The following is a 70,992-nucleotide window of genomic DNA, read 5'->3' on the forward strand; positions in this document are numbered from 1 at the left end:
TAGATATTTACTCTAGGTGGGCAGCAAAAGATAAAAAGCACATAGCATAGACTGTGTCAGATCTAGCACAGTTATCTCTCATACTTCAGACAGAGGAATTAAGTGGGTACCTATTCAGAAGCAATCCAGCTGCAATTGGAGCAACCACTATTTGGACAATGCTGGACATCATTCCTACGACGTCAACAGGTAATTTCTTGCCGATAAGCAAGTAAGATAAAGTTGGGGTAAAAAAAACCGCACTAGCTGTCGACAGTGATGTCATAACAATGCTGAGGGGAGCCATATGTGGATCTGTCAGGAACGTTGCATAGTTTGACAGTTGTGCGCCGCTCACACATGAAACCAACATGATCCCAGCACCTAGAAACAAGTCCGAGTCAGGGTTCACTTCACTACGCTGCCTTCGATGTCCCTTATGAAGTCATGCTAAAACAGAGTAAAATCAAATATCCTACCTACAGCAGTAGGAAGGTTGAAAGTCGTAACTGCAAGAGTGCCAAAGAGGAATCCAAAGAAAGGCTTGGCAATAAACTGTCCAATATAGCCAGCAGCGATAGCATCTGGCCTTTTTATTGCTTCAATGAAGTCCTTAACGCTTGAATTGACACCTACAGCAAACATCAAGAACCCCAATGCTGGTGCGTAGTATCTGTCAGGTTATTAGCACAGAGTCACACTCATATAGAAATGCAAAAATGACATGCACTAGCACAACACTTATTTGTATTGCGTCAAGCATGCTACCAATGTGTGTTTTGAGCTACTGAATGTGGGTTTGCATGTTCATGGAGTATTTCAGTTTTACTGGTGGAATGCAGCTGTTTCTTGACTAGTTTTACCTGAAGACTCGTCTGAATTAGTTAGATCCAGTTTTAAATAGTTTAAATGTTTCTGAGCCGTTCTTTCATTCAGTTGATACCATTTGGTTTCTGTGTTCCTTCACAAGTATGTTTACAGTTGAGTTCCCAGTGAATTAGCCTAAACTGTAACTTTTGCTTGTTTTCCTAATACCTCGAAAGGTACCATCTCTCTGAAAAATTGAGTACATGGAACATTTATACATCACCACCTTCGCACTCATTGTATGATTGCATTTTATCCAGTGAATTCAAATTAGTGCAGAAGATATAATTGTGCTGGTCTTTGGGACAAAGCAGCCTTTAGATTTCAGGAGCTGAATCAAAGCAAGCAACGAAAACATTGCAAAACTGACCGGGTCGTGAACCATGTAAACGAAGGTGGGTACAGCAGCGCGAGGATGGTGCTCCCCAGCACTACATGGGGAATAATGGAGTTGGCACTCTTCAGAATCTTGAGAAAATCAACTCTGCCCTCCTCCACGCCCTGCAAGATACAAGGCTGAAGCATGAAGCAGGCAGCCACAGAAGCGAACAAACCAATGGGTCTTATTCTGCTAGAAACAAAAAATACAGTAGAGTAATATTACTGATCGCCAACCGCATCAGAAGGGCACCTGAGGAGGAGAAGCTGACGCGGCGCCCACCCCGACGCGATCTTGCTCGAACGAACCATGATCAGCCTTCGCCCAGACTCGTCCCCTGATGGGCACCCCAGATCCCTGCTCTGCTTGGAAACAAGAAGCATCGAATAAAAGTTACTCCAGTTCCTAACCAAATCAATACCAGGGTAAGAATCCTTGAAGATGGCTACTCGCGAGTCGCGACCACGGGAGCCTCCAGACTCCACTGATCTACACACACAGCTGGGAAGTGGGAAGCTCGGGCCCAGAGCACGTACCCCATGAAACGCGCGGCGGCGAGGCCGCGGGGGGAGCCAGCGAGACGCGATCCGCTCTCCCGTGGAACCGCCGGCCCGCCGACGGGGAGGAGCTGGCGAAGTGGACCCGCCTCACGGCGGCGGCGGCGGCGGCGGCGGCGGCGGCGGCTGGTGCCATTTGACCACGGTGAGAGCGAGGAGGGGGAGAGGATTCAGGTTTGTGTGCGTGGGTTTCAGAGTTCAGACGTCAGATGGAGAGGAGAGAGAGGCCGGAGATGATGGGCAGTTTGGGACAGGGACAGGAAGATCATTATTACTCCATCCGTCCCATAATATATAAGAACGTTTTTGACATTAGTGTAGTGTAAAAAACGTTTTTATATTATGAGACGGAGGGAGTAGTATATTATACTACGAATTAGCATCTTCGGATTTGGATTTATGCGAGTAGCGTGGAGATAGTGTGGTGTAGTAGTACCTCGTGTCGTCACGTCAGTATAACCCTCAAACAAAATCGTGTCACGCCAGGTTTTTCTCGTGATGTAGCTGAGATAGCGAGTATGTACTCTGGCAGTTGATCGTAGTTCATTCCCACTCTAATAAGCATCTACAACCGGGCTTTCCAAACCATACTCTTGGGCGGATGGTGGTCAAAAAAAATCTGATCTACTCCCTCCGTCCCATAATATAAGACGTTTTTTGGCACTATCAAAAAAGTCCAATATTAGAGGACGGATGGAGTAGATGGCTTGTCATACCGGCTCTATATGTCCGGGTTGACCGGCTATATTGCATAGTACTTGGATACGTATTAGATACATCAGTGACGGTGTCAGGAATCCAATCATGTGTGGTCAATTGAATGTTGTGTAGTCAGATGTATCCATTTATAATATTTTTTGGCATAATTTCTACTTGATGTATGTAGTTTTTGCCAAAAGTTGTGTAGTCAATTGACTACCCAGCTTAAGTGTGGCTTCGCCACTGAGATACATGATACGGGGATATGTCCGATACATCAATTTTTTAAAATAAGGATACTTGGATACATTTATATATAGTATTACTTATTAAAAATATGAAGAAGAAAAATAAGGAGCTTCCAGGAAAAGGATGCCTCAATAAGATTACCCGAGCAATGCTACATCTACAAAGAAGTTACATTAGATTTTACGTAATTACCTAGTTGGCAAGTTGTGATTGGGAGTAGGGGGGTGGCGGGGGGGGGGGGGGGGGGGGGGGGCACCGCAGTTGAAATTAAGGGGCCAAAGAGAATTGTCGAAGGAAAGTTATGTAGCCTTTCGTAACTTGTTTCGTAGGTGTAGGATTATTGGGACTACCCTCCCTTCTTTTGCTTGCACTTGGTCCACTTCCATGAGTTGGCGGTGGGATTTCCCTAGGTTTGCTGCTCTTAATTAGTGCATCGACTCTCTCTTACTCACCTTTAAACTGAACAAGAACATTGACAGTCATCTTTTGACACAACCCACGCCCATGTTGGGAATCTTCAAAAGGTGTCTCTTTACTCTTGGGGGAATTTCATGTCGAACGAGGGATTTCACGTATCCAGAACGTATCTCAAGAGCATCAAGCATTAGTTTCTTTTTTTTAAATCAAAAAATCTAGGGATGCATATGGGATATGTATCGGGGCAGTATCCGGCTGGATACGTGTGCTTTCTGAAGTATCCGCGCAATGTAGCCGACCGGCACCACTCATATTCAGTCCAAATCTGGGGCGGATATGAGGAGGCCTAGGTGCGTCCGCCAAGCCGGACCATACATGTCGGGCCCACCTCATATTGCATCAAATTGACAAAGTCCACAAAATCCAACGTCTTCCTCCTACGTCCGTCCGCCATTTCCCGCGTCCAAACCGTCGTCGTGTTCCACTCTTCCTCCCCCATCCATCACCCTAGATGTCATCGTCGGGTACCCCATCCCCCACCACCGCCACGAATGTTGCCTCAGCATGGTCCGTGGGGCTCCCGTCCACGGAGCTAAACTGTAAACCGGAGAACGTCGCCCGTAGGGACCGGTAGAGGAGGCAATGCGAGAGGCAAGTGGCTTCGCATGGAGTTCCGATCAAGGATGTCACGGACCTCGAGGAGGATGTCTCCCTTCCGCCGTGCCCCCCCCTTCCCCCTAACCGCGTCCATCCTACCGCTACCAAGGAAGGCATTGTCCGTCCCGCCCACGACCAACGACGATACGACGGCCGAATGGGCCATTCCGGACTGTTTTCCACCAACAGACGCGACGCAGGACAACTTGTGTGACTCGCCGCAGCTCTAATGGGCGTGGACAAGCATGGATAGTGTGGTGTGATGTCGCTCTACGTTGGTATTTCCCCAAAGAGGAAGGGATGATGCAGCACAGCTATGGTAGGTATTTCCCTCAGTTATGAAACCAAGGTATCAGTCCAGTAGGAGAACCAAGCAACACTATATAAACGGTACCTGCACATAAAGAACAAATATTTGCAACCACACGCGTAAGAGGGGTTGTCAATCCCTCCACGGTAAAAAGATAGATAGTTTTGTGGTAGATTGGATAAATAGCTCTCGATAAAACGCGAAATAAAATAAGTAATAAAAAAGTGCAACAAGGTATTTCTGGGGTTTTGGAATAATAGATCTGAAAATAAAAGCGAATAAAAATAGATCTCAAAGCAAATATGATAGAGAATAGACCCGGGGGCCGTAGATTTCACTAGTGACTTCTCTCGAGAAAATAGCACACGATGGGTAAACAAATTACTGTTGGGCAATTGATAGAAGATCGAATAATTATGGCGATATCGAAGCAATGATCATTATATAGGCATCACGTCCAAGATTAGTAGAGTGACTCCTGCCTGTTGGGGAACGTAGTAATTTCAAAAAAAATCCTACGCACACGCAAGATCATGGTGATGCATAGCAACGAGAGGGGAGAGTGTTGTCTACGTACCCTCGTAGACCGTAAGCGGAAGCGTTATATCACCGCGGTTGATGTAGTCGTACGTCTTCACGATCCGACCGATCCAAGTACCGAAAGCACGGCACCTCCGAGTTCTGCACACGTTCGGCTCGGTGACGTCCTCGCCTTCTCGATCCAGCAAGAGGGGCGAAGTAGTAGATGAGTTCCGGCAGCACGACGGCGTGGTGACGGTGTTGGTGAAGAACAATCTTCGCAGGGCTTCGCCTAAGCACTACAAAAACGATGACGGAGGATAAACTAGAGGAGACGGGGTTGCTGGCACACGGCTTGGTGTTTCTTGATGTGTCTTGGGTGCTAGCCCTACCCCTCTATTTATATGTTGAGCCTTGGGGTCGAAACTTGGAGTAAAAGCCTCCACAAAGTCGGTTTCACCCGAAAGGCAAGAGTCCTTCTCAGACTCCAGGGCCAGACGCCAGGGTTCCCGGCGTCTAGACCCAGACGCCAGGGACCCTGGCGTCTGGCCCCTGGACTCCGCAAAACTTCCTTTTGCGCTTTCCAACAACCTTGTGGGCTTTCCCCTTTGGCCCAGATAAAGTGTTCTCGTGCCCAAACATTTCGGGAAACATCCGGAACCCCTTCCGATGGATTCCGGAACCTTTCCGAAGATCAAACACTACTATCCACATATCAATCTTTACTTCCGGACCATTCCGGAGTTCCTCGTCATATCCGTGATCTCATCCAAAACTCCGAACAACATTCGGTCACCAACGTACATAACTCATAGTACTATATCGTCAACGAACGTTAAGCGTGCGGACCCTACGGGTTCGAGAATTATGTAGACATGACCGAGACACCTCTCTTGTCAATAACCAATAGTGGGACCTGGATGCCCATATTGGCTCCTACATATTCTACGAAGATCTTTATCGGTCAGACCGCATAACAACATACGTTGTTCCCTTTGTCATCGGTATGTTACTTGCCTGAGATTCGATCGTCGGTATCTCAATACCTAGTTCAACCTCGTTACCGGCAAGTCTCTTTACTCGTTCTGTAATAAATCATCCCGCAACTAACTCATTAGTTGCAATGCTTGCAAGGCTTATAGTGATGTGCATTACCGAGTGGGCCCAGAGATACCTCTCCATTAATCGGAGTGACAAATCCTGATCTCGAAATATGCCAACCCAACAAGTACCTTCGGAGACACCTGTAGAGCACCTTTATAATCACCCAGTTACGTTATGACGTTTGGTAGCACACAAAGTGTTCCTCCGGTAAACGGGAGTTGCATAATCTCATAGTCATAGGAACATGTATAAGTCATGAAGAAAGCAATAGCAACATACTAAACGATTAAGTGCTAAGCTAACGGAATGGGTCAAGTCAATCACATCATTCTCCTAATGATGTGATCCCGTTAATCAAATAACAACTCATGTCTATGGCTAGGAAACATAACCATCTTTGATCAACGAGCTAGTCAAGTAGAGGCATACTAGTGACACTCTGTTTGTCTACGTATTCACACAAGTATTATGTTTCCGGTTAATACAATTCTAGCATGAATAATAAACATTTATCATGGAATAAGGAAATAAATAATAACTTTATTATTGCCTCTAGGGCATATTTCCTTCACTGCCTGCATCTACTACTATTACTCCACACATCGACCGCTATCCAGCATGCATCTGGTGTATTAAGGTCATGGAGAAACGGGGTATGCAATAAGAACGATGACATGATGTAGACGAGATCTATTCATGTAGGAATAGCCCCCATCTTGTTATCCCTAATAGCAACTATACATGCGTGTCTTGCTGCCCCTTCTGTCACTAGGAAAGAACACCGCATGATCGAACCCATCACAAAGCACCTCTTCCCATGGTAAGAAAAATCAATATAGTTGGCCTAACTAAACCAAAGATTCGAAGAAGAAATATGAGGCTATAAGTAATCATGCATATAAGAGATCGAAGAAAACTCAAATAACTTTCATGGATATAGATCTGGTCATAAACTCAAAGTTCATCGGATCCCAACAAACACACCGCAAAAAGAGTTACATCAAATAGATCTCCAAGAGACATTGTATTGAGAATCGAAAAGAGAGAAGAAGCCATCTAGCTACTACCTTGTGACCCGTAGGTCTATGATGAACTACTCATGCATCATCGGAGAGGCACCAATGAGGATGATGAGCCCCTTCGTGATGGTGTCTAGATTGGATCTCCTGGTTCTGGAACTTGCGGCGGCTGGAATTGTTTTTCATCGACTCCCCTAGGGTTTCTGGAATATTTGGGTATTTATAGAGCAGAGACGCGGTGCGGGAGGCCACCGAGGTGGGCACAGCCCATCTAGGCGCGCCTGGGCCTCCAGGCGCGCCCTGGTGGGTTGTGCCCTCCTCGGGGCTCCCCTCTAGTACTTTTTTGGCCCACTGGATGTCTTCTGGTCCAAAAAAATGTCCAAAAAGTTTCGTTGTGTTTGGACTCCGTTTGGTATTGATATTCTGCGAAGTAAAAAACAAGCAAAAACAACAACTGGCACTGGGCACTATGTCAATAGGTTAGTCCAAAAAATGATATAAAGTTGCTATAAAATGATTGTAAAACATCCAAGAATGATAATATAACAGCATGGAACAATCAAAAATTATAGATACGTAGGAGACGTATCATGGTGCACAGACAACAAGGCGCTTGTGGAGATGTCTGAACCTGGACGGGTGTCATGACACCCAGAGCGCTCACCATATAGCTCAATTCTTTATGTGCCAGTTGCAAATTCTTGCAGGTACATTCCCTCACAATATGAGAGCTTCTAATTTTGTTTTTATGCCCACGCGAATTCATCGAGGCTCATGTATACCGTATACTAATACACCCTTGCTGGCCCCCAACAAGCACCGTTGGAAAGCAAGTTGGTCGGCTCAAATATCCCCCACTTCTACTCTTCCTCGGTGGCGGTTGTTGTTCTGTTGTGCTGATCCTATGCGGTCTTAGCACGACGACTTTCCGACTGTCTAGCTACTACAACAAGTTTTGCCTGACTCCGGCGAGGAGGGGCAATGACGACGACACGTCTTTGGTTCGCTTCAGTGTTTATAGTCGTCGCTAGGTGGTCTACGGATCTGGATGTAATTTTTATTATTTCTGATGTTCGTTGTACTGTCATGATTGAAGATGAATAGATCAGAAGTTTTCTCGCAAAAAAGGGCATTTCTAACCGATCCCTTAAAAATAGTGTAGTATCCGGTGGAGTAAACCCTTAGTGGAGTATATTTACTCCACTAAGTTTTGGCCGGACCTAGCCGATCTCCTATATTTAACGGAGTAAATTTTTGTTTTTTCTAAACTTTGGAATTCTAGTATATATCAAACTACATATTAGCACACATATAGAAACTAAACATAAATTTGAATGTTCAAGAAAATCGCGAATATAGTTTACAAACCGAATTCAAAGTTTACAAAGAGAATATTCGAATTTAAATGCGTTGAATGTTCCAAATGTAGCAAATAGCAAGTGATAGAACAACTAGGACTCACTAAGACGTTGCGGATGATGTTCAACAAGATCTTGTTGGAGCTCAGCGTGAACTTGTCGGTTCTCGATCTTGCGATGCTCCTCAAGGATATGTCAGGATCCTGTTCGTATCATACCCTGGCTCAATCGAAGTCCCGTTGGTGATGTACCGAAAGTTCTCAGGCATATCCCTCTCGTCTTCCAAGATCATGCTATGCAATATGATGCAACAAGTCATGATCCGCCATAGAACCTTAGAGCTCCAGTACTCGGCAGGGCCATGAACAATTACAAAGCTCTTCTGAAGCACACCGAAGGCTCTCTCAACATCTTTCCTAGCAGCTTCTTGACATTGGGCAAAGTGAATGTTTTCTTTGCGTTTTGGACGCATAATTGTGTTTGACCAAGGTGGCTTGTGTGCATCCGAAAGCGTTGGCAAAAGTAATTCTCCGGATAGGTTGGCTTTGGATCAAAGTAATCTCTCATGATCTTGGCATGGCCCTCCGCTCTATCACGGTTGATGTGTATGCAGCCAAACTGTGATCCTTTCCTAGGCCGTCGAACATCATCGGTGTCTTCTTCCTCTTCAGATAACAATGAGTCCTCCAAGACCATCTCCCTCAACCTCTTCATCTACATTTCAAACGTCTAGGTTCAATCCAAATGGCTCGATTCAAAAGAAATGAACAAAAAACTCACCTAGGCAATTCGTTGAACACTTGCGGTGCGGTAGTGGTGCACCGACTGACCGGTGTCGTTTAGACCAAACCGGTGGGCAGCGACGCGTGTGAATGTCCTGCAGTGGTGTGCAAGCAAGGTGAGATGCGGTGGCTGACGGCAAATGGAGAAGTTTCGAAGCAATCCGACGAATCGGCTATGGCGACGGCGGCTGCGTTTCACCTTGATTCCAACGACTGTGACGGGGGCTGAATAGGCTCGACGCCAGGCAGAAAGGCGACAAGGGCCAAGGAAGGAAATGAGGTAGCGGCGGGGTTGGCGGGCGGTCGCCGGGAGGCATGCCGACAAAGAAGCGGGGGCGGGGGACGATGTAAGGGAGAGGCGCAGTGCTATGTCTCCAACATATCTATAATTTATGAAGTATTCATGCTGTTATATTATCTTTCTTGGATGTTTTACAATCATTTTATAGCAACTTTATATCATTTTTTGGGACTAACCTATTGACATAGTACCAAGTGCCAGTTGCTGTTTTTTTGCTTATTTTTTACATCGCAGAAAATCAATACCAAACGGAGTCCAAATGCAACGAAACTTTTTGGAGATTTTTTTGGACCAAAAGACATCCAGTGGGCCAAAGAAGTACCAGAGGGGTTCCCCGAGGGGGGCACAACCCACCTGGGCGCGCCTGGGGGCCCAGGCGTGCCCTGGTGGGTTGTGCCCACCTCGGTGCCCCCCCGCACCGCCTCTTCGCCCTATAAATTCTCAAATATTCCAAAAGCCCCAGGGGTAACCCTAGATCAGAAGTTCCGCCGCCGCAAGCCTCTGTAGCCACGAAAAACCAATCTAGACCTCGTCACGGCACCCTGCCGGCGCGGGAAATCATCACCGGTGGCCATCTTCATCATCCCGGCGGCCACCATGATGAGGAGGGAGTAGTCCACCCTCAGAGCTGAGGGCTTGTACCAGTAGCTATGTTTTTAATCTCTCTCTCTCTCTCGTGTTCTTGATGGCACGATCTTAGTGTATCGGGGGCTTTGTTAATATAGTTGGATCATATGGTTTTTCTCCCTCTCTATCTTGTTGTGATGAATTGAGTTTTCCTTTTGAGATTTCATTTTATCGGATTGAATACTTTTATGGATTTGAGAGCACTTGATATATGTCTTGCATACGAATACCCGTGGTGACAATGGGGTATTATATTGATTCACTTGATATATGTTTTGGCACTCAACTCGCGGATTCCCGAGGTGACATTGGGGTAATCTATGCATAGGGGTTGATGCACGTTTTCGTCCTTGTTTCTCTGGTAGAAATCTTGGGGCACTCTTTGAGGTTCTTTGTGTTGGATTGAGTATTATGAATCTGAAATTGTTTGATGCATATCGTATAATCAACTCACGGATACTCGCGATGACATTGGAGTATCTAGGTGACATTAGAGTTGGTTGATGTGTATCATATGGTGTTATTTTAGTACGAACTCTTGGATAGATCGATTAGGAAGAATAGCTTGGTGTTATTTTAGTACGAACTCTGGGATAGATTGGTCGGAAAGAATAGCTTTGAGGTGGTTTCGTACCCTACAAACAATTTCTTCTTATGTTCTCCGCTAGATAGGATCTTTGGAGTGATTTTTCATCGCACGTTGAGGGATGGTTATATGATCCAATTAGATTAGCATTGTTGAGAGATTGCACTAGTGAAAGTACGGACCCTAGGCCTCTTTTTCAAGCATTGCAATACCGTTTGTGCTCACTTTTATCGTTCGCTACCTTGCTGTTTTTATTTATTCAGATTATAAAAATATATTTCTACCATCCACATTACACTTTTATCACCATCTCTTCGCCGAACTAGTGCACCTATACAATTTGCCATTGTATTGGGTGTGTTGGGGACACAAGAGATTTCTTGTATTTGGTTGCAGGGTTGTTTGAGAGAGACCATCTTCATCCTACGCCTCCTACAGATTGATAAACCTTAGGTCATCCACTTGAGGGAAAATTGCTACTATCCTATAAAACTCTGCGCTTGGATGCCCAACATGAGTCTACAAGAATAAAGTTGCGTAGTAGACATCAAGCTCTTTTCTGGCGCCGTTGCCGAGGAGGTGAGTGCTTGAGGGTATATCTTTAGATCTTGCAATCGAATCTTTTAGTTTCTTGTTTTATCACTAGTTTGGTTTATAAAAATAAAATTACAAAAAAATGGAATTGAGGTTGCCTCATATTATTCGTCTTCATAATGTCTTTCGTGAAAATGATGGAAAGGAAAATTATGCTCTTGTTAGAAGAAGAATGCATAGAATCCATGAATGATTAGCATGATTGCAATGTTGATAGTATGAATTCTTTGAATATCCATGATGCTAGTGAAATGCAAAGTCATAAGCTTGGGGATGCTATGTTTGATGAAGATGATATTTGTATTCCCCCCAAGTTTTGATGTGCAAATTTGTTATAATGGTAGCATGCCTCCTATTTATGATGATTACAATGATGAATGTAGGTTTGGAAGAGTGTCAACTCTAGGTAGTGATCCCACTATTTTGGAGGGTGTTGAATCTTATCACAATGATGAAAGTGGATTTGGAGAGTTCATGACTTTATTTAGTGATGAGTCCACTATTTCGGAAGAGATTTCAATTGATTATGAGAACAAAGTTGCTATCTATGATGATTATGGTGATGACATATATGTTATATTGAATAATGATAACCATGAAATTTTTCATCATGATTTTAATTTTCAATCACATGATAGTTATTTTGTTGAGTTTGCTCTACTATTGATGAGAATAAATTTGCTTATGTGGAGAGTAATAAAATTTCTGTACTTGTGGATCATGAAAAGAATGCTTTATGTGATATTTATATTGTTGAGTTCATTCATGATTCTACTGAAAATTACTATGAGAGAGGAACATATGCTTTTACGTATTGCAATAATATCAAGTTTCCTCTCTATGTGTTAAAAATCTTGAAGTTTTGCTTGTTTTGCCTTCCTATGCTAGTTGATTCTTGCTCCCATAAATTGTTTGCTCACAAAATCCCTATGCATAGGAAGTGGGTTAGACTTAAATGTGCTAGTCATATGCTTCCTGATGCTCTCTTCATGTTTCAATTCTTATCTTTTGTGTGATCATCATTGAAATCATCATGCCTAGCTAAAAAGGCATTCAAGAAAAGCGCTTGTTGGGAGACAACCCAACATTTACCCCTACTGTTTTAGTGTGTTCACATGATTATGCTACTGTATCAATCATGTTTTTTTAGCTTTTGTTTCAATAAAGTGCCAAGTAAAGCCTTTGGGATAGTGTGGATGATAGTTGACTTGAATCTGTGCAAAAACAGAAACTTCTGCGCTCAGTCCAGGAATTTTAAAAATTCACTGCAACGTGCTTTTGATCTGAATTTTTTACAGGTGATAGATATGCAAATTCTCTACGCTGTCCTAATTTTCAGAATTTTTGGAGTGACAGAAGTATGGTTGTTTTCCAGATCATTACAGACTGTTCTGTTTTTGACATATTCTGTTTTCAATGCATAGTTTGCTTGTTTCCTAGTTTCTATGCCTTATATTGCTCAATATAAATTGTGGAAATAATATGCTATAGTAGGAATTGTGTGAGTACAATTATGAATCTTGTCTTTGACAGTACCAAAGTGAATGATTTGCTTTATCATACTAACCTATCTCACGAAGTTCCGTTAAGTTTTGTGTGATTGAAGTTTTCAAGTTTTGGGTGAGATATCGATATGAGGAGAATAAGGAGTGACAAGACCCTAAGCTTGGGGATTCCCAAGGCACCCCAAGTTAATATTCAAGGAAGATCCAAGCAACTAAGCTTGGGGATGCCCCGGAAGACATCCCCTCTTTCGTCTCCAACATTATCGGTAACCTTACTTGGGGCTATATTTTCATTCGTCACATGATATGAGTTTTGCTTGGAGTGTCATTTTATTTTGTTTTGATTTGCTTGCTTCTATCTAGAATAATTTTTTGCATCTTTAATTCAATAAAAATGTCAAGTATAGCCTTTGCCATGCTTATTTTGCAAGTATATGAGTTGCTGTTTCAAAACAAAAAGTTTATCGTTGTTGCAAAAATTCTCTAGAAAAGTCAGAATGTGATGAAAGGTTGAATTTTTTTTGCATAGTAAGCTATAATAAATTTTCCACAGTGTGCTAATTTTTCAGAATTTTTGGAGTTAGGGAAGTATGATGAATATTGCACTCTTTACAGACTGTTCTGTTTAGACATATTGCTGTTATGTTTGCTTGTTTAATGATTCTATTTGAGGATATGAGTATTAATTATGCAGAGGAATTTAGTATGAAATGTTAAATAATGATTTTAGTGATCTGCTACAGTAGAGAATGATAAGGTTTTGCATTGGTTTATACTAACTTATCTCATGAGTTCTTGTTGAGTTTTGTGTGGATGAAGTTTTTGAGATTTAAGGAAACTGTGATATGAGAGGAATGAAGAAGACTCAAGAGCTCAAGCTTGGGGATGCCCAAGGCATCCCAAGTTAATATTCCAAGAAGTCTCAAGCATCTAAGCTTGGGGATGCCCCGGTAGGCATCCCACCTTTCTTCTTCAACAATTACCGGTTAGTATCGGTTGAGTCTAAGTTTTTGCTTCTTCACATGAGTTGTGCTATTCTTGGAATGTCATTTTGTTTTGTTTTGCTTGCTGTTTTAATAAAATACTTAGATCTGAAAGTTTTAAATAAGAGAGAGTCCTCAATTAGATACCCATTTACTTAACTACTCGCTTGATCTTCACTTATATCTTTTTGGAGTAGTTTGTCTTTTACTCTTGTGCTTCACTTATATCCTATGAGTAAATTTTTGAATGAATTCAATATCATGAAGTTGAAATTATATGTTCATATCATGCCTAGTAGTAGCTTCACATTGGGTTTAGAAAGTGAAATCTTTTGAAGCTTGACAATCACAATATTGGTCATACAAGCAATTCATGAATGACTAATATAAGAAAGAGAACTTTCACATGCAAATATATTATCTTGGACATCTTCTATGATTGTGAATACCCATTAATTATTTTCAAACTTGAGCAAATTAGTTGAAGTTGGACAAGGAAGACAACGTAATGAGTTATGCTTGTGTGTATTTGCATAGAAGTTATATTGTCATGGATCCTCCAACATGTGGTGTTTGCCTAGGAACTTTGCTAGCCAAACATTCATACTAAGTAGAGATACTACTTTTGCATCCAAAAACCCTTAAACCCAGTTCTTGCCATGAGTGTCCACCATACCTACCTATGGATTGAATAATATCCTTAAAGTAAGTTGTCATCGGTGCATAAAGCAATAAAAATTGCTCCTAAATATGTTTGACCTTTTATTGTAAGGGAAAATTGAGCATTGTACGAACTTGTGATGGCAAAGTAATAAAAGCGACGGACATCATAATAAAGGTTGCTATCATAAGGGGCAATATAACGTGACGTTCCTTTGCATTAAGAGCTTGGGCATCCAAAAATAAAAAGCGCATGGCAACCTCTGCTTCCCTCTACGAAGGGCCTATCTTTTACTTTTCAGTATTTACTTTTATGCAAAGAGTCAATAGTATGAATTCTCATTTCAACCTCAATTATTATCTAGTTGGCAAGCATCATGTGGTGGGGAAAGATCTAGGCACATATGACCAGTGAAATATATTTGATCATGATTTATTATTGTTGACAATTATCTCTATGATAAATGAGTTGGGAGGCGAAACATTAAGCCCTATCTTTCTCTGTGTTTGATGTATGCCATTTGTTCTAAGAATATGCTTTGAGTAGTAGCAATAATAGAAGACTATATGATGATTGAGTATGTGGAGCTCTTACTTAGACTCTGTTGAATAAGTTGAATTGAATTGTTTGGTGACTAAGAATATAGGTTGTTGAGTTTCAAGAGAATTCATTGTTTGAACCTTAACATGTGAATTGGTTGCTACTTTAATATGAGAAGTTTTATAAGAGAATTTTTGTTATGATGCTAGGAAAAGTGATTGAAATTATCATTGATCAAACTTATGCACTTTGCTAGCATTCACACTTCATAAATTATTTCTTTTATCATTTACCTACTCGAGGACGAGGTGGAATTAAGCTTGGGGTGCTAATACGTCTCCAAGGTATCTATAATTTATGAAGTATTCATGCTGTTATATTATCTTTCTTGGATGTTTTACAATCATTTTATAGCAACTTTATATCATTTTTTGGGACTAACCTATTGACATAGTGCCTAGTGCCAGTTGTTGTTTTTTTGCTTGTTTTTTACATCGCAGAAAATCAATACCAAACGGAGTCCAAACGCAGCGAAACTTTTTGGAGATTTTTCTGGACCAGAAGACATCCAGTGGGCCAAAGAAGTACCAGAGGGATGCCCCGAGGGGGGTACAACCCACCTGGGCGCGCCTGGGGGCCCAGGCGCGCCCTGGTGGGTTGTGCCCACCTCAGTGGCCTCCCGCACCGCCTCTTCGCCCTATAAATTACCAAATATTCCAAAAAAATAGGGTAACCCTAGATCAGAAGTTCCGCCGCCGCAAGCCTCTGTAGCCACGAAAAACCAATCTAGACCCCGTCTCGGCACCCTGCCGGAGGGGGAAATCATCACCGGTGGCCATCTTCATTATCCTGGCGGCCACCATGATGAGGAGGGAGTAGTCCACCCTCGGGGCTGAGGGTTTGTACCAGTAGCTATGTGTTTAATCTCTCTCTCTCTCTCTCTCGTGTTCTTGATGGCACGATCTTGATGTATTGGGGGCTTTGTCAATATAGTTGGATCATATGGTTTTTCTCCCTCTCTATCTTGTTGTGATGAATTGAGTTTTCCCTTTGAGATTTCGTTTTATCGGATTGATACTTTTATGGTTTTGAGAGCACTTGATATATGTCTTGCATATGAATACACGTGATGACAATGGGGTATTATATTGATTCACTTGATATATGTTATGGCACTCAACTCGCGGATTTCCGAGGTGACATTGGGGTAATCTATGCATAGGGGTTGATACACGTTTTCGTCGTTGTTTCTCCGGTAGAAATCTTGGGGCACTCTTTTAGGTTCTTTGTGTTGGATTGAGTATTATGAATCTGAAATTGTTTGATGCATATCGTATAATCAACTCACGGATACTCGCGGTGACATTGGAGTATCTAGGTGACATTAGAGTTGGTTGATGTGTATCATATGGTGTTATTTTAGTACGAACTCTAGGATAGATTGATCGGAAAGAATAGCTTGGTGTTATTTTAGTACGAACTCTAGGATAGATTGATCGGAAAGAATAGCTTTGAGGTGGTTTTGTACCCTACAAACAATTTCTTCTTATGTTCTCCGCTAGATAGGAACTTTGGAGTGATTCTTCATCGCACGTTGAGGGATGGTTATATGATCCAATTAGATTAGCATTGTTGAGAGATTGCACTAGTGAAAGTACGGACCCTAGGCCTCTTTTTCAAGCATTGAATACCGAGTGTGCTCACTTTTATCGTTCGCTACCTTTCTGTTTTTATTTATTCAGATTATAAAAATATATTTCTACCATCCACATTACACTTTTATCACCATCTCTTCGACGAACTAGTGCACCTATATAATTTGCCATTGTATTGGGTGTGTTGGGGACACAAGAGATTACTTGTATTTGGTTGCAGGGTTTTTGAGGGAGACCATCTTCATCCTACGCCTCCTACGGATTGATAAACCTTAGGTCATCCACTTGAGGGAAAATTGCTACTGTTCTACAAAACTCTGTGCTTGGATGCCCAACACGAGTCTACAAGAATAAAGTTGCGTAGTAGACATCACGCAGCTTTTACTCAGAGCCGCAGCGACCGAGTATATTTAGGGAGAAGGTTGACGCCGGAGTACGATGGATTGGGGATCTATTAGTTGTGCGTTAGAGGAGTAAAATCGACTTTTTACTTCTCTAACGCCGGACAGGGGATCAGTTAGAAATGCCTTAACTACACTTAGTTCATTCTCCATGAATCTAAAATTTACAGTGAAGCAGTTATGTCTGCTAGTTCGTCAGTTGTCTCTTATTTTGATAAATAACCCATCACTCCAGATTTCATTAGCAAAATCAACAAAGTTCAGTTCGTGGGTTGAGAAAATGTATTGTGAATTAGTCATTAATTGAGTGAAACGTAAAAATTTCACTAGGAAGTTATCGGCTGGCAGAATATAGTCAAGATGAAGCTAAGATTAGACTCTCACAAATAAATGGTTTTGTGGGGCATTCGATTTATTTTTCTCACCCTTTTTTGGAGGAGGGTTTTTTTTGCGGGAGCTTCAGAGATTTTTTTTGGAGGAGTTGAGCACTTGACATAAACAAATTGTCCAAAGTATACTGATCCTAACCTCATCTTCCATGATGGACCCATCTTTACCTAATCTTTAGTTCTTTCTGCATTATTGCAAGCCTAACTTAGTCTTCACCTAATCTGCAATGGAGTACATCGATCTCTTCTTGGTCAGCATTGAGACTCGGTTAACAGTACCATGGCAGAATCACCGCTTCTTCCTGTAGTACGAGGCGTGGCCAGCAAGGCGGCAGGCGTCTCATCCAGACCGTCACCCGCATGTGTGGTGTCGACGATGACCGCTACAAGTTGGAGCGCCAGCTGCTGGCCATCCAGTGCAAGCTGACCGACGCTGAGGTGAAGAGCGAAACCAACCAGTACATCAAGAGGTGGATGAAGGACTTCAGGACCGTCTCCTATGAGTCTGACGACATCCTCGACACCTTCCAGTATGAGGCGCTGCGCTGCCAAGCCCATATCGGCGTGTCGAGGACACACAAGGTACTCAACCACTTCACGTCACACAGCCCGCTACTCTTCCGTCTTACTATGAGCAGGAAACTGAGAAACATCCTCGAGAAGATCGATGAACTTGTCACAGAGATGAACACTTTTGGCCTGCTGAAAAGTGTGGAGCCGCCGCAGGTTCCTTGTCGGCAGACACACTCAGGACTGGATGAATATGCGGAGATCTTTGGAAGGGATGATGACAAGGAGGTGGTGGTGAAACTTTTGCTCGACCAGCAAGATAATCAGAGGTTGCGGGTGCTGCCAATATTTGGGATGGGAGGTTTGGGCAAGACGACTCTTGCCAAGATGGTGTACAACGACCACAGGGTCCAGCAACATTTTCATTTGAGCATGTGGCACTGTGTCTCTGAAAACTTTGAAGCCACTGCTGAAAGATCGTGGATGTCGCCTAGAGGGGGGATGAATAGGCGCTTTAAAATAATTACGGTTTAGGCTTGAACAAATGCGGAATAAACCTAGCGGTTAATTTGACAAGCACAAAACCTACAACAACTAGGCTCTCCTATGTGCACCAACAACTTATGCTAAGCAAGATAAACAACTAAGTGATAGCAAGATATATGACAAGAAACAATATGGCTATCACAAAGTAAAGTGCATAAGTAAAGGGTTCGGGTAAGAGATAACCGAGACACGCGGAGACGACGATGTATCCCGAAGTTCACACCCTTGCGGATGCTAATCTCCGTTTGGAGCGGTGTGGAGGCACAATGCTCCCCAAGAAGCCACTAGGGCCACCGTAATCTCCTCACGCCCTCGCACAATGCAAGATGCCGTGATTCCACTAAGGGACCCTTGAGGGCGGTCACCGAACCCGTACAAATGGCAACCCTTGGGGGCGGTCACCGAACCCGTACACTTTGGCAACCCTTGGGGCGGTCACCGGTACCCGTCAAATTGCTCGGGGCGATCTCCACAACCTAATTGGAGACCCCGACGCTTGCCCGGAGCTTTACACCACAATGATTGAGCTCCGAACACCACCAACCGTCTAGGGTGCCCAAGCACCCAAGAGGAACAAGCTCAAGGGCACCAAGCACCCAAGAGTAATAAGCTTCTCAACTTGTAACTTCCACGTATCACCGTGGAGAACTCAAACCGATGCACCAAATGCAATGGCAAAGGCACACGGAGTGCCCAAGTCCTTCTCTCTCAAATCCCACCGAAGCAACTAATGCTAGGGAAGAAAAAGAGAGGAAGAACAAGAAGGAGAACACCAAGAACTCCAAGATCTAGATCCAATGGGTTCCCCTCACATAGAGGAGAAAGTGATTGGTGGAAATGTGGATCTAGATCTCCTCTCTCTTTTCCCTCAAAAACTAGCAAGAATCCATGGAGGGATTGAGAGTTAGCAAGCTCGAAGAAGGTCAACAATGGGGGAAGAACACGAGCTCAAGAGATGAAGTAGAATGGGGAAGAAGACCCCCTTATATAGTGGGGGGAACAATCCAACCGTTACCCCCACTTCAGCCCCGCAGAGAGCGGTACTACCGCTTGGCCAGCGGTACTACCGCTTGCCCCTATAAGCGGTACTACCGCTCCCCCTCGCGGTACTGCCGCTGGGCCCAGAGCGGTACTACCGCGGTGGCAGGGCGGTACTACCGCATACGAGCGGTACTACAGCCCCCACTGCCGCGGCTAGTACCGTAAAACCCGACACGAAAAAGACCCCTCGAATCGAGGCGGTACTAGCACGAGACCGTAGCGGTACTACGGCTGGGGGCCACCAGCGGTACTACCGCTCTAGAGCGGTACTACCGCTTGTAGCACCCAAGCGGTACTACCGCTCCAGCCCGCGGTACTACCGCTAGGAAACCAAAACTGCCATAACTTCTGCATATGAGCTCCGAGTTGAGCAAACTCAAGCTTGTTGGATTGAGGAAGACGAGTAGCATCAAAACAGCGACTGGTTATAGTAAGAAGAGGCAGGGGAGGTATGCCAACAAATAGAGGAGTGAAACCTCCAACCGAGAAGAACCGGCATAACCTCCAACATCGAAAACATCATAGAAGATGCGAGTGAACTCCGTTTTCGATGAACTCGAGCTTGTCATCAAGATGACCATAAGCTCCAAAACTCACAAAGAGAAGAACCAAACAAGAGCCAATAAAGATGATGCAAGGATGCAATGGTTTGAGCTCCCTATGAACGATACGATCAAGCTACTCATCGAGAGCCCCCCTTGATAGTACGGCAATCGATCCTATAACCCGGTCTCCCAACTACCAACATGAGACCGGTAAAATAGAAAACCTATCAAGAGCAAACCTTTGCCTTGCACATGGTCCACTTGAGCTAGATGATGACGATCTTGACTCCCTCAATTTGGACCACCTTTCTTGGTTGCGTTGGCTCGATGAAGACTAGTTGATTGCTCCCCCATGCTCCACTATGGGTGAGCCACTCTTCCGCACATCTTCACAAGTCCATTGTCACCACAATGGACGACAAGCTTCAAGCATTTGATCTCTTCATGATGCTTCACTTGAACTTGCACACCGCAACATCTTCACAAGTCCATTGTCACCACAATGGACGGCAAGCTTCAAGCATTTGATCTCTTCATGATGCTTCACTTGAACTTGCACACCGCAACCTAACCCCACAAAGAACTCTCACGAAGATCATGGGTTAGTACACAAAGCGTAATTGACAATGCTTACCACACCATGGGATCGCTTGATCCCTCTCGGTACATCTTCTACGCTTTGTGAGTTGATCAAGTTGATTCACTCTTGACTTAGTCTTGATCAACCATGAATCTTTTCAGCTCTCTTCATTTGGATGATGTCTTGAAGATATACATGAATGATCACACAATCTTCTTCTCCAAGACATGCTTGCAATAAGCTCAACTCTCACATGACCAATCTTTGGATAATTCCTTAATAACACCTTGGTCACCACATAAACTCCTTGAAACCAACACATGAACTTCAAGAAATGCCTATGGACAAATCCTTCAAATATAACTCAAGGCAACCATTAGTCCATAGAGATTGTCATCAATTACCAAAACCAAACATGGGGGCACCGCATGTTCTTTCAACTGCTCTTGTGAGATCAGTAATTGAATTGGCTACCAAGGTAACATGCAACTTGCCAGACACCATCAAGATGTTGCGGGGGCGACTTCAGGAAGTCATTGGGCAAAAAAGGTATCTCCTTGTTCTTGATGATGTATGAAATGAAGAGGAGAGGAAGTGGGAAGACTATCTGAAGCCACTGCTTTGTTCTGTTGGTGGGCCAAGAAGTGTTGTAGTTGTCACATGTCGAAACCAGCAAGTGGAGTCCATAATGGACACGCTAGGACCTCATAAGCTAGCATGTCTAAGTGAAGATGATTCATGGGAACTGTTCTCGAAGAAATCTTTTAGTAATGGTGTAGAGGAGCGAGCAGAGTTGGTCGCCATTGGCAAACATATTGTCAAGAAATGCAGGGGGCTCCCTCTTGCTCTGAAGACGATGGGTGGCTTGATGAGTTCCAAACAACTAGTGCAGGAATGGGAGGTCATAGAAGAAAGCAGTATTGGGGATAATGTAAGAGGCAAAGATGAGATCCTACCCATACTAAAATTGAGCTACCGACACTTGACAACCAAAATGAAGCAATGTTTTGCCTTATGTGCTCTCTCCCAAGGACTTTGAGATGGAAAAGGACACATTGATCCAGCTATGGATAGAAAATGGTTTTATTCAAGAATAGGGCACAATGGATTTGACACAGAAGGCGGAATCCATTTTTCGTGATCTAGTTTGGAGATCCTTCCTCCAAGATGTGAAGACAAAGAAACTTTATTCCGTGAGCACAAGATATGAGGAAATTGGATGTAAAATGCATGATTTAATGCATGACCTAGCGAAAGATGTCACAGATGAATATGCAACTATAGAAGAGCTGATTCAACAAAAGGCAATGATAAAAGATGTTCGTCACATGACAACTGTATATGCATGGTCTGAAGAGGAGCATGTTAGTAGTGCATTGAAAGACACCGTCTCTCTCCGCACTGTCTTTAAGCCTTTAATACTACCCAAGAATTTGAAGGAGTCGGGACCGGAATCGTTAAGAGTCTTGTGTTGCTGGGATCCTTCTATTATCCATAATCAGGTCATAAATGGAAAACTTTTGCGGTATCTGGACCTTTCTATGTCTGGCATTATTAGAATGCCAAATTCAATATGTTTGTTGTATAACCTGCAATCTTTGAGGCTTAATGGTTGCAGCCTTCTACAACAGTTACCAGAAGGCATGAGTACTATGCGGAAGCTTATCCACCTTTATCTTTTTGGATGTGATAGTTTGGAACGGATGCCTCCAAATATTGGACTACTACACAACCTTCATACCCTAACAAATTTTGTTGTGGATATTGAAGTTGGTTGTGGAATCAAGGAGCTCAAAGATCTGAGGCACCTTTCAAATAGGTTAGAACGGTACAATTTGAGAAAAGTAAAGAATGAAAATAATGCTAAAGAAGCCAATCTCCACCAGAAGCAGAATATAACTGAACTGTTGATGCGTTAGGGGTGCGAGAAATATGACATGCCTGAAGATGAGGCTTGTAATGATGAACAAGTGCTAGAGTCTCTTATACCTCACAGTAAGCTCCACGCTTTGGGGGTACATGGATATGGCACTGGTACAACGAGGTGCTATACAAACAGTTTTTAACCCCTTTCCGCGACAGCATTTTGAACCGTCGCCAAGTGAGTGTGGGCGATAGGGGGCTCCTTCCCACACGACCCAGAAACCGTCGGGGATAGGCCCTCCGGTCACACACGCTCGGCAAAATGAGGTCGTGTAAGATGGGCGAGCGATCAAATATGGTTATACAGACCCAATCGGTTCCGGTCGTAAGTACATCTCACACAGTCAGTCCCAAACAAACGTTTCCGTTTGTTATGTACATTTCACACAGTCAATCCAAGGAATACGTTTCCGTTCTTATGTACATCCCACACAGTCAATCCAGGGAAAATGTTTCCGTTCGTATGTACATCCCACACAGTCAATCCAGGGAAAACGTTTTCGTTTGTATATACATCCCACACAGTTTTATGTATAGCCTCGTGTGTGATAGGTGTAACTATCACACACGCTCTGCCTCAGTTAACCGTTTGCTTTTATTCAACTACATCACACATGATTTGATGAAGAAAACTGTATCGCATTGGGCTATCCATCACAAGCGCTTTTACTGCTAGAACCGTTTGCAAAGTTCCATGTGACCCATTTAGCAGGTTTATTAGTTTACAATTAATAATTCCAGTATTACGCAAATTCACATTTCATATCGAACAGTTGTTTGCCAATTTCATATCAGGCACATAAATATATTTTAACATCACAGTACGATAGCTACCTGAAAACAGCACGGTACAACATATAGCTAGTTCGGCTTCATGAGAACAATATTAGAACAATATATTCATTTCCCTAATCGAGATCATCCAGGCTCGTCTTATCCACCCCTGCTTTCAGTTCAGTAAGGACCTGTTTTGCACTGGCCAACTGGGAAAGTGCCTCCTCCTTCGCCAACACCATCTTAGCAAAGTCTGATTAAAAAAAATCTGAGCTCATTCTCCACCTTCCTCTTTTTATCCCGCATCTTCAAATATTCTTCAACGTTCACAACACTTTCTCTAAGCCTACCTCTGTTCTCTTCCTCATACATGCTCCAGAGCTTTGCTAGGAACATCTTGAAAGACTGTGGCCACTCTTGATCAACCCACTCCAAGTAAGAACACTTCCGTTCATCCTATAATATTTAAAACTAGATCAGTAACAATTGTAGGGGAAATGGGTTTATAGCAACATAGAAAATCACCAATACTTATTTTGAAAAACTGAAGAAACAGGTTAATTATGACATATCTTCTCAAAAAGGTCAATGTGCAAATGAATTAATTGCTACTAAGACAACAACCAAATTTTGAAACATCAGAAGCTATAATTAACTACAACAACGCTACAAGTTCTTACTCATGTACTATAAATAACAAATTGAAGATTTTATGAGGAAGCTAAATATAATAGCAACATCATAGAGATAGTGTTTGGATGACAGCAATTTGATACTAATAGGTGTGTACATGCACAAATTTAGTAACATAGAATTGATAGCACTAAGGTCGTCCACTATGTATGCCAAAACCGGTGTAAAGACAACTGTTGCTACATTTCGCACCGGTGCCCTGCACTGGCGAGCCGATGCAGCGGAAAAAAAATCAGGGACCCGGATTCCGGAGCACCTAGTTGCTCCGATGGCTAGTTCCTTTGTGCCATAAAGATTTAGTATTTTACTGCTTGGCTGCTTGGATGTGTGGACCAAAGTTGGTTGCACAAACTGCTGAAGCGGTGCCAAATATTTTTCTAATGGCACCGCTGATGAGATGGCAACATTTTTAGATACTAGGTACAAACTGTGACACTATCTTAGGATGCGTTTGGTTGAAGGTGTGGTATGAATGGGTTGGGACCGTGACAGTGTTTGAATCACATCTAACAAATGATTTGTAACAACGAAAGAGGGGCTAACCTTCTCTGCACATGCCAGAAACTTCCTCTCACTGTTCACAGATTCAAACGCATTTGAAATTAGCTGTGAAAGACGAATTTGGAGTAAAGTGGCAACGGATGGTGTTTTAAATGTACGAGAAAATTTGTAGTACTAATACAACTGTCATGTCAAAATTTGAAAAATTTCAGGGGTCATTTGACCTTGTAAGACATTTAAGTGATTTTCTAGCCATTTAATGACCGTAATTCAAATTTGAACTACATGTACATGCAACAGCTAACCATAACGGTTTGAAAAGTCATATTTTGTGTACTTGTGTGCGAGTTAATTCCATGTGCAGCAAATTGGAAGGAATTTTCAAACATATTGGTCTCACGGCTATGACACAATTAAGCATGGAGTGCCATGGCATTTAAATTCCAAAAAATAAAAAAAATCAGAAACACATGAAACCTTGCTTGATGTAATGCCATGCCACCAAGATGATGTGGTAAATAATTTGGCATGTTTGATGAAAGTTTGGACACACACCCCTCACAAACCGAAGCAACTCACGAGAAGGCTCGTGGTTCCGAGAGGGAATAATGCATGTTTGATGACGAGCGGGCGATAGCTTCCTCTTATGGGCTACAAAAAATTTCTGCAGTTAACGTGCACTAATACAACTGTCGTGTCAAAATTTGAAAAATTATAGGGGTCATTTGACCTTTTAAAGACATTTAAGTGATTTTCTAGCCGTTTAATGACCGTAATTCAAATTTGAACTACATTACATGCAACGGCTAACCATAACGGTTTGAAAAATCATATTTGTGTACTTGTGTGCGAGTTAATTTCATGTGCAGTAAATTAGAAGGAATTTCAAACATATTGGTGTCACGGCATGGACACATGCATGGAGTGCCATGGTATTTTAATTTCAAAAAATAAAAAAAAAAGATCAGAAAAACATGAAATCTTGCTTGATGTAATGTCATGCCACCAAGATGGTGTGCTAAAAAAATTGGCCTATTTGATGAAAGTTTGGACGCACACCGCTCACAAACCGTAGCAACTCACTAGAAGTCTCGTGTTTCCGAGAGGGAACAATGTATGTTTGATGACGAACATGAGATAGCTTCCTCTTATGGCCTTTAAATTTTTTCTACATTTAACGTGCACTAATACAACTGTTATGTGAAAATTGGAAAATTCTATGGGTCATTTGACTTTTTAAAGACATTTAAGTGATTTTCTAGCCATTTAATGACCATAATTCAAATTTGAAGTATATCTACATGCAATGGCTAACCATAACGGTTTGAAAAATCATATTTTTGTGTACTTGTGTGCGAGTTAAAAAATCATCAGACGATGTAAATATCTGGTGTTCAAAAAAGAAAATGTAAAGATCTGGCGAGACAACCGGCCCCCACACGATTGGCACTCTATTTCGTGCCTCGAGGTTTGGAAGGTGAGTGGCGCGGGTTATTAATCAGACACGGTTTTGTATTGGAAACCGTCAGCTATTAAGTTCACACACGGATTTTGCTGCGGGAATCATGTGTAATTCAAACTACAGTACTCGTAAATTCCAGCGACCGGCATGTGTATTGTTCCCGTCGATCTAGATTCTGGCCGCCAATAAATACTACCTTGTTCACGTCGTCCCGCCTGCATTCTCATCTACATCCTCCCCTCGCTCACCCTCTCTCTCTCTCAAATCTCTGCCATGGCGTCGCTGATCTGCCCACGCGCCGACGAGGAGTCGCCGCCCCCTGAGGCCGCTCAGTCGAAGAGCAGCGACGAGGATGGCCCCTACGCGCCGCCGGACGAGGTTGCGCCGGACCCCCCAACTTTGGATTAGTTTTGAGGCTAGTACAATCTTTGTCTGTGGAAGTCGCTGCCGCTGGCTGAGAAAGCCAGGCAAGTGGCCTTCAAGAAGGAGATGGCGGAGGAGGAAGCCAGGTACCAGGCGGCATGTGAAGCTCGTGATGCCGCCTGGAAAAAGGAGGCGGTGGAGCTTTGGGGCGGGCACGTCGTCGTGCGGAGGAGGTGTACGAAGACGATTACTTCGCGAGGAAGGTCAAATGCACTAGGCGCCTCATCGCTGCGTGGAGGTGGGCTGATAAGCTTCAGCGTGCCACCGACGAGGAGCTCCGGTGGGCGCCCAACAAAATGATAAGATCATTCGCGCTCGTCCGCCAGCAAGAGGTAGATCGGTACATTAAGCGCTGCGAGGCGGAGGATGCGGAGTACTGTCTCCGCACTGGGAAGACGCCGCGCACCAGGGAGTTGCTGACGAGGGGCTACCGGAATATTGCCCCCAGGAGGGATTATTAGTTTTAGTATTGTTCGTTTTCAATTTTACGCATTGTACCTAGTAGTTAAGTATCATCACGTATATGTGATGATATTATATATATTTTGTGATGAACTAATGAACAATTAATATATATAAATATAAATATACATTATGAATTCCATTTTCTATCTGTTTTTGTATACTAATTTGTATCTAGCTGTTATCATCCACATATACAGAATGGAATCATATATACACACATCGAAACAGAACATATAAGAACGAAAAACAGAGTACACACATTGAAACAGAGCAATAATCAGAGCAATATTATGATTGCTGTAAATACATAGCGATCCACGTCGAAACGACTCAACAAAATAAAACGCGTCCATGAGACCATGACCAGCAGCCCTTGCCTACGATAGCTCTTGGCTCTGTCTGAACTTGTGCAGGCGTTCGTCCAAGCGGTTGACACACTCGTGGTACATCTGGAGCGCGATCTCGAGCTCCAAGTTGGCTATTTCATCGGAGATCACCAGCTCGAGGATGCGATGGCCATGTTCTTCTACTGCGCCCAGGTCGACACCTGGGCCAAGGAGGCGGTCGAGCCTAGCGACCAGCGCATTTGCATCGAGCAGGCCGCGACCCATGCGAACGGCGCGACGGGCGTCCGGTGCAAGTACGGCACGGCCGGCCTCTGGTGCAAGTACGGCGCAGAGGGTCTCTGCCCACTCCTGGCGAGGAATGGGGGTACTGACGGGATGTGTACCCAGCTGCGACGCCATGTCGACAACAGGCAAGCGCCGATGGATCCGCTCTTGCTGTGCGGCACGCCGCGCCTCTCGCTCTGCGGCGCTCCAACGGTCTTGCCGTGCGGCGAGAGCCACAGCCTATCGGCGCGGACGTGCCTAGCTTGCTCTGCGACGCGCCATCGATCATGTTGTGCGGCGAGCTGCAGCCTCTCGGTGCTGACATGGCTATCTTGATCCGCGGTGCTGAAGCGCCATGTGCCAAGGGTCTGCTCAACCCTGGCGATGACGCGCATCACGACGTCGTCCATCGCGTTGCCAGTGAGCGCCTCGGCCTCGACAGGCCGTGGCGCCTTCTCGTTTTCCTCATCGACGAGGTTGATGGTAGAGCTTGGAAAAGGTGGATGTGCTACAGGCTGCGCTTGTTGCCTCCATGCGTCGCGCGCCGCCTTGGTTTATGCGCAATACCGCTGGGTGGCGGGAAACCGGTGAGGAAATGGCGGGAAACGGTGGCGTATTCATAAAACGCCATTAATCAATGGAAACTTAGCATAGAAGGAACATCGAGCTAGCACAAGAAGTAGATAATGATCAGATGATCGTTTATCCTAATTAATTATGCATGTAATAGTTTACTTTGGTGTGTGGAAATGTCATGTGTGTACTAGCCACCTATGTAATTAGATGTTTGCCGCGTATTACACACATCTTGTTTATGTGAAACGTTTCTGTTCGCTTGGCTCAACACAAACAGTTTATCGCAATGAACTGTATGCCGTATATCGCACACACCTTGATCTGGCTGACCGTTTCTTTTGTGTTGCCTAATCACAAACAGTTCATCCGAGTGAACTGTATGCCGTATATCACACACACCTTCATATGGCTGCCCATTTATGTTGTTCCGCCTCATCACAAACAGTTCATCCGAGTGAACTGTATGCCGTATATCGCACACGCCATCATCTGGCTGCCCTTTCTTTTGTTCTGCCTCATCGCAAATAGTTAATTGAACTAAACCATATGCCCCGCATCGCACACACAACTAAAATCTGAACCGTGTTGGATGTATCCTTCATCGCAAATGTTTTGCATCTTTTTTGAAGGTTATTTTACATCACCGTTTGCGATTAATGCACCAAACACAGTTTCGTCAAAGGGTCTCTGATCGTAGTGTCGCGTTAGCAGCATCCTGCAGTAGTGTGATGGCCTAGAAATATCCCAATGGATGAGAGAGCCTGAGATGTTCCGGTGCCTGAGAAAGCTTGATATGTCCAACTGCCAAGCTGCAAGAAAATACCCATAGTATGGCTGTCAGACTCTCTTGAGTATTTGTTGTTATACAACATGTGTAACCTGACCACATTATGTAATAGTCTTGACGTGGAAGGTGGGGGACAAATCACCCCTCTTTGGATTTTCCCGAAGTTAATGGAAATGACTTCAGATAAGTTACCGAACTTGGAGATATGGGTAGAGAACAGTGTAATAAAGCCGAATAGGTTGGTAATGTTCCCAATGCTCAAAGTGTTAAAAATGAAGGATTGCCCGAAACTTGCGAGTGTTCCAGAGAGCCCTGTCCTGAAAGATCTGAACATAGAAAACTGTTGCAGTCTTCCAATGAGTTCACTTACGCATCTAAAATCGTTGTGTGACCTCCAATGCGATGGAAAAGGCATTGTGTGTACAAATATGCCTTTGGGCTCTTGGCCATCTCTTGTCAGTTTAACTCTTCTCTCACTCGTGAACATGATGATGGTCCCTCTAGAGGACCAGCAAACCCGGAGACATGCAGAAACCCTTCGGTTTTTGAAGCTTCATGGTCCCAACTGCTTTTTAACAACACTAGGATTGTCAAAATCGCAACTTGGCCTTTGGGAATGCTTTTCTTTTGTGGAAGAATTATGGCTTAATCAATGCGATGATCTTGCCTGCTGGCCAACAGAGGAGCTCCAGAGTGCAACGCCTCCGCTCTCTGCATATTTGGTCTTGTGCCAACCTGGAGGGGAGGGGTTCATCGTCTGACGAGGCTTTGCCACTGTCTCATCTGGAGAAGTTGGATATTCGCAGTTGTCGCACTTTATTAGAGATTCCCAAGTTGGCTGCATCCCTGGAGGAATTGAAGATTACCCAGTGCAAGAACCTGGTGGCGCTGCCTTCAAACCTTGGAGATCTAGCCAAGCTGAGGGTTCTCTATGTGGATCGATGTTGTGGCCTAAAAGTAATACCTAGTGTGACAAATGGCTTCGCTTCCCTCGAGCGATTGCAAATTCATGGGGTGGAGGAATTCTAGCAGGTTCCTGTACAGTGGCTCCCAGCCATCAAATCCTTCATAATAATAGGCTGCCTAGAGTTGCAAAGACGATGCAGATAAGGCGGGGAGTATTTCCACTTGGTCTCCTCTATCCCGGGTAAATCATTGCATCACCAGAACCCCAGCATGATGAAACCAAATCGAGCATGAAGAAGTTTCTGAAGAGGCTCCTCCCTTCGTGTGCTGATGGCTCACTCTAACTTAACTCCGATTCAGCCACTCAGGTGTGTATGCCCGCCTATGCCCCACCCCTCTTCCATTACCTTTTTCCACTGCTAACCTGGATTTCTTGGGTGCAGCATGGTCTTCTGAATCTTCGAGTTAGGATACTAAATGAAAATCCATCTTCACCTTTGCTGACTTTGAGATTTTTGGGTCGGGTCACATGGACTCCATTTGTCACATTTCTTCTCCGAGTTCACATTTGGGCCATTCCCAGCACATTGACCTTATCTCATTGGTCACTGTAATTAGCACAGAGGTAAACTTCCAATCCAGTGCAATTATAGTAATTCATACAATTGCCTTGTGTTACAATGATATGTCTCCAACGTATCTATAATATTTTATTGTTCCATGCTATATTATATTCTGTTTTGGACATTATTGGGCTTTATTATACACTTTTATATTATTTTTGGGACTAACCTATTAACCGGAGGCCCAGCCCAGAATTGCTGTTTTTGCCTATTTCAGAGTTTCGCAGAAAAAGAATATCAAACAGAGTCCAAACGGAATGAAACCTTCGGGAATGTGATTTTCGGAACAAACGTGATCCAGAGGACTTGGACCCTACGTCAAGACATCAACCAGGAGGGCACGAGGTAGGGGGGCGCGCCTACCCCCTAGGCGCGCCCTCCACCCTCGTGGGCTCCACGTTGCTCCACCGACGTACTTCTTCCTCCTATATATACCTACGTACCCCCAAACTACCAGGACGGAGCCAAAAACCTAATTCCACCGCCGCAACCTTCTGTACCCGTGAGATCCCATCTTGGGGCCTTTTTCGGAGCTCCACCGGAGGGGGCATCGATCACAGAGGGCTTCTACATCAACACCATAGCCTCTCCGATGATGTGTGAGTAGTTTACTTCAGACCTTCGGGTCCATAGTTATTAGCTAGATGGCTTCTTCTCACTTTTTGGATCTCAATACAATGTTCTCCCCCTCTCTTGTGGAGATCTATTCGATGTAATCTTCTTTTGCGGTGTGTTTGTTGAGACCGATGAATTGTGGGTTTATGATCAAGTTTATCTATGAACAATATTTGAATCTTCTCTGAATTCTTTTATGTATGATTGGTTATCTTTGCAAGTCTCTTTGAATTATCAGTTTGTTTGGCCTACTAGATTGATCTTTCTTGCAATGGGAGAAGTGCTTAGCTTTGGGTTGTATTGTTGCCATCGAGGATAACAAGATGGGGTTTATATCATATTGCATGAATTTATCCCTCTACATCATGTCATCTTACTTAAAGCGTTACTCTGTTCTTTTGAATTTAATACTCTAGATGCATGCTGGATAGCGGTCGATGTGTGGAGTAATAGTAGTAGATGCAGGCAGGAGTCGGTCTACTTGTCTCGGACGTGATGCCTATATACATGATCATACCTAGATATTCTCATAACTATGCTCAATTCTGTCAATTTCTCAACAGTAATTTGTTCACCCACCGTAATACTTATGCTCTCGAGAGAAGCCACTAGTGAAACCTATGGCCCCCGGGTCTATCTTCCATCATATTTAATCTCCCGACAACAAGCTATTTCTGGCGCCGTTTTTATTTTGCTTTCTTTACTTTGCATCTTTATCATAAAAATACCAAAAATATTATCTTATCATATCTATCAGATCTCACTCTCATAAGTGACCGTGAAGGGATTGACAACCCCTTTATTGCGTTGGTTGCGAGAATTTATTTATTTGTGTAGGTGCGAGGGACTCGTGCGTGGCCTCCTACTGGATTGATACCTTGGTTCTCAAAAACTGAGGGAAATACTTACGCTACTTTGCTGCATCACCCTTTTCTCTTCAAGGAAAAACCAACGCAGTGCTCAAGAGGTAGCAAGAAGGATTTCTGGCGCCGTTGCCAGGGAGTCTACGCAAAAGTCAACATACCAAGTACCCATCACAAACCCTTATCTCCCGCATTACATTATTTGCCATTTGCCTCTCGTTTTCCTCTCCCCCACTTCACCCTTGCCGTTTTATTTGCCCTCTCTTTTCCGTTCGCCTTTCCTTTGCCATGTCAGAACCAAAAAGAGTTGGGGGTTCTCTCCCGAGCTTTAGTGCTCTGGACGATCCTTCTATTCTATCTAAACTCATAAATAATGCTATGGAAAAACCTGCCGGAGTTGTCAATGAGAGTCCTAATAATTTTGATGAAGATGATTCCGGAATTTTTCGTTATTTACTCGATGAATCTTTGAAAGATGCTTGGGATAGACTGTTAAGGATCCGGGCTAACTATGTACCCCAATACCAAATTGAAATTTACTTAAAAAGCTTTTATGTTGCCCTACCTTCTTCATTTAAGCATGTCTTAGATTCTATATTTGAAGAAGGCTTTCTTGAAGGGGATGCCGTAGATACTTATGAAAAGATGAAAACCATATTCGGGCACCCCATGAATGAGAAAGTTGAATCTACATCTCTTTTGCTTTCCTACCAAAACGAATCTATTAAAGAGATAAAAGCTAGCCTAGATGCAAATTTCCGCAACGTCCTTAATCTTTCTTCTACCATTAATAGCCATGTGCTTTATCAAAATAGAAAGATTAATTCTATAGATAACAAGTTTGCTCTTTTCTTCCCTAAAACTAAAGATGGCAATACCTAGATCTATCCTTGCTATTATGCCTAGCTAGGGGCGTTAAACGATAGCGCTTGTTGGGAGGCAACCCAATTTTATTTTAAGTTTTTTTTTTTTGCTTTTTGCTTCTGTTTAGGAATAAATATTTGATCTAGCCTCTGGTTAGATTTTTTTTAATGTTTTAATTAGTGTTTGTGCCAAGTTTAACCTATAGGATCTTCTTGGATGATAGTTATTTGATCTTGCTGAAAATTCCAGAAACTTTCTGTTCACGAAAATAATTGTTAAAAATCACCAGAACATGATAAAATATTTATTCCAATTGCTGATGATCAATAAACAAATTTTCTAGGTCGTCCTATTTTGGCTGAATTTTTGGAGTTCCAGAAGTTTGCGTTAGTTACAGATTACTACAGACTATTCTGTTTTTGACAGATTCTGTTTTTCGTGTGTTGTTTGCTTATTTTGATGAATCTATGGCTAGTAAAATAGTTTATAAACCATAGAGAAGTTGGAATACAGTAGTTTTAACACCAATATAAATAAATAATGAGTTCATTACAGTACCTTGAAGTGGTATTTTGTTTTCTTTCGCTAACGGAGCTCACGAGATTTTCTGCTGAGTTTTGTGTTGTGAAGTTTTCAAGTTTTGGGTAAAAGATTTGATGGATTATGGAACAAGGAGTGGCAAGAGCCTAAGCTTGGGGATGCCCATGGCACCCCAAGATAATCTAAGGACACCTAAAAGCCAAAGCTTGGGGATGCCCCGGAAGGCATCCCCTCTTTTCGTCTACTTTCATCGGTAACTTTACTTGGGGCTATATTTTTATTCACCACATGATATGTGTTTTGCTTGGAGCGTCTTGTATTATTTGAGTCTTTGTTTGTTAGTTTGCCACAATCATCCTTGCTGTACACACCTTTTTAGAGAGATACACATGATTCAGAAATTATTAGAATACTCTATGTGCTTCACTTATATCTTTTGAGTTATATAGTTTTTGCTCTAGTGCTTCACTTATATTTTTTAGAGCACGGTGGTGGATTTGTTTTATAGAAACTATTGTTCTCTCATGCTTCACTTAGATTATTTTGAGAGTTCTACAAAACAACATGGTAATTTGCTTTAAGTATGCTAGGCATCCAAGACTAATAAAAAATTTCTTATAAGTGTGTTGAATACTATGAGAAGTTTGACGCTTGATAATTGTTTTGAGATATGGAGATGATGATATTAGAGTCATGCTAGTTGGGTAGTTGTGAATTTGAGAAATACTTGTGTTAAAGTTTGTGATTCCCGTAGCATGCACGTATGGTGAACCGTTATGTGATGAAGTCAGAGCATGATTTATTTATTGATTGTCTTCCTTATGAGTGGCGGTCGGGGACGAGCGATGGTCTTTTCCTACCAATCTATCCCCCTAGGAGCATGCGCGCAATACTTTGCTTCGATAACTTGTAGATTTTTGCAATAAGTATATGAGTTCTTTATGACTAATGTTGAGTCCATGGATTATACACACTTTCTTCCTTCCACCATTGCTAGCCTCTCTAATACCGCGCACTTTTCGCCGGTATCATACACCCACCATATACCTTCCTCAAAACAGCCATCATACCTACCTATCATGGCATTTCCATAGCCATTCCGAGATATATTGCCATGCAACTTACCACCGTTCCGTTTACTATGACGCGCTTCATCATTGTCATATTGCTTTGCATGATCATGTAGTTGACATTGTATTTGTGGCAAAGCCACCGTTCATAATTCTTTCATACATGTCACTCTTGATTCATTGCATATCCCGGTACACCGCCGGAGGCATTCACATAGAGTCATATTTTGTTCTAAGTAATGAGTTGTAAGTAACTAAAAGTGTGATGATCATCATTTTTAGAGCATTGTCCCAAGTGAGGAAAGGATGATGGAGACTATGATTCCCCCACAAGTCGGGATGAGACTCCGGACTACAAAAAAAAGGCCATAAAAAAAGGAGAAAAGGCTCAAATAAAAAAATGAGAGAAAAAGAGAGAAGGGACAATGTTACTATCCTTTTACCACACTTGTGCTTCAAAGTAGCACCATGATCTTCATGATAGAGAGTCTCCTATGATATCACTTTCATATACTAGTGGGAATTTTTCATTATAGAACTTGGCTTGTATATTCCAATGATGGGCTTCCTCAAAATGCCCTAGGTCTTCGTGAGCAAGCGAGTTGGATGCACACCCACTTAGTTTCTTTTGTTGAGCTTTCATATACTTATAGCTCTAGTGCATCCGTTGCATGGCAATCCCTACTCACTCACATTGATATCTATTAATGGGCGTCTCCATAGCCCATTGATACGCCTAGTTGATGTCAGACTATCTTCTCCCTTTTTTTGTCTTCTCCACAACCATCATTCTATTCCACATATAGTGCTATGTCCATGGCTCACGCTCATTTATTGCGTGAAGATTGAAAAAGTTTGAGAACATCAAAAGTATGAAACAATTGCTTGGCTTGTCATCGGGGTTGTGCATGATTTAAATACTTTGTGTGGTGAAGATAGAGCATAGCCAGACTATATGATTTTGTAGGGATAGCTTTCTTTGGCCATGTTATTTTGAGAAGACATAATTGCTTTGTTAGTATGCTTGAAGTATTATTATTTTTATGTCAATATGAAACTTTTGTCTTGAATCTTTCGGATCTGAATATTCATACCACAATTAAGAGAATTACATTGAAATTATGCCAAGTAGCATTCCACATCAAAAATTCTGTTTTTATCATTTACCTACTCGAGGACGAGCAGGAATTAAGCTTGGGGATGCTTGATACGTCTCCAACGTATCTATAATTTTTTATTGTTCCATGCTATATTATATTTTGTTTTGGACATTATTGGGCTTTATTATACACTTTTATATTATTTTGGGACTAACCTATTAACCGGAGGCCCAGCCCGGAATTGCTGTTTTTTGCCTATTTCAGAGTTTCGCAGAAAAAGAATATCAAACGGAGTCCAAACGGAATGAAACCTTCGGGAACGTGATTTTCGGAACGAACGTGATCCAGAGGACTTGGACCCTACGTCAAGACATCAACCAGGAGGGCACGAGGTAGGGGGGCGCGCCCTCCACCCTCGTGGGCCCCATGTTGCTCCACCGACGTACTTCTTCCTCCTATATATACCTACGTACCCCCAAACTATCAAGACGGAGCCAAAAACCTAATTCCACCGCCGCAACCTTCTGTACCCGTGAGATCCCATCTCGGGGCCTTTTCCGGAGCTCCGCCAGAGGGGGCATCGATCACGGAGGGCTTCTACATCAACACCATAGCTTCTCCGATGATGTGTGAGTAGTTTACTTCAGACCTTCGGGTCCATAGTTATTAGCTAGATGGCTTCTTCTCACTTTTTGGATCTCAATACAATGTTCTCCCCCTCTCTTGTGGAGATCTATTCGATGTAATCTTCTTTTGCGGTGTGTTTGTTGAGACCGATGAATTGTGGGTTTATGATCAAGTTTATCTATGAACAATATTTGAATCTTCTCTGAATTCTTTTATGTATGATTGGTTATCTTTACAAGTATCTTCGAATTATCAGTTTGGCTTGACCTACTAGATTGATCTTTCTTGCAATGGGAGAAGTGCTTAGCTTTGGGTTCAATCTTGCGGTGTCCTTTCCCAGTGACAGTAGGGGCAGCAAGGCACGTATTGTATTGTTGCCATCGAGGATAACAAGATGGGGTTTATATCATATTGCATGAATTTATCCCTCTACATCATGTCATCTTACTTAAAGCGTTACTCTGTTCTTTTGAACTTAATACTCTAGATGCATGCTGGATAGCGGTCGATGTGTGGAGTAATAGTAGTAGATGCAGGCAGGAGTCGGTCTACTTGTCTCGGACGTGATGCCTATATACATGATCATACCTATATATTCTCATAACTATGCTCAATTCTGTCAATTGCTCAATAGTAATTTGTTCACCCACCGTAATACTGATGCTCTCGAGAGAAGACACTAGTGAAACCTATGGTCCCGGGTCTATCTTCCATCATATTTAATCTCCCGAGAACAAGCTATTTCTGGCGCCGTTTTTATTTTGCTTTCTTTACTCTGCATCTTTATCATAAAAATACCAAAAATATTATCTTATCATATCTATCAGATCTCACTCTCATAAGTGACCGTGAAGGGATTGACAACCCCTTTATTACGTTGGTTGCGAGGATTTATTTGTTTGTGTAGATGCGAGGGACCCGTGCGTGGCCTCCTACTGGATTGATACCTTGATTCTCAAAAACTGAGGGAAATACTTACGCTACTTTGCTGCATCACCCTTTTCTCTTCAAAGAAAAACCAACGCAGTGCTCAAGAGGTAGCATACAACTCTGCAGATGCAACTCATGGAGATCTTATTAGTAGATACTCGAACTGTTAGTTGGTGATTCAGCTGGAGATATTACGCATCTACCGTTCTGGTAGTCGGCTTGCGAGTGTGAAGTTGCCCCTGTGTCCCATGAGGAATTGGCGATTTCAGGTTGCAAAAAGGTTTTGTGGCGTGACTTTCGAACCTGAGAAAACTGGGCAAGCTAAGGATGCTCTGACAGCGCCGCATGATGGACTGAATGGCCTCACTTCTCTCCAGCAATAGGTAAACTTCCAGTCAGTCATGTATTCATATGCCATCTACTACTACTACCTGTGCAACTGCATTATGTCGCCATCATTATGTCGCCATCAGTCCGTGTGAGTTCATTCGCCACATCCAAGGACCCCTTGTTCCTTTTCAAACGTTGCATTTGTCGTTGTGCTCCCACCACCAAGGCATTTGTGGGTGAATCTAGGGGCTTATTTATTTTTATTCCCCCCCCCCCCCCCCCCCCCGGCATAGCTTGGGTTTGTATGACTCTGCTATTTGCCTTCGTGTTTTTGTGTGTGTGTGAGTTGGTGTTGGTTGTGTGCATCCTAATTATGCAAAAGCCGAGTGTGTACTCATCATGTTTGTATCCCTTGATACTTCATTTCACCCTTTGTCCAAAAAATGACCCTTGCTGTCATTGTCTTTGATTTGCAGCAAGCCAATAGTGGTAGAATGAAGAGTCCTGAAACTTTTGTTTATTTATTGTCCTTGTGCAGTTAGAGCATCTCCAATGGCATGTGTATATTTGGATATCTATATATCCATATAGACAATGATCTAAAAAAAATCTTCGTGTACATGTCCAGTTTTACAGCAGAACATCTATATACAGAACGTCTATAGTCTCTCTCCTAGATTTTAATATTATTTTGTATCTACAAATTCAGCAAATCCCCTTTCATATAACAGTAAATGATCGAAAATGCCGACAACGTCCAGCGCCTTCTCCATCTCACTCCAAGCAGCCCCTGGGGTTTGTCATCTGTCATGCTTTATGTAGACTAGCAAGGAGCCCGTGCATTGCAACGGAACCACAATAAAGTTAGCTCTGCCATGGCTCAAAGTTTGTTAAATATTTCTACAAGAAGATTGACGATAGGGCATGGTGGAGGAGCAGCCGACGTGGAGGGCGTACGCAGGGGACGGGAGGATGTTGCAGTGGGTTCTAGAGTCTAGACTCCATCTTCAGGAACATTCGCCGCCGCCGGCAAGAATGCAAGAAGATGAACCAGAAAGGAAATGAGGCTGGGATGAGTAGTTCCGTTTTTATACAGTGGCAGAGGTGGGTAAATATCTGCTACCTCCGGTGGCAAGGCCATGTCTCTATGCACACACATCTCAATCGTTAGTTCTAGGTAGATCGAACGGCTCACGTTGTCCAGAGTCAGACACACCATCACCATCAACTGAAATTTTTATAGGAGTAGAGATAGCAGCCGGTCACCGTCGCATCCTTCTCATTCATTTAATGCTTTTCAAAGAAAAAGAAGACATCTGGAACGACTTTGTAGTACGTACTTGGTGAACGGGACATACGGATTACTATCAACGAGAGCACCGCCCGGATTACAGCCAGCGGCGTCCAAGATAAACGTGTTCCGCTGCTGGTCGTGCAACGGAACAGATCCTGTCCTATGATTCCGTGGTCGGTGCATTAGGTGGCAGTTCGCCGTTGGCTGCATTAATTGGAGCCTACCGCCGCTTAGCTATAGCTAGCTGCACCTGATCCCAGGCGTGGCCAGTATATATCTCACCTGCACTCGACGAGCAACGAAGGGATCGGGGACATGGGAGGAGCTTCGCTGCTGCGTCTAGCGGCCGCCATGGTCCTCACCGGCTTGGTTTCTCCGCCTGTTGCAGTGGCGGCACGCGCGACCCCGCCACTGCCGGTGCTGCCGATCCCGACGGCGGCGCAGCTCGCGTGGCAGCGGCGGGAGGTGATCATGTTCTTCCACTTCGGGATGAACACGTTCACGGACTCCGAGCTGGGCACAGGGGAGGAGGACCCGGCCCTGTTCGGCCCCGCCGCGCTCAACGCCAGCCAGTGGATGGACGCGGCGGCCGCGGCCGGCGCGTCGCTCGCCATCCTCGTCGCCAAGCACCACGACGGCTTCTGCCTCTGGCCGTCCGCCTATACCGCCCACTCCGTGCGCGCCAGCCCCTGGCACAGCGGCGCCGGCGACGTGGTGCGCAAGTTCGCCGCCGCGGCGCGCGCACGGGGCGTCGACACCGGCCTCTACCTCTCGCCGTGGGACCTCCATGATCAGCGGTACGGCCGCGAGGTCGCCTACAACGAGTACTACTTGGCGCAGCTCCACGAGCTGCTCACCGGGTCAGTTCCCTGCACTCGCATCGCAATCCATCTGACTGGTTCTCAAGCACTAATCACGTCGCCATTTTAAAGTACTGAGTAGGTACGGGAGCTTGTCGGAGATCTGGTTCGACGGACACAAGGAAGAGAACGCGACGAACATGACGTACCACTTTCAGGAGTGGTTTCAGACCGTGAGGCAGTTGCAGAGCTCCAGCATCATCTTCTCCGACGCCGGCCCCGACGTCCGGTGGGTCGGCAACGAGGACGGGTTCGTCGGAACCACGTGCTGGTCCACCGTCAACCGCTCCATGATAACCATCGGGGCGACCGGCATCGAGAAGTATGATACTTTTTCTTTTCATGAATACGCAAAGTTTACGTATCATTTTATTAATAGAAAAATTTAAGAGTAAAAATAGGTGGTGGTGAACATGTGTTTCGGAAAAGAGAGACATGTGATGCTCGACTCGGAAAGAGAAAACGACACATGAAAACTCACCGTCCTGACGAGCAACCCAAACCAAACCAATATGACAACCAATCTCCAAAACCACTACCGAGGACGCTGCAAGCAAACAAGACAGCGCCTTCACGAAGGAGGACGGCGCCGAGACGCCGTCGCCGCCTGATCTAGATAACCGGACCTAGCGTTTCCCCTATTACTCGACGAGGGGCACAAATGTCGGCCATGGCAGCGCCTTCACGAAGGGGACGACACCCGCGGGTGTCGCCGCTGCCAGCATCGAAAGGTCGAGCAATGATTTCACCTGCCAAGAGTCTGAGCAATTCCAAGCCATCGGAGCAAGATTCGAAGAAGATACTATCAGTCATGCATGCCGCAGGGCCAACAGGCCAAGCTAGACATGAAACAAATAATCCGCTATTTCTCTCCTAAATTATGGCTCGGATTTTTCACCATTAGGCTAGCCATAATGGGAGTAACTTAGCTAATAATATAAGTACATAACGCACCCCAAGACAAATATGATTATGTGGCAAGGAGTTAACTAGGAGAGAGATGTTTGGGGTAACATAAGCTGGTCGTGATGGTGAGTACCATATACTAGTATCATACACTAGTATCATATATCATAAGTTAGTATCTTAGGTTGCCTTATTAATTGCCATGCATGACACAAAGTAGTATAACATTTAATATGATACGGTATCATGATATGATACCACATCCTCTCTTTCTTCATTTAATTGTGTGCCACATCATTTAAAAAGTCTAGTTGGCATGCATGATACCACTTATGCTACTCCCATTACGACCAACCTAATATGTTACCGTAACATAACACATCCCAATGCAAAATGAGTCTACAACCTAATAAAGAAGGTTTGTATACCACTACACTTATGTTACTACTCACTATATTAAGTTGTCCAAAAGTCATCATATTGTAACAGCATACATCCGGTTGGTCTTTAAAAAGAATTGCAGTTTTGCTAAATATCAGGTACCTGGAAAAAATTCTAGCGCCAATCACATTTTTTTCTAGCCTAGCATGAAGCCGAAGGCGAGGACGATGTGAGGAGCACTAGCGACGAGCATCGGGCACGACGAGGCAGAGTCGTGTATGAGCGGGAGCGAGTAAGAAACTTAACAGGGGGGTCAGAGGGTGCAGGGGGTCACCGGGCTTGTGCATCGAGATGGGCCTTAGAGGGATGGCCGGGGCAGCGACCAGCGTGGCGGTGGTGAGAGATCGAAGGAAGGGCGAGGCGGCAATTCGGCGGTAGCCACCGGCCACACGGGGAGGGGGAAGGCTAGTAGCTAGGGCTGGGGCGACGACAGGCTGCGTGAGGAAGAAGATGAACAAGGCTAGGCGGGCTTAAGGAGGAGGATGAATTCAGAGTTGGTGGATGTTCATCTGGTCAGTAAAGAAAGTGACTGGTTGAAACGTTTTGTCAGATACTTGACAAATAGCCACTCCCAAAGAATTAAACAGTGCCTACAAGTTTTTAAAATATACAAAACCACATTGTGTATAGGTAATGACTTGATTGGGCTCAAGATTTCAGCGAAATTTCTGACATTTCGGTGGGTATCAAAATACTTGTATTCTTGAAGTTCTGGCTCAGAGTCAAACTAATTTAAAACCATATTTAAAAAAATTCAAAAAATATAAAAGCTAACTGGATTTTGATAGATCGAGTTGCGAAAGGATTCTTGTGGATATACCGATATGGTCCAAAAAATATGATAATTTTATACCTCACCGGTGAAGTATTTCAATGTACTTTTTAGGGGAATACGCTAACAGGGGTATTGCTCTTCGTGATCTATGCAAAAATTAATACAGTATGTTTTTTCATAATTCATAAATGTCCATAATTTTTGTAAAAGATTTCTTTTCTATGCTACATTCACGCGCCACAACCTACATGTATAAAATTGTTTGAATTGTTTGAAAAAAAAAAGTCAAGAAGATGGTATTGCTCTAGACATCTGTTAGGGGTAACGTGCTCTGAAGTGTAGTGGTTTAGGGGGTTATTTTTTCCCAAAAATAGTTTTACAGGTTAACCGAGTCAAGGTAATATTATTTCAGATTAGTAAAGTGAAATTTCTCAGTGTATAAATTGTTGTTGCCTCTGTTTCAAAATGTAATACATAATTTTTTATTTTTTATTTCGCTTCGATATGTTTTTTACATAGCTTACAACATATGACATGTGGTATGTAATACATAATTTAATTGTTTAAATGCATGCTTTGACCAGTAATATGCTGTTCTTTTTCGGGAATAATGATATTTAGTTTATGTCTAGAAAAACTCCATTTGTATTCAGAAACACCTTGGTACGATTAACCATCGGCTAAATATTAGTAGTATTGATTTTACACCTTGGTAGTATGAATATTTACTTCTATTGCATGAAGTTTTTTTTTTGCGGGTGATTTATTGCATGAAGTTGGATAGTCCAAACTCCAATTATGCCTACTATTTTAAAATAAGTGGAGGCAGTATATTAAACTACTGAGCTCTAGCAAAAATGGATTATGTGTGTGCAGTTATCTGAACAACGGCGACCCGTGGGGGACGGATTGGGTGCCGCCGGAGTGCGACGTGACGATCCGTCCTGGCTGGTTCTGGCACAAGAGCGAGACGGCCAAGACGCTGAGCCAGCTGCTGGACATATACTACACCTCGGTGGGCCGGAACTGCGTGCTGTTGTTGAACGCGCCGCCCAACGCCACGGGCCTGGTGGAGGACGCCGACATCGCCAGGCTCCGCGAGTTCCGCGCTGCCGTCACGCGCATCTTCGGCACAGACCTCGCCGAGGGCAGCACGGCTCGGGCCAGCAGCGAGCGCGGCAGCGACTTCGCGGCGGGCAATGTGCTGGACGGCCGGGACGACACGTACTGGGCGCCGACGTCGGAGGACGAGTACTGGGTCGAGCTGCGGCGGCCGGCGAGAGCGCGAGCGCGCGCGTTCAACGTGGTGAGGATACAGGAGCACGTGGCGCTGGGGCAGCGGGTGGAGCGGCACGAGGTGTACGTGGACGGCATGGCCGTGGCCCGCGGCACGACGGTGGGCCACAAGCGGCTGCACCGGCTGGTCAGACCCGTCGTTGGCCGGACGGTGAAGATATGGTTCGCCGCGCGCCGTGGGCCTCCGCTAGTGTCGGCGGTGGGCCTGCATCTCGACCCTTTCGAAGCCAATCGTGCGCGCTGATCGAGTGGCTGTAGCTGACTCGCTGCGCTGGCCGCTGGAGTTGAATCACAACCACCATGCAGAGCGATGTGCTACTGCTACGTACTAGCATCGTCCCCAGCGCCGATTACAGGTGACCGGAGACCAAAGTTATTATTTTTTTCTTTTTTTGCGGGAAGACCAAAGTTAATTTGCACTCTTGAAAATGCCTTTTCAATGGTCCGACGTTAGTCATCGCTGGACACCGCAGACGAGGTGATTGGACCAGGCATGATATTTGTCTTTTATTACTTTGTACCAACAAAAATGAAAGCCAAGCTTGTTCGAGCTAGAAATTTGTTTCAGTTTATGGAAGATATTCGTTTGTTTATTGGATGTTTGGTGGATTTTGAATTTTCAGATGTTCACCCTCAAAAAATATCTCAAGGATGTCTTGGGTGTTCGGGTGCTCCCCCTGAATTTCTCCAAAGGTCAACCACATTTGTCAAAACTCCTCTTTTTGAAAGGTCGTCTTCAAAGTATCGAAATGTTTGTGCACAAATAGTCGAAAGTTGTTAGTTTTGTCATTTGATTTCTTCTTCATTGGACCAGGAGATGTGAGCATAACGCTCACCAGCCACCAAAGGATGTGTGCATGGCAGATAACGGGACAGTCGGTGGTTCATCTTGCTGGCCACGGATGTACTCCATATAGCATGCGAAGATTGTCAAAAGTAACCACTTCATGTGCTTGAATTTTAGTAGCCCAAGAAAGAGATATCCGATGTTATGGGAGTCTACTACAGGAAAAAAAGGGTGAAGACGTCTTTTTACGTCTTGACTCCTCAAGCCATTATTGAACAATTTTTCGTCCTCACTTTCCGGCGAGCTTACCACGAGAAAAAAACTACAAACAGTTGAACTTGCACAATCTAGATTAACCTTGTAGGTTTTCAAAAGACGCATGAACCGCCAATCCCAATGCGTTGGGAACATACAATGGTTGAACGTGTTTCGGAGGCACACCCTTAAAGATAGCCTATTCAACCGTTGCTTCATTGTTTCACAAAGAGAAAAAACCAAGTGCTTTATTGTCATGTTGTCGGGGAATAGGACCAGTTTACCCAAAAAGAAAGCAAGAAGATTGGAAACACGTAAATAGTCACCGACGAAACCAAACTCGATTCTATACTTGCTGCCACCGATGTCTTTTGATGCTATCAGAGGAGAAAAAGACATGTTTCCTATTTGGCGGTTAACGCGTTGGATACTACTGTGTTTCTGTGCGCATGCCGCATGGGATTGGTGCGTTAGGTGGGCCGGCCCATCTTGCTTTCCTTTTGAGCGGTTTTGGGAAGCTTCCAGATGGTTTTTGTTTCTTTTCTTTGTTTCCCCTTTTCCTTTTCTCTTCTTAAATCACAAACATTTTCCAAATTCACAAACTTTGTTCAATTTGACGAACAATTTTTAAATTCATGTATTTTTCTTAAATTCATGATTTTTTAAATTCTTTGGACTTTATCAAATCTACGAACATCAAGGTCATGATTTTTTTTTCAAATTTGAGAACATTTTAAAATACATGAACATTTTTTAAATACGTGAAATTTGGAAACATTTTTCAAATTTGTGAGTTTTTTTTCAACTTCATGAACATGCGGTCGACTGACGAATGTAGCAGTTGATGGGCCAGCCCACGGTAGTGAGCGCCGGTTCGCTCCGCGGCGCGTTAAGCGCAGAGTAGTAGGAGCTCTGCAAAAAAGATGACACTTACAGAAGGGGGTTCATGGCCTACTCGGCAATGGGGCCGATCGGGCCTGGGCTAAACCCAAAGCAAAGCAAAAAAATTTCTATCTAATAAAGCCTGGCCCAGGAGCCGCTCTAAGCACGAGACAGGTCCCACGCATTCCACGGTGGACGAATCACGAAACGCATCGGCCACGCTTGCCGCAAAATATCTCCACCGCTTGGCCGGTGGCGCCCCACCTGTCAGCTCCTCCGGCAAACAACCCGTGGCCCCACCAGTCAGCGACGCACAGCCTAGGGTTTCATCCCCAGCGTCGTAACTACATAAACCTCTCGAGCCCGGACCTCTCTTCCCCCTCTTTTCCCGGCTGCGCATCCCTTGCCAGCCCCCCACCCTCCCCACCCCCGCCGCCGCCGCCCCCGCACCCGCCCCGTCGATGCCTTCCATCGCCACCATCCCCGAGCCCATGGCCGTCGACGACTCCGCCTCCAAGAAGGCCAAGCGCAAGCAGCTCAAGGCCGAGGCAGCCGCCGCGGCCGAGGCGGCCTCCTCCGGCAAGAAGGACAAGAAGGAGAAGAAGGACAAGAAGCGCAAGACCAAGGAGCCGGCCTCCTCCGACGAGGAGGGCCGGAGCAGCACCAGCTCCGAGTCGGACCGGGCGCCCGCCGCCAAGAAGGCCAAGAAGGACAAGAAGGACAAGAAGGCCAAGGCCGAGCCGGCCGAGGAGCCGGCCAACGACGACGGGGAGCTCACCGCCAGCGGCGAGGAGGAGGAGCCCGCCGACCCCAACGCGCTCGCCAACTTCCGGATTTCCGAGAAGCTCAAGGACAAGCTCAAGTCCAAGGGCATCAACGCGCTCTTCCCCATCCAGGCCACCACCTTCGCCCTCGTCCTCGACGGCAACGACCTCGTCGGCCGCGCGCGCACCGGACAGGTGACTGTTCCTCCCTTCTCTGTCTCAATTGATTGATTGATTCGGCATGTAGGAACTGGTTAGCTGGGTTGTAGTTTCATCTGCGTTTAGATTTAATAATAACGAGCTTGCTTAGCGAATTTGACACGATCAATCCCATAATTTTAAAGAGAATAAATCTTTAATTTATTACCATGATCATTGTCAGAATTCCATGGATTAGAAGAGAAAGGTTGTTCCTGTCTCGGAATTGCACGCCCTTTGTTCACATGGGACATTTTTATGTAGTTATACAGTTAATAGGAAAGTGTTAATATTTAACAGGCCATAAGGTCTGTGCAACATTGCTTGTAGTTATTGTTCTTGGTGTCCTGACCATAAAAACAACCATTTTGGGGGCCTAGACATGAAGATCAGTTTGTCTTTGTGATTGTGTGATGTCAACTGAAAACATTTTGTTCATTTTAATTGTAGGGCAAAACACTCGCTTTTGTTCTACCCATATTGGAATCATTGGTTAATGGGCCACACAAGGCAACTAGAAGGACTGATTATGGCAGGCCTCCAAGTGTTTTGGTTCTGCTGCCAACCAGAGAGCTGGCCAATCAGGTATGTACTACCGTCCGATTCTCAAGAAAGATGGATCCTTCCTCTAAATCATCTGTGATCTGACATTCCCAACAAATTTCAGGTGCATGCAGACTTTGAGTTTTATGGTGGAACGTTTGGGCTTTCTACATGCTGTGCTTATGGAGGTTCCCCCTACCGTCCTCAAGAGAATGCACTGAGACAGGGGGTGGACATTGTTGTTGGGACTCCTGGCCGTGTCAAGGTATTTCCCCCCTCTGTTTATCCTGGTTCATTTGCTCTATAGCTCTCTTAATTTTTGTTCTAATTCTCGCTGCATCACTTTCTTACCCAGGATCTTATTGAAAAGCAAAAACTCAACTTGAGGTGCTTGAAATTCCGTGTCCTTGATGAGGCTGATGAAATGCTTAACATGGGGTTTAAGGACGATGTCGAGCTTATTCTTGGTATGTCTGCATCCCTGTTATACTATATGTTCATTCTACAAAGTTGTTTGTATGTCTACATCCTTGTATGAATACATGACTCTGCATGCAACTTACTTGCCCAACTTAACCCAAATTCCTTTACCGTTTTAAACAGGCAAGGTTGAAGATGTTACAAAAGTACAGACACTTCTTTTCAGTGCTACTCTACCGGAATGGGTAAAAAAGGTATGAACGACTTTGGCCAGATATGTTACCTCTATTGATAATCTTCTTTTTGACGAGCATGTGAACTGACTATACTGTGGAATGATTGTAGCTCTCAATGAGCTTTCTGAAAGCTGACAGGAAAACAGTTGATCTTGTTGGCAACGAGAAAATGAAAGCCAGTGCGTCTGTTAAGCATCTTGCTCTTCCTTGCAACAAGGCTGCAAGGTCACAGATTATTCCAGACATCATAAAATGCTACAGCCAGTATGTACTTCTACCAAATGATCATCCTGTTGGCAGATAGACTAATGCAATTCTCACAAGTTCTTACTGTATTTTTAATCTTTGCGTTCAGTGGAGGACGGACCATTATTTTCACCGAGACAAAAGAATCTGCTTCTGAGCTCTCTAGTTTGATTCCTGGATCCCGTGCCCTGCATGGAGATATCGCACAAGCTCAACGTGAAGTAAGTGTTTCTGTTTGACCATGCTCGTGCCCAATCTGCTTGAAGTGAACTAATGTGCTGTTCTCTCCGCAACTATTTTTCTAACCAACACATTTTGATTGAGCTCTATGAGAATATATCATTTATGTTATATATGCTAGTTGACTTGGATATTATAGTATTTCAGAGTCCTGATTTTGTTTGCTTCTTCTTCCATTTGTACTGATTACCGGATGGTTATGCAGGTCGTCATTGCTGGATTTAGGAGCGGGAAGTTCCTCGTTTTGGTTGCTACAAATGTGGCAGCAAGAGGCCTTGACATTAATGATGTGCAGCTTATCATTCAGGTATGTCAACAACTGCAGTTGATTAATTTCGCTGATAATTAGCTCCCTCACTGATCATATTCCAAATCTCTAGTGTGAACCTCCACGCGATGTTGAAGCCTACATACATCGGTCAGGCCGGACAGGGAGGGCTGGCAATACTGGCATTGCTGTCATGCTTTTTGAACCCAGATATAAATTCGGTGTGACCAGAATAGAGAGGGAGTCTGGGGTGAAGTTTGAACATATATCTGCACCGCAGCCTACTGATGTGGCACAATCTGCTGGCAATGAAGCAGCAGAGGCCATTGCAAGTGTGTCTGACAGGTAATGCATTTTAATTAATTAATATATATGACTAAACAGATTCTGTGTTAGGTTGAATTGTGCCATTAACCACGTGGGTGGATACATTGCAGTGTTATTCCTGTTTTCCGGCAACAAGCAGAGGAACTGCTAAGCAACTCCAGCATGTCTGCAGTGGATCTACTAGCCAAAGCACTCGCAAAGGCAGTAGTAAGTCTGTTTGTAGTTGTATATTTGTTCTGATCATACTGGCTGTTAATGGGGTAATTAACATTATATGCTTCTCTTAGGGCTACACTGACATAAAGAAGAGATCTTTGCTTTCATCTATGGAGAACCATACTACACTACACCTTCAAACTGGCCGACCGTTGTACACACCATCGTGAGTAACTGCTGCGCGTGCTGGTTTTGTGTCTTCTGTCTTGTTGGATGTTGGATTGATTAAAAAATGCATCTTGTTGTGCAGGTTTGTTATTAGTACATTGAAAAGGTTCATGCCAGAAGATAGACTCTCAAGTCTACATGGTATAACCCTGACCACTGATGGGACAAGCGCTGTATTTGATGTTCCTTCAGCAGAGGTTCAAGACTACATTCAAGGTATATACTCTTTCTGTACTTTTCCACTTGTACAGTTGTAAACTGAATTTACAGTAGAATGCATTTCACCTCTTTTGTGCATTGGGTATTACAACCTCACCTGCTAAAAAAATTCTTGATGATTCCCTGCAGGCGCGGAGAACGCGGCCGGAGTGACAATCGATGAAGTGAAGCAACTGCCAGCCTTGCAAGAGAGGGAGCAGTCAAGGGGTAACTCCGGCGGGTCGAGGTTTGGTGGCCGTGGAGGCGGTGGAAGGAGGTTCGGTGGTGGCGGAGGTGGACGGTTTGGTGGTGGCGGAAGAGGCAGGGGAGGCGGCGGTGGCAGGTTTAACAGGAGGTGAAGACCTAGAAGAGTATAATCTATTTTTGACGGGAGTTTGAGAGATGAAAGAAGGCACAGGGAATCGTCAAAGTTTTGACTGCGCCGTGTATCGGGTTTTTTTGTTTTATTTGTTGTAAGTGTTCTGTCCCCCGAGATTATGACGATCAAGTTTTTGCCAACGGAAGAGTGTAAAATATTGATCTGATACTCAGCCACTGTTATGAACGAGAATATATGTTGTTTTGTTTTGAGACAGCAGCTTCAGTTATCAGCTCTTGAGTGCAGTCTACTTTTGGATGCAATTTTGTGTTTTGTTCTTCCTATGGAGCAAGTGGTGCCTGTGAAACACTTGCTAACTGTCTAGTTTGCTTTTGATCCGACACTGTATTTGTAGAGGTGGCCATCTTTACGGAGTTCAGTTGTACGTGCAACCAGAAACCTCTTTGTGGTGCTGATGCAGGTGCAGTATCGCTGTTGTTCCGGCCAGTAGTTGCTCGCAAGTCGTACTATCACTAAAGGGCAAGTCTAACGCGCTGATGAATTTCGTCAGCACGTGTGTTTAGGATGTTTGGGGCGAAACAGACAGAAAAAACGTTCTATGCCGACACATTGCCTGTTCAAATTTGGGCCAGGTTTACGTGACGCCTATTTTTCTTCTGGCCTGTTTGTCGGTGGCACATTCACCCACATTTTCCTCTTTCCTAATAAAACCTCGTAAAAGTTTTGACTGCATCGAGTATCCTGACAACTGAAACTGTGTGTTGTTTTGAGACACAGCTTTAGTGACCAGCTCTTGCAAATCTATTTTTGGTTGCAATTTTGTCTCGTGTTCTTCACATGGAGTAACTGATAGTCCTTACTACCCTCATCCTCGTTTATTGATCCCTTATGTATTTTGTGCCAATTTTCATTTTTAGAATATTGGCAATAGAGCTGTCAAATTCATTGATTAGAGAAAGTGTTACAAGAACCCTTCGAGGAGGAAAGTACAACAAGGGCTAATGCAAAAAAGAAAAGAAAGCAAAAATGCCAGCACTACCACAAAACCAAGCTCCACCAAATAAGCCATGAACACCAACGGAAACCATTGTTGGGTTTCCAAGGTAACGCCTTCAAGGAGGGAGTGATGTTGAGGACAACACCGTTATCCGATCTGTCATAGCCAAATCTTAGATTTTCACCCGGGGATCACGAGCTATGAGGTATGAAGAGCAAAACAAGCTCCGCGGTGGTACCTCCAAGGAGGAAGACGACATCCGTAGACGCTGTTACCATCAGCACTGACCAGATCAATGCAGGATTTTCATCCGAAGCCGAGTCTTCCCCCAACTAGATCCAAGGCCTACCAGCGCCAACGGGCAGAAATAGGTCATGCACACTACCAGGAATGGACTTGCCACCACCGCACGCAGAAATCGGCGAACACGAGCCAACCTGGCTGAACCGCCCCGCCGCACGCAGTCCTGGGCGAGCTAAAACCAGATCCGGACATCCCCTGCCTCCGTGCGTAGAAACTGGGCAAGGGTCCGCACCGCAGCGCACAGGAAGAATCGAGTTAGAACCGGAGCTGGCCTGCTTGCACCGCCGCGCCCCTAAACTGAGCGAACACCACGCCAAACTGACCACCTCGCACCGCCGCGCGCAAGGACAGGACTAGCCGAGCTGGATCTGGTCTACCTAGAAACCTATTCTACACCACAACCGTTGCACGAGGCCGCTACTCCAAGAGCAGGACATGAACACACTTAGAAAGGAGGGCCCACCAGCACTCGGGGACCCACCGAACAACCACCACCAGCGCGACCTCGGGCATCGAGATCCGGCGATAGAGACATCAGATCGAGCACGGCCACGAAAAGGTCCGCACCTTGTGCGAAAGCCTGCCCCGTCCTCGACGCCCGCTTTGTCACGCCGCGCCCGCCTGGCGCCCTGGCACCCGCTCGCCGCGCTCGCCACCGCCTGCTCACCGCATGCACCATGCCCCCTGACGCCTCCTCGCTGCGCGCGCCGCGCCCCCACGCCTCTCCTTGGCTGAGCGCCCCCGCACCCCCTTACCAGGCAAGAGGAAAGAAGAGGAAGGCCACGCCGCCGCTGTTGTGTGGGCTTTGTCCAACGACAGCGAGGGAAGGGGGAGATCTAGGGGGGAGGGGGGAGCTGGTGCGGCGGCTAGGGTTTCGACCGGGTCGCCCATGGGGTGGGGCGACACGAGCGACGGATGAGTATGCAACTGTCGGGAGGTGCATCTTTTATTTTGTGCCAAATTTTAACCAAAGATTAAACTAACAAAATATTAATACATGTCATTACAAATGATATCATTGAAAACTATTTTCAAATACGAATCCAATGATATAATTGTTGATGACATGCATTAACATTTAATTAGTTAAATCTTTGGTTAAAGTTTGGCATAAAATACAATAAAGACCAATAAACTAGGAACGAGGTAGTACCTGTGAAGCAACTTGTCCAGACGTGCTTCACTTGCTGAGTCCCTGTCACTGTCTAGTTTGCTTGTGACCCGAGGTGGCCGTGTTTATGGAATTCTGTTGTGTACATACAACCAAAAACCTCATTGGTTGAGCTGTCCTACGGTGCTAGTTGTAGCAGTAGCACATCGCTTTGAATGGTGGTTGTGGTAACAGCCAATAGTTGCTCGTAATAACAATCACGTGACTTGCCTGCCAAATCATGGCATTTGCAACAAAATCAAACGTTGAGATATGAATTTTGATTGGATCCATATAGAAAACGGTTTCATGCGTGGGATTTTTTTTTGTTAAATCTATAGTGGGGACAACGGAGCCATGTACAAGTGGGAGCCGTCGATAGGTGGGGGAAGCAAGTTCGAAACCTAATGGGGTGGTCGTTGGAGTTGTTCATTGGGACGAGGCTTAGAGGAATGGTTGGGGCAGCGGTGTATGGAGGGCAGGGCAGCAAGGAGGCTATAGCCGCTGGCCATAGGGGCGAAGGCAGGTGGCTATGGTTGGGTATGCCGCGGGGAAGGAGGAACCGTCGCGGTAGAGGAGGAAGTAGATATGGGTGGCATAAGATGAATATGTAGCTTTTGACAGTTGGATCTTGATCTGATGGCCAGAATAGAAGTGACCGGCACAGATGATTTATTTCAGGGACCTGACGTGCTTCGAAAAAAGAACGTTTTGAGTTATGAATTTTGATTGTATTTAACCGAAGGAGTGAGAAGGACGAAACTCTCCACTATCATATCGGTCGCTTTTATCTGCGATGCCGAGCCGTGTACGAGTGGGAGCCAACAACAAAAGGAGGGGGTCGCCGAGTTGTTCGTCGAGATGAGGCTTAGAGGGATGGTTGTGGCGGTGGTCAGCACAATGATGGGCGAAGGTCGAGGGAAGGGTGGTACGGTAGGTGGTTAGGGCTAGGTAGGCCGCGGGGAAGGAGGAACCATCGCGGGAGGAGGAAGAGGATGAACAGGTGGCGGCACGCTTCTCACCGTCAGATATTGATCTGATGGCCAGAAATAGAAGTCACCGACACGAATTGTCTTTTTCAGGTACCTGACCTATAGGTGCTCGTTCTGAATCACAGATGACGCAACAACAAATTATTGGCGCACGCGGGACGGCCGTCACATCACGTCGGTTGCGTAGGGGTCGAGGTGGAGGCCCACCGCCGACACCAGCGGCGGCCCGCGCCGCGCCGCGAACCAGATCTTCACCGTCCGCCCGGCGACGGGGCAGGCCAGCCGGTGCAGCCGCTTGTGGCCCACCGTGGTGCCGCGGGCCACGGCCACGCCGTCCACGTACACCTCGTGCCGCTCCACCCGCTGCCCCAGCGCCACGTGCTCCTGTATCCTCACCACGTTGAACGCCCGCGCCCCCGCCGGCCGCCGCAGCTCGATCCAGTACCCGTTCCGCCGCCCGTCCTCCGCCGTCGGCGCCCAGTACGTCTCCTCGCGGCCGTCCAGCACCTTGCCCGCCTCGAAGCCGCCGCCGCGCTCGCTGCTGGCCCGCGCCCTGCTGCCCTCCGCCAGGTCCGTGCCGAAGATGCGCTTGACCGCGGCGCCGAACTCGCGCAGCCTGGCCATGTCGGCGCCGTCGATCAGGCCCGTGGCGTTGGGCGGCGCGTTCAGCAGCAGCACGCAGTTGCGGCCCACCGAGTTGTAGTAGATGTTGAGCAGCTGGCTCAGCGGCTTGGCCGTCTCGTTCCGGTGCCAGAACCAGCCCGGCCGGATCGACACGTCGCACTCCGGCGGCACCCACTCCGTGCCCCGCGGATCGCCCTCGTTCAGGTACCTGGCAACCCGCTGTCAGTCAACAACAGAACAGAGCGATTCTTTTGGTGGTGGTATCACGTTGGATGTATGTGTGTGCGTACTTCTCGATGCCGGCGCTGCCGATGGTTATGGAGGATTGGTTGACGGCGGACCAGCAGGTGGTGCCGGCGAAGCCCTTCTCGTCGCCGACCCACCGGATGTCGGGGCCGGCGTCGGAGAAGATGTTGATGGAGCCCTGCAGCTGCCTCACCGTGTCGAACCACTCCTGGAAATGGTACGTCATCTTGGTCGCGTTGGTCCCCTTGTTGCCGTCGAACCAGATCTCCCACACCCTCCCGTACCTGCACACGCAACAATGATATGTCAGCAATGGCCGGCCGGGCCGACGATGTACGGATGCACGTGCAAGCGCGTTCGGGCACTGACCGGGTGAGGAGCTCGTGGAGCTGGGCCATGTAGTACTCGTTGTACGCGACCTCTTGGCCGTAGCGGCGGTCGTGGAGGTCCCACGGCGAGAGGTAGAGGCCGGCGTCGACGCCGCGCGCGCGCGCCGCGGCCGTGAACTCGCCGACGACGTCGCCGTTGCCGGCGCGCCAGGGGCTGGCCCGCACGGAGTGGGCGGTGTAGGCGGACGGCCAGAGGCAGAAGCCGTCGTGGTGCTTGGCGACGAGGATGGCGAGCGAGGCGCCGGCGGCGGCCGCCGCGTCCATCCACTGGGTGGCGTTGAGCGCGGCCGGGGCGAAGAGGGCCGGGTTCTCGGCGCCCGTTCCGCGCTCCACGTCCGTGAAGGTGTTCATCCCGAAGTGGAAGAACATGATGACCTCGCGCCGCTGCCACGCCAGCTGCGCCGCCGTCGGGATGGGCAGCACCGGCAGCGGCGGCGGCACGCTCGTTCCAGCCCCCGCCGCCGCCACCACTCCGGCGACGAACACCAGGCAGTAGTAGCACAGCAGCGACATCGACGGACCTCCCCCCATGCCGTCTCTCTCTCTCCCTCCCCGGTGTCCACTGTCCAGTCCTACTCCTACATATACTGCCAACGCCGCCGGCTGTAACGGACGGGGGACTCCGGCGACGGGAGAGGGAGAAACGTGACACGGCGAATGCGGACAGGCCAGTGGCGCATGTGAACCTGAGTGAGTGAGGTTGGATTTTTACCCGAGTTTCAGTGGCTACGCGTCCCGGTCGATCCGGTACCCGACACCCGGATCGATCGCCCTCGATCCGGGTATCCAGTCCGTGTTACGGGACGAGGACGATCGGTCGTCGGTCACGCTGGGGCTCAGTAACTTGAGTTGCTTTCAGTGGGTGGCCGGCCGGTCCGATAACGCACGGGCCTGCATGCCGGCTGCCATTCTCGGCATCTTGCGGAAGGACGGGAATATTGCTGCTGGAAGGAAGCGCATAGCTCGGGAGGATGGGCCTGAAGCTCCAGAAGGCTCCAAGTCGGCAACGGGAAGGCAACCCTGCCCTGGCTTGGCTTGCTGTCGCTGGTCTGGAAGAAGATGCCACTTTGTCGCGGCCACCGGGGCCGGGACAAGTGAACAACCATGGCGGCCGCCACAGGACATGGGACCATGGATGCAGGTGAATTGGCCTCTTCATTCAAGCAGCATCCACGGGCACGATCGGCAGCGCGAGCGCGGAGCACGCTGGCTTTGGACGTAGCTGCTGGCCGCACTGCTGCCGCAGGGAGGGCGAGCGAGGTTGTGGCGTCGCTTTCGCTATCACTGTCCCAACGCCCGCGTGCTCGACGTTTCTCCGGGAACTCTCGAATCACAGGCAGTACTAGGCTACTAGCAGCTACTACTATGGCGAAATGATATAACCGAACAAAGCAAGGAAAGTCGTGGTTAACATCGTCGAACTCCCTCCGCAATTCAGAACAAGGGCACAGGATTCAGTCGTTTTCGTTTCTTCACCGGGTAGCCTTTTGAATTGGAGTTTGAAACCAAACAAACTTCAACTTAGGAGGATAGATGGGGTGATTCAGATGAGATTCCATGTAGATCTAACTTTCTATTCCCTCGTAGGATCCCCACGGCTTCTCTCTTCTCGAGAATTCATACATCCCTTATCAATGTTGAGGTTCATCATCAATGAGAAAATGGAGCACCTAACAACCCATCTTCATAGACCAAAAACTACAAAATCACCCTTTTCATTCTCGGGGTGACGAAGGGATCGTACCATTCGAACCTTTTATTAATGCTTTTCCAAGCGGTCTCGAGGAAGTAGCAACCAATAGGACTTTCCTAATACTCATTCGGGATATGTAAAGTACAAACCTGATGGTTATTTGTTATCCCAACTATTCTTTCCCGTCCTAGTACCGATCAGGAAAGGGGTAATTTCCAACAAAGTTTTTGTCTGGTTGAAACACTTGCCTTCCACAATAATTTTTTAGTGTTTAGGAGACGCGAAGTGAAAAGCAAAACTCGCTATGAGGAGAAGACTAAACAAGAGAGGTTTGATCAAAAAAACTGTCGTCTAGTTGAGTTTGATCATCCTCTTTTTCTATTTCTCTTTCTTTCAAGAGCTGAATAAGGGCATATCCGCAAAGGGGATAGAAATCGGACTTTCTTCTTTACCCCTCCTCATTATTCAAGACGTGAATATAAAGTGTATTGTACTCCCTTGGATCTTTACTCCTCGTTGATCAAGGAAGCTAGAAGGAAGATGGGTGGTAGGGTGAATGGACATTCATATCCACTTTGAATCGTCAGTTAGGAGAGTAGCGACCAAAAAGAAATCATTACACATGATAACTACTGTAGAGATAAAATATAGGAAGGAGAAAGTTAGTTTCAATGACTCGTGTGTGTAGAAGAAATAGGTAAACATGGTGGGTTAATATATAAACGTTTGAGTAACTTCACTGGGTAGCCTTTTCCGAAAAAGAATAAGGAGAGAGAATGTTGTCGTGGTGGGCAATCGAGATTCCTCCGGGGGCCTGCATGAAAGGGTGAGCCTATGTCTCGATAAGCTCGCTTACTGCGCCGGCTGAAGGCGAGAGCGACACTGGGCCGGCCCAGCAAGCAAGACCACATGCCTGAGGTTCATTTTTTCCTTTTCTTTTAATCACATTTTATATTTCAAAATATTATATATATATATATATATATATATATATATATATATATATATATATATATACACACACGCAATTTTCTTCATAAAACATTGAAAACGTTAATCAATCATATGAAAAATGATAAATGTGTATTCATGTATACGAAAAATGTATAAAATGTGTATGAGAAAAGTTGATCAAGTATTCAAAAAAATGTTAATCAAGCATTTGAAAAATGTTGAAGCAGAATAGAAAAAGTTGTTTCTCATGTATACGAAAAATGTTTAAAAAATATATAATGTGTATGAATTTTTTGATCATCTATTAAATCATGTTAATCAAGCATTTGAAAATGTTTAATCTATGAAGAAAAAATGAGTCTCATGTCTACGAAAAATGTATACAAAAACATATAATGTGTATGAAAAAATGTTTGTCATGCATTTAAAAAACTATTAATCAAGCACCTAAAAAAGGTTAAATATATGTAGAAAAATATTTATTATTTATACGATCAATGAATACAAAAAATATACAATGTGTATGAAAAAGAGAGTTGCTCATATATTTAAAAAATGCTAAACATGTATTACATTTTTTTAATGTATATGAAAAATGTACAATGTACATTGAATAAAAGTAAATATAAAAAATATTTGAAAATTTTAATTCTGTATTTATAAATGTTAAACATGTGTATAAAAATGTTCATGGTAAAACATTGACCACGTATTGAAAAAATATTGACCCTGTATTTTCAAAATTGTTCAGAAATTGTATTTAAGAAAATAATATAAATCTTGTACTCCCTCCATCTCATAATGTAAGATGTTTTTTGACACTAGGTGGAGGCAGTACTTAAAAAATAGTGAAAACCAAGAAGGAAACAAAGAAAACTAAAAAACTTATGAACAACAAGAAAGAAACAAAGAAAAGTAATGAAAAATAACAAAGAAAAGAAAAGCCAGTGAAAACGACAAATGAACAAAAAAGGGTGAAAGTAAAAAAAAACTAAGAAAATCTTTGCCGACGATGAAAAAAGTAGATGGAAAAAAAGGAAAAGCGAAGAGAAAAGGAAAACGCAAGAAAACCGGTGAAGAAATGAATAACAAAAGAAAAACAAAAAAATCTGACCCTGAAACAGTGAAAACCTTTATTTTTTAATAAAACCCACCTAAACAATTTTTTTTGAGACATGCCTAAACAGTTTTTATTAAAGGGAACCCGGCCCAAACAGTAAAAAACAACAAAAACACAGCAAAAAGACCGAACGCTCTGCAACAATGATGGGCCAGAACGCTGCGCCGATCGTGTGCATGCAGCCCTGCCCTGCTTAGTCCACCATAATCAGTAGTACAAGGAAGATGCGCTAGGCCAGGTTCACAATACAAAGACGCAGACGTTCATAGAATGGCCGAAATATCACTTGCAAAGGTCATCCCCACTTTCTCAGGTGATAATAAGTGGTGCACTTCATGTACGTCATTTGTCACAATCTGAATGTTTTTTTCTTTTTCTAGATTTATTTATTCAAAATGGTTTATCTCTTGAACCGTGCGTTCAAGTCTCGAACCGTTTTCATTATTGAATTTCTCGCATCGAGATTTTCAAAACTAGCTCTCATGTAATAGGTTTTGATGAACTTTTCTTACGAAAAAACAGCAACAACAAAAAAGAATAAAGAAAAAAGCAGAAGAAAAATCCGAAGCGTGGAAGCACGGTTGTGGTCTTTGATTTTTTTTACGAGAAGATCACTTTTTTTTAGTTGTGGAAGCACATTTTTATTCCTTTTTGAGAAGTATAATAGTGCTTATCCTGGAACCAAATCTGTGGTTCCACGAGAAGCAAATATCTGCTTCACGTGGAATAACATCTTTTTCTCCTTTCCAAGAAGCACAATTATACTTCTGGTGGAAGAAAATTTGTGCTTCTCATGGACAACCATCTGGAACCTGAAAACGCGTATAGAAAAAATAAAATAAATAAAATCCTGAAAAAGCGCCCAACACGCGACAGGCGACGGTGGCTGCGCACTCCACTTGACGAGCTCACATGCCAAGAAAGTGACCCTAGTGGGTGCCCTCCAAGGGGTAACCCTCGGATAGTTGCTCCCATAACCAAATAATTTTTATTTAAACTGAAACACATTCGTTACATTTTTAACATATTTCATTAAACAGAAGCGTCTGGAAGTTAGCATAGTGTAAATCTTAGTCCACGTTCGTTCTTCAAGCCCTTTTGTTTCCATGTCTAGCATCCTCGACGACCGTGAGCCCGAGAAGTGAAGCCGCAGGTCACCGGCGAGGAAGATTAGGACACATGATATGGAGTAGCCCACATGGGACACGTGGAGCCACCTTCTCTCATGTCCTACTCTTCCTCATCGGAGTCCGCCGCCTGATCATCGCCGTTGGAGGTGAGATCGATGATGGACATGGACGGGCCTGTCTCGTGGTCGTAGTGGTGCCAATGGCAAGTAGCTGCCGACGTGAATGGCGCGCAACTGCCGACATTCCTGTCCACGAGCGCCTTCGTCGCCTGCCCGTTTGCTGTCGTTGCTCCAGCACTGCATGCGACCTCATAGAGCGCCCGCTACTCTCACTGAAATTCGGGCCCTCCACGGCTATGGCCGTTACGACCTCCGCGCTCGCGACCTCGTTGTATATTTGTCCCTTAGCCAACAAGTGATGCTCCAGGAGGGCTACATTGTAGTGCTACTCATCCCGCACCTACCAAAACGCCGACACTTGCTGCTCCTTCGGCTGCACCTTTGTCATGATGGCAATGAAGTGCGCCTGCGCCATGGTGAAGCTGGCAGGGACCTGAAGGAAATATGCCCTAGAGGCAATAATAAAGTTGTTATTTATATTTCCTTATATCATGATAAATGTTTATTATTCATGCTAGAATTGTATTAACTGGAAACTTAGTACATGTGTGAATACATAGACAAACAAAGTGTCCCTAGTATGCCTCTACTAGATTAGCTCGTTAATCAAAGATGGTTAAGTTTCCTGACCATAGACATGTGTTGTCATTTGATCAACAGGATCACATCATTAGAGAATGATGTGATGGACAGGACCCATCCGTTAGCTTAGCATTATGATCGTTAAGTTTATTGCTATTGCTTTCTTCATGACTTATATATATTCCTCTGACTATGAGATTATGCAACTCCCGAATACCGGAGAAACACTTTGTGTGCTATCAAACGTCACAACGTAACTGGGTGATTATAAAGATGCTCTACAGGTGTCTCCGATGGTGTTTGTTGAGTTGGCATAGATCGAGATTAGGATTTGTCACTCCGTGTATCGGAGAGGTATCTCTGGGCCCTCTCAGTAATGCATATCACTATAAGCCTTGCAAGCAATGTGACTAATGAGTTAGTTACGGGATGATGCATTACGGAATGAGTAAAGAGATTTGCCGGTAACGAGATTGAACTAGGTATGATGATACCGACGATCGAATCTCGGGCAAGTAACATACCGATGACAAAGGGAATGACGTATGTTGTTATGCGGTTTGACCGATAAAGATCTTCATAGAATATGTAGGAGCCAATATGAGCATCCAGGTTCCGCTATTGATTATTGACCAGAGATGTGTCTCGGTCATGTCTACATAGTTCTCGAACCCGTAGGGTCCGCACGCTTAACGTTCGATGACGATTTGTATTATGAGTTATGTGATTTGATGATCGAAGTTTGTTCGGAGTTCCGGATGAGATCACGGACATGACGAGGAGTCTCGAAATGGTCGACAGGTAAAGATTCATATATTGGATGGCTATATTCGGACATTGGAATGGTTCCGAGTGATTCGGGTATTTTTTGGAGTACCGGAGAGTTACGGGAATTCGCCGGGGGAAGTTAACGGGCCTTATTGGGCTTTAGTGGAGATAGGGAAGAAGGGCCACAAGGTGGCGCGCGCCTCCCCCCTGCCCAAACCGAATTGGACAAGGGGTGGGGGCACGCGCCCCCCCCCCTTTCCTTCTCCCTCTCCCTCCTTTCCTTCTTTCCCACTCCGAAAAGGATAGGGAATCCTACTAGGACTTGGGAGTCCTAGTAGGACTCCCTACACTTGGCGCGCCCCTAGGAGGGCCGACCTCTCTCCCTCCCTCCTTTATATACGTGGGTAGGGGGCACCCCATAGACACAACAAGTCTTCTCTTAGCCGTGTGCGGTGCCCCCTCCACAGTTACACACCTTGGTCATATCGTCGTAGTGCTTAGGCGAAGCCCTGCGCCGGTAACTTCATCATTACCGTCGCCACGCCGTCGTGCTGACGGAACTCTCCCTCGTCCTCAACTGGATCAAGAGCTCGAGGGACGTCATCGAGCTGAACGTGTGCTGAACGCGGAGGTGCTGTACGTTCGGTGCTTGGATCGGTTGAATCGCGAAGACGTTCGACTACATCAACCGCGTTACTAAACGCTTTCGCTTTCGGTCTACGAGGGTACGTGGACACACTCTTCCGTCTCGTTGCTATGCTTCTCCTAGATAGATCTGCGTGATCGTAGGAATTTTTTTTGAAATACTACGTTCCCCAACAAGACCGGCGCGGGGAGGGGCGCCGGATCCTTGTCGCTCACCTCTGGCGAGCATGCCAAAAAGCCTGCCTGTAACCGACATACACGAAGGCCCTGCTAGCCGGCCGAAAGGTCGACCACCTCGTGCTTGTGCTTCATGGAGAGGCTCTACCACATCGCTCTAGAGCTCATGGCCATGGCGAAGGTGGTGTATCAAGGAGTATCGGAAGCGGTCGGGCTGTGGTGCAGATCGTGCAAGGGAGGCTGCATTTAAATAGTGGGCGACAAACAGGCCAAGCGGCGGGCTGTGTCAATGTAGGCGCCGGAGCGTGTTTTTCGGCTACCACGCCTGTTTAATGCCGGTAGGCAGATGGAGGGCACCAGCCGTCCCATACATCTAGTCATGTCGCTCCAATATTGAACATGCATGGAGACTGAGACGCGGCGTGGGCGGCACTCTCGGCCAACAAACTGCTTCAATGCCGGCTCCAGTGAGAGATCGCGTCCGCTCTGCGCCGGCATGAATGCGGCGCCGACCAGCATGAATGTACGGGAACTGCTTCACGTGAGAGAGGGCGCATGTGCAGAAGAGGTTTTGGGGTGGGTCCTGGGTTGCAGATGCGTATCTGGCAGCGGTCGCCTGCAAAGCCTCCCTAGTTTTGGGATTTTGGACTGGTCCGTGGACCGATGGGGTAACACGTTGGATGGTAAACTGTGTCCGAATAGCTATGTTTGGACGTATGTAGATGTTTTGAGGGTCCGTGTTGGATATCCCTTACGGGAAAGTTTGGTTTTGTTCAGTTCTTTTCAATGGTGACCACCTGAGAATTTTAAACCGACCTAACGAATCCAACAGGGAGATCATATTTTTCCATATTTATTTCTGTTAGCTACTGAAGGTTTATCTTCTTTGTTGAAAGCTAGATGTGCACTCTTGGAGGTAATTGATTTGAAGGTGGCACCAATGGCACCAACGATGAGCCTTTTTTGTGTGTGCAGATGATAGTATCCTCTTTATGAGAACTTCACCCCAGGCTGCCGATGAAGCTAGGGATGTGCTAAACTTATACAGCAGTGCTTCTGGTCAAAGGGTGAGTCTTGATAAGTCATCAGTATTTTTGGTTGAAGGGTGCCCAAATGACCTATACGAGAGGCATTCCAATACCAGATCATCTTGTTAGCATCTGAGCTTCGATACCAGATGCATTTCGATAAGCATGTCACTTATTTTTTGAAATATTGTACCTCTTTCAGCACCACGTCAATATTAATAACACGCATCTATTTTCAATTTCAGAATTTTTTTAAAACATATTTCAAAAAAAGTTTTTTAGATCTTTTAAATATATGTTTAAACAAAACATGTATTTCAAATTGATTTAAATTATTTATAAAAACAATTAATTAATGTGATACAGAAATATGAAATTAAAATTTCGCAATCTTATTATCAATGAGAAATTGAAATAGTGAAAACTAAACAACTTTCGCTAGCTATATGGGTCTACAAAAAATGCCATCCAGGGTTCGCAAATGCCACCCTAGCTGATGAACGTTCGCCAGCTATGGGTGTCCACACCACACGTAGAAGGTTGCATGGATCTCTAAAAAATGTTGAACGATTGTTTTTTACCCGGTACATTTAATCCTTCGCTAGAAAATGCATTATTATCGATCTCACCCCCTCCCTCTCGTTAGCTTGTCGACACTGTAGCCGGAGCCACCGAGTTGAATCGACCATGGAAAGGACTTGGAGGTGCCACCCATGTTGCACCCTTCACCAACCGTGCGTTGCGCATTTGCGCTCCTGCTTGGCCATTCCCGTGTAAGCATGCACGATGCCTGCCTCGTCAGCGCCCATGTGCGCCGCGCGTTAGGACGACACGATCGAGATCGATCGGCTCTACGTACGTTACGTACCTAGCGTAGCTACTGCATCATGGTACGTGCATGTAGAGGCTTGACCATGCTAGCTACTGCCCGGCACGTATACGTGCAGCGTCTGTAACCAGGACACTAGAGGGCGGCTACCACTACTGTTCATACGCCGGCTGCTTTCATGGCGAAAGCTACTACTCTTCGCTTTTATGTGGCCGGCCGGATCGATCTTGTCCCTGCTTCAACTCTGGTTGCATCGATCTCAAAGCAAACCGTCTTGTTTTTTTAGCAGTTTTCGACCATGTTACGCGGGCAACACGATCAATCTTGACGTACGTACTTTGCAACGGACACAAAATTCATGGCGTGCACATGTGCATGCAGACTTGTCACGGTCACATGAGCTGCGCTGGAGACGACGCACCATATAAGGGCCGTCGCATCGCACGCTACACACATACACTACAGGAAAATCATCAGTGTCTAAAACATTCAAGAGATCGCGAGATAAGCAGGCCGGCCGAACGGACATGGAGATGGCGCACAGAGACCACCTCCTCGCCGCCGTGCACGGCGTCCTCGGCGTCGCCGTCCTCATCCTGTGCCTCGTTGCCGAGCTGTCCGTCCTCGTCTTCCGGCGGCACGCGGCGCTGTACCTCCTCCCGGTCTGCGCGATGATGACGCACCTGTGGCGCTCCGGCCGACGTGCGGACATCGGCCTGGTGGACTTCGCGTACCTGAAGCCGCCCCGCCGGCTGCGCGTCACCATCCCGGGCCTGCTCGAGCACCTCCGCCTCATCGGCTGCTTCGACGACGGCAGCGTCGAGTTCATGTCCAGGGTCGTCGAGGACAGCGGCATGGGCGACGAGACCTACTTTCCGCCGGCGCTGCACTATCTCCCGCCGTCCGCCACGCACGCCGACGCCGTCCAGGAGGCGGGGATGCTCTTCTTCCCCACGCTCGACGAGCTGTTCGCTAAGACGGGTGTGCCGCCGTCCGCCGTCGGCGCGCTCGTCGTCAACTGCAGCGGGTTCGGCCCTGCCCCGTCGCTCACCGCCATCATCGCCAACCGCTACCGCATGCCCAGCGACGTCAAGACCTTCAACCTGTCCGGCATGGGGTGCGCCGCGGGCATTGTCGGCGTGGACGTCGCGAGGGGCGTCCTGAGAGCGCACGTGGGCGCCGTCGACTACGCCGTCGTCGTCAGCGCGGAGATCGTCACGATCGGGTGGTACAGAGGGAGGGACCGCAGCAAGCTTCTGCTCAACTGCTTCTTCCGCACTGGCTGCGCCGCCGCGCTGCTGTCGAACACCGCATCGGCGGCAGCGCCGGTCAAGTACCGGCTCGTCGCGCTGAAGCGCACGACCATTGCGGCCGACGACTGCGGCTACAATTTGGCCGTGAGGGAGGAGGACGACGAGGGCATCACCGGGTTCACCATCGGCCGCGGCCTCGGCCGTGTGTTCCGGGACCTCCTCCGCGCCCACCTCCCCGGCTTCGGCGCCTCCATCCTCCCGTGGCACGAGAAGCTCCGCTACGCCGCCGCGCTCGTGCGATTCCGCCGCCGCCGCCGGAGTAGCAAGAAGGTCCAAGGCGGCGAAGGCCGCGTGGAGGCGCCGAAGCCGAACTTCCTGGCGGCGGCGAGCCACTTCTGCCTGCCGTCGTCGGGGATGCCGAACATACGGAGGCTGGCGGAGGGGCTGGGGCTGGGGGAGAGGGAGGCGGAGGCGGCGCTGGCGACGTTCCAGCGGTTCGGGAACCAGTCGGCGTCGTCGCTGTGGTACCAGCTCGGGTACCACGAGGCGAGGGGGCGGGTCCGGCGGGGCGACCGCGTGTGGCAGCTCGGCATCGGGAGCGGGCCCAAGGCGAGCAGCGCCCTGTGGGAGCGCGTCGCGGCGTACGGCGACGCCGCGGCGGCCGACGAGGGGCCGTGGGGCGACTGCGTCCTCCGCTACCCGGCGAGGGCACCGGGCGCCCCGTTGGCTTGATCTGACCGTACGTACCTAGTGCATGGGTGTAGGGTGATTGGGCTCCTGGATGGATCAGAGGAGACTGTTTGTTTGCAAGTGCGAGGACAGTGTTGTTTGTGCCGTGCGTACGTACGTACTTTCAATTTGCTTGCTTGGGTTGCTTAGTTGCTGTTGATCGTCGACGTCGAGTCGTTGTTTCATCGTAGAGCGGAGAATAAGCTCGGAACCTCCATCTGGGCTTTCTCTATTTTATTGTACTTCGATCTTGTTTCCTGCCTTTCGTCGGAATCCATGGCGTATTTTGACTGTTTTCAACTTTGGTCATAAATTGTTTACAATCATTCTTCATGAAGTTTACATTACCAATTTAGGGCATCTCTAACGCGTACCCTTAAAACGGACACACTATCGGATGTGAATCGCGTTCGGATGCCTTTGCGGAACGAGCCGGCCATCCAACCGTGTCTAAACGTCCTCCCTTGTTTTTTTTTCTCAAGTCCACCCTTCGGCAGTGTTGTTTGTGCCTTGCCGTGCGTACGTACGTACTTTCACTTTGCTTGCTTGGCTTGCCTAGTTGCTGTTGATCGTCGAGTCGTTGTTTGGAGCTGCTGCAAGGTGATTGGTAGAGCGGAGACTAAGCTCGATCGCAACCTTCATCTGGGTTTTCTCACTTTTATTGTACTTCGATCTTGTATCCTGCCTTTCGTTTCGGAATCCATGGCGTATTTTGACTGTATTCAACTTTGGTCATAAATTGTTTGCACAATCATTCTTCATGAAGTTCAAATTACCAGGGCATCTTTAACGCCGACTCCTAAAACGAACACACTATCCAGCTACAGACCGCGTCCGGACCCGTTTGCAGACACAATACGCGAGCCGGCCATCTAATCATGTCCCCTAAATGCCCGCCCCTGCTTTTTTCTCTTTCCGCAACACTCAAAATAGCTATAGGAAATAACAAAATTCATCCATAAACACACAAATATCCCTAGTACAACAACAATTCAAATATAAATATTCGTTCGAGATAATCAGATGTTCAACAAGTTTTTTAAATTCGTCAATTCCAAATTCAACAATACTCCAGACAGATTTAGCGCATGTCGTCCCATGCACTGTGTCACTTGAGGTTCATCCAATAATGTATCAACGTAAATGACCCGCCCTCGGTCCTGTGGTAACAACATGGCAGTACGTCCGGGCTATACAATGTGATTATTATCAAGTTGCATCATTGAGCGGATCAATGAATGGGCCAATATGCAGAGCAACAAGAAACAAAACTTACGATCTTGATGGTTGAAGAGTCCGGTGGCTACCTTCTCTCCACCTATGCAATCGCACCGCAAAACTTTATGATGGTGTTGGAGATGGTGTACCACCGACAGGCACACGTTTTCACTGTGTGATCATGGATCAATTGCAAGTTGTACAACGCTTTGTGCTTTTGCTCATGAAATGAAGCATGCACATTTTGCCAAAAGGTGAAGCTCCTCATGCCTATAAAGTCCGCAAATACGACCTTCCACGCATCACACAACAACTCATTCTTCATCACCGAGTACCCTGTCATCATGCTTACTCTAGAAAGCAACAAGAAGTTCAATAAAAAAGCTCAATATGGCATTTGACTGAGCACCTACCGGGGGTGGTGTCCGCCATGGACGATGTCAATAGGGGGGGGGGGGGCAGAAGGTACCTAGATACGGACGGATCCTGGGTGGACGACGACATAGTCCAAAGGGAGCAGGCGCGTGGGTGGGGACTATGGACGTCTGGCATTGCCTGGGCGGCAACCGAAGAGATACAACGGCGGCGTCAGACGAGGAGGGAGCGGAGAGCAGGTACGGAGTGGACGAAAATGACCCGGAAAGGGCGATTTGAGTGGGCCGGGGGTGTTGGAGCCCTAATTGGCGGCGGTCCGGACTCCCACAAAGCTCCCCCATGTTTATGTCCGGTTTATGGGATTCTAGACAACCGGACACGTCTACAGACCTATGGGATACCGTGTTGGATGACAAAGTACGTCCGAACAGTTCGGTCAAGACGCATGCAGCCATTTTGGAGGCCCACGTTCAAGATGCATGCCCTTACCACCTAACTCTAAAACCAACTAAGATAAGACAATGCCAGCATCTTAGCTCACCCGATGATTATCTTGCTACCGTATCTAATAAGTAGTAGTTGTGTGCATTGAAATGAAGCTAAGGCCGGGGCAATCTTCCTTTTCTAAAAAAATGCCATAAAATAATCATACAAACACAATCATTTAATTACTACTCCCTCTCATCCATATTACTTGTCTTAGATTTGTCTAGATATGGATGTGTCTAGACAAATAAAAAACAAGTAATATGGATCGGAGAGAGTAAAAAATAGTGACATGAACAACACATGTATCTGTTATATCATAATATTCCATATCTAAATTCAATCAATGTGTCTAAAATAAGAAACATTTACTTTTGGCGAACATCAGCCATGGGGATTGTCCCAGCGAACACAAACTATGTCAAATGGCTTTTTTTCATTTATTATAAGAGATGTCATATTTTCATCAAGAGATGGCATTTTTATTTATTTAAGAGATGGTATTTTTATATTAAGAGATGACATTTCTTATTATTAAGAGATGCCATTTTTATATTAAGAGATGACATTTTTTGTTACTAAGAGATGATATAATTTTATTTTGAAGAGATGACATTTTTAATTACTAAGAGATGTCATTTTTTATATTAAGAGATGACATTTTTATTATTAAGAGATGGCATTTGTTATTTTTATATGACATTTTTGTTTATTAAGAGATGACATTTTTTATCATGGCATTTCTTTCTTTCTTTTGTGTTCACATGGCAACTCAAATTGTAGGACCACGACAAGATTTTTTTTAACATCCACAATTTATTTATGATATTAGAGGACGGCATTTTTCAAACATTTAGAGCATGGCATTTTTTTTTCAATTTTTGGATTTTCTACGTGTTTTTATAATAAAATGTTTCTTGGCGGTTCATGGCATTTTTTCATATAAAAAACAGGTAGCTGGGCCTTTTTGGGTCAACCGGGGGTTGCCCCTGGCTGCCACCAGCGAACAACTGAAACGATCATTCGATTCTCAAAATAAAAAATAAAAAATAAAACGATCATTCGGAGCTCCCCCCCCCCCCCCCCCCCCCCCCCCAACCAACATGGATGCCAGATATTGGTGTCCAAAAGAAAAGGAGGTCAATACTAGCGCGCGGATACTTTTTTTTAGGGTTTTTTCTACTCCATTGTGTGAATACTGAATAGTAGCTAATTTGAATTTACCGTGAAAGGTTTTTTGAGCTACTATTTGTGAATTCTTGCAAAACAAATCTACTATTTTTAGCAAGATCTTTTTGTTTCATAAAGCATAGACCGAATTTGGATATGAATGTGCTGGGTGGCAGATACATCTTGAGTGAGGATGTTTGGCTCCCAGGCTCTATGGAGGCCGAAATTTCGAAAAAGTCAAAAACCAACTAGAACCTTTCAAAACTTACACATTTACGTATGTACGTATACTTCATGTCTACACACTTTCATGATGACATACCTTTTGATGTGAGTTAAAAAAAACCTATTTGCTTGGTGGTTACCCTTCGCAAACCTGTTTTTACCCGTGGCGGGAGGTACCGGTGGATTCTGAACCAATAAAATGGTGCCACCTCAAAAGCTGTGGGACCACATGCATATGCAGGCCAAGTATTCTCATGTTTGCATGGCTCGTATTTCCCAGTGCCAAGGCCCACCACATGCAATCCCTGCTGAGGAATCCACTAGCGTGACTACAATGGGTGTTGTCCTTTTTTTACCCCATACCAAAGCAGCTAATTTAATAATCAATATAGATTAGGAAATCTAATTAGCTCAATATTAATCCCTACTTTTTAATTTGATTTCACTTAGAGATATTTAATATTTTTAAAAATATATTAATAATTTCAAAAGCTAAATCCAATTATTTCAAAGAACCACTTCCAAATATCTGAAAATAACTGATTTCGCTCATTTCAAAAACTAATTTTAATTCTTTTAGAAAACAAATCTCACTCATTTCAAAATACTAATTTCACTCATTTCCAAAAATTGATTTCAATAATTTCAAGAACTCATTTCCACATTTCACACATTGAAGCAGATTTCGGTTATTCCAATTCCAATTTCACATTTCACAATAAATGAAACTAATTCTTTCAAAGTGTCAAAGAACTGATTTCAATTCTTCAAAAAGAATATTTCACTCATTGTGAAAACCTATTTCACTGTCATATTGTACAAAAGACGGAAACTTACTATTCAAAAGAGTGGCATAAACAATTTTAATTTTTTACAATGTCATTTCAGTTATTCCAATTCCATTTTCATATTTCACAACGATTGAAACTAATTATTTCAACCGTCAAAGAACTGATTTCAACCCTTCAAAAGGAAGATTTCAATCATTTCAAAAACATACACTATCATATTTTACAAAATACTGAAACATAGTTTTTTCAAAAGACTAGCATAAAACATTTTAATTTTCTACAATATCATTTCACTTATTCCAATTCTAAGTTCATATTTCACAATGAGTGAACTGATTATTTCAACTGTCAAAGAACTGATTTCAGTTTTTCAAAAATAAGATTTCAATCCTTTCTAAAACATATTTCACTATCATTTTTTGCAAAAGACTGAAACTTAGTATTTCAAAAATAAGATTTCAATCCTTTCAAGAGCAACTGTTTTTTTACAATCACATTTCAGTTAGCCCATTTTTCAAACCATGATGCCTCTTACCTATTTTCACTAAATTCATATACCAGAAATTAAATCTCACACATATTTTGAAACTAGTTCAGGGAAATCATTTTTTGGAACTGAGTGAAATTGGATTTTGAATGTAAATGAAAGATAACTAATCATTGAAATGTCAAATGACTAATAGCTATTTTTGAAATGAGTGAAATCATTTGAATTAGTGAAATCCATTATCTAAAATGAGTGAAATCATTTGGAAGTAGTGATTTTTTGGATATAAGTGAAATTTATGTTTTGAATTGAGTGAAAGCTGTTTTTTTGAAATCAGCGAAATTAAAACTAGTTCAAATGTTCTGAATATCTTCTCGCTATGAATTCAAAAAATATAAAAAAAAAATCAAAATTGAAGTTTTGATCCAAAAAATATCAATCATCCAAATTTTCACAATGAAATTAAATGGAAGTCTTTTGATGGGGGAGGGAGATTATTTTAGCATATGCATGCAGCTGGTCTGCTCTCCAACCTTTCTCTCTCCTAACATAAAGCTGACAAGAGCATGGAGAAGGTCCACGTATTCCTCTTCATCTCTCTTAGAGCATCTACAACCGCAGGTTGCAAATCCAGGCCCTCAAACGCCCGCGGACAAAAGAAGCATGGTTCATCGGAGTTCAACGACAAATCCATACTACAAACTTAAAACATAGTTAAAATATAAACATAACGGGGAAGGGCGGAAGAAATCACCATTTCCTCGACGGCCCCTTCCCCTTCCAGTCGTCGGCGCGGCTGTGCCCGTCCTCCGTGTAGGCGTCGGCGTGCGGAGGCGCGTCGTCGTCAGAGCTGGAGGTGGAGCCGTCCGCCAGATTCGAGTCCAAACTGCAAGGCATGCCCGAGAGCCTACGGAGCAGGCGGTCCTGCTCCTTCGCATGGTGGGCCGCCTTCGGCTTCGCCGCCGCCTCCTCGGTTGCCTCGCGCTCCGACATCTCGATGGCAAGTCGGAGGGCCGTGGCATTCTTCCGGCCGAGGTGTGGGGCATCCGTCTCCGCCGTCGTCAGAGAACGGCGGAGGACCGAGGCGAGGAGCACGGCCTCGGGATCCACCGGCGCGCTCGAGGGCGAACGGCGGGCCGACATTGCCTCCCCCTCCCCCTCGCTCGCTGCCGCTCGCGCCGGGCTGCATGTGCCTCGGACTCAGGCGTCCGCGTACGTATCGGCCCCGGCGCGGGCATGAGGACCCAACGATGGCCGGGTACCACTGCCGGACCAGAGGATTGTGGAGGCGGGCGGCGTACCCGGCGAAGCGAAGGGGAGCTGCCGGAGCAGAGCGGCGGGCGGGAAGGCCCGGCGACGTCGCCGACGCTACGTCAACAGGCGACAGGCGCTGAGGAAGAAGATCTGCCGCTGCCGGGGCCGCCTTGCTTGAGCAGCGACCTCCGCAATGCGATGTGGAGGGCCACCTCCTCCACGTCGATGTTTGACCCGTCGGATTCTAACCCAGATCCTCCGTTGGTTCCGTTGCCGGCCATTGGATCGGAGGGAGGGGATCGGAAGTGGAGTGGAGGGAGACGGGAGCGAAGTGGATTTCAGATTGACCGCTGTCTAGGATTTTCCAGATGTGGGGATATTTGTCGGGTTGGGGTGGGCCGGGCTGACGTGGCGGACGCACCCGGGCGCCCCATTTTTGAGCTGGATATGAGTGGTGCTGGTTAGTCAGGCTTTTGAGGGCCGTTTCAGGGGGACGGCTGGGTCAGAAAAGGTGACCGGACAGTGACCGGCCGGGAGCATGAGGCGGGTTTGAGG

The 70,992-nt window shown here is 45.5% G+C and overlaps 5 protein-coding genes and 1 pseudogene across 8 annotated transcripts in view; 4 read left to right on the forward strand and 2 right to left on the reverse strand.

The window, feature by feature from the left end:
* The window catches only part of LOC109748084 (probable sodium/metabolite cotransporter BASS5, chloroplastic), a 3,328-nt gene extending 1,324 nt beyond the window's left edge, over positions 1 to 2,004 (reverse strand). Inside the window, exons 1-5 of one of the 4 annotated variants that reach the window (XM_073497990.1) lie at positions 1,762 to 2,003; positions 1,478 to 1,587; positions 1,217 to 1,362; positions 459 to 652; positions 111 to 363 (exon numbers count right to left, since the gene is read on the reverse strand). In XM_073497990.1, the coding sequence (XP_073354091.1) occupies positions 111 to 363; positions 459 to 652; positions 1,217 to 1,362; positions 1,478 to 1,587; positions 1,762 to 1,918 (860 nt within the window). In that variant the 5' untranslated portion in view covers positions 1,919 to 2,003. Of the gene's footprint in view, positions 1 to 110; positions 364 to 458; positions 653 to 1,216; positions 1,363 to 1,477; positions 1,588 to 1,761 lie in introns of all 4 variants that reach the window. The other 3 variants (XM_073497991.1, XM_073497988.1, XM_073497989.1) reach the window with 3 other exon arrangements.
* Positions 2,005 to 17,418: 15,414 nt separating this feature from the next.
* LOC109748083 (disease resistance protein RGA2-like) lies at positions 17,419 to 29,884 on the forward strand (annotated as a pseudogene).
* Positions 29,885 to 38,455: 8,571 nt separating this feature from the next.
* On the forward strand, positions 38,456 to 43,289 carry LOC120965235 (putative alpha-L-fucosidase 1). Its single transcript, XM_040390675.3, has 3 exons — positions 38,456 to 39,197; positions 39,280 to 39,519; positions 42,196 to 43,289. The coding sequence occupies exons 1-3, from the start codon at positions 38,653 to 38,655 to the stop codon at positions 42,857 to 42,859; spliced, it is 1,449 nt and encodes a 482-aa protein (XP_040246609.1). The 5' UTR covers positions 38,456 to 38,652; the 3' UTR covers positions 42,860 to 43,289.
* Positions 43,290 to 44,908: 1,619 nt separating this feature from the next.
* On the forward strand, positions 44,909 to 48,971 carry LOC109748078 (DEAD-box ATP-dependent RNA helicase 7). Its single transcript, XM_020307134.3, has 13 exons — positions 44,909 to 45,498; positions 45,952 to 46,086; positions 46,169 to 46,309; positions 46,400 to 46,511; positions 46,648 to 46,718; positions 46,810 to 46,964; positions 47,056 to 47,167; positions 47,392 to 47,493; positions 47,567 to 47,799; positions 47,892 to 47,988; positions 48,069 to 48,163; positions 48,248 to 48,381; positions 48,514 to 48,971. Exons 1-13 carry the CDS (start codon positions 45,001 to 45,003, stop codon positions 48,720 to 48,722), a joined length of 2,094 nt encoding a protein of 697 aa, XP_020162723.2. The 5' UTR covers positions 44,909 to 45,000; the 3' UTR covers positions 48,723 to 48,971.
* A 3,236-nt stretch (positions 48,972 to 52,207) lies between these two features.
* On the reverse strand, positions 52,208 to 54,157 carry LOC109748080 (putative alpha-L-fucosidase 1). Its single transcript, XM_020307136.4, has 3 exons — positions 53,385 to 54,157; positions 53,060 to 53,299; positions 52,208 to 52,977 (listed from the first exon to the last, which is right to left on the reverse strand). Exons 1-3 carry the CDS (start codon positions 53,933 to 53,935, stop codon positions 52,311 to 52,313), a joined length of 1,458 nt encoding a protein of 485 aa, XP_020162725.1. The 5' UTR covers positions 53,936 to 54,157; the 3' UTR covers positions 52,208 to 52,310.
* Positions 54,158 to 62,935: 8,778 nt separating this feature from the next.
* Positions 62,936 to 64,730, forward strand: LOC109748079 (3-ketoacyl-CoA synthase 4-like). Its single transcript, XM_020307135.3, has one exon. The coding sequence runs from the start codon at positions 62,977 to 62,979 to the stop codon at positions 64,432 to 64,434; it is 1,458 nt and encodes a 485-aa protein (XP_020162724.1). The 5' UTR covers positions 62,936 to 62,976; the 3' UTR covers positions 64,435 to 64,730.
* The last annotated feature ends 6,262 nt before the right edge of the window (positions 64,731 to 70,992 follow it).

Source organism: Aegilops tauschii, chromosome 5 (assembly GCF_002575655.3).
Source record: "Aegilops tauschii subsp. strangulata cultivar AL8/78 chromosome 5, Aet v6.0, whole genome shotgun sequence".
Classification (NCBI taxonomy): Eukaryota; Viridiplantae; Streptophyta; class Magnoliopsida; order Poales; family Poaceae; genus Aegilops; species Aegilops tauschii.

Bases quoted from the DNA above. Each gene is read 5' to 3' on its own strand.
- LOC120965235 (XM_040390675.3), top strand. From the start codon at position 38,653: ATGGGAGGAGCTTCGCTGCTGCGTCTAGCGGCCGCCATGGTCCTCACC. The intron at 39,198-39,279 runs GTCAGTTCCCTG...AGTACTGAGTAG, and splicing joins CTCCACGAGCTGCTCACCGG to GTACGGGAGCTTGTCGGAGA. The intron at 39,520-42,195 runs GTATGATACTTT...ATGTGTGTGCAG, and splicing joins GGGGCGACCGGCATCGAGAA to TTATCTGAACAACGGCGACC.
- LOC109748078 (XM_020307134.3), top strand. From the start codon at position 45,001: ATGCCTTCCATCGCCACCATCCCCGAGCCCATGGCCGTCGACGACTCC. The intron at 46,087-46,168 runs GTATGTACTACC...AACAAATTTCAG, and splicing joins CCAGAGAGCTGGCCAATCAG to GTGCATGCAGACTTTGAGTT. The intron at 48,382-48,513 runs GTATATACTCTT...GATTCCCTGCAG, and splicing joins GGTTCAAGACTACATTCAAG to GCGCGGAGAACGCGGCCGGA.
- LOC109748080 (XM_020307136.4), bottom strand. From the start codon at position 53,935: ATGGGGGGAGGTCCGTCGATGTCGCTGCTGTGCTACTACTGCCTGGTG. The intron at 53,300-53,384 runs GTCAGTGCCCGA...TTGCGTGTGCAG, and splicing joins CTCCACGAGCTCCTCACCCG to GTACGGGAGGGTGTGGGAGA. The intron at 52,978-53,059 runs GTACGCACACAC...GCGGGTTGCCAG, and splicing joins GGCAGCGCCGGCATCGAGAA to GTACCTGAACGAGGGCGATC.
- LOC109748079 (XM_020307135.3), top strand. From the start codon at position 62,977: ATGGAGATGGCGCACAGAGACCACCTCCTCGCCGCCGTGCACGGCGTC.